Source organism: Triticum aestivum, chromosome 7D, assembly GCF_018294505.1.
Source record: "Triticum aestivum cultivar Chinese Spring chromosome 7D, IWGSC CS RefSeq v2.1, whole genome shotgun sequence".
In the NCBI taxonomy this organism is placed as follows: Eukaryota; Viridiplantae; Streptophyta; class Magnoliopsida; order Poales; family Poaceae; genus Triticum; species Triticum aestivum.
This window is the reverse complement of record NC_057814.1, coordinates 407,407,565-407,479,653: the sequence shown is the minus strand read 5'-3', so window position 1 is coordinate 407,479,653 and position 72,089 is coordinate 407,407,565.

Genomic DNA, 72,089 nt, shown 5'->3' with positions numbered 1-72,089 from the left:
GCGAGCTCAAACTGAGTGAAGCTCATGATCGACCTGTAGAACATGACTCGTGCTCAGCTTGTAACGATCTCGAGTCGATCTCGAGCTAAATAAGATGGTAAAAATTATAAAACTATGAATGAAAAACAAAAAATAAGGCGAATATGCTAGGAACCTTTGTCAAAAATATAGGATATTTAACACATAGTAGACCACGTGCCATAATTAGACCTAAATCTTCTCTGCACTTAATTAAGTTTCCATATTCATTGGTAAATAAAATGGAAAAAAATTATGGACAGCATATATGGTAACAAATTATCTTATTTCCATTTAATATATGGCATGATCATTTAACATAATGATATTCTGTCGAGCTATCGAGATAAAATTGAGCGACCCAACATTGGCTCAAGATCGGCTCGTTTCTCGGTCGATCTACACAAAGTGTTCAAACTCAGCTCGTTTCTTTTACACTCGATCTCGAGTCGAGTCAAAAAACGAGTCGATCTCGAGCGGCTCACGAGCTTCGAGCTTTTCTTGCAGCCCTACTTGTGCCGCTGACACGCGGGTCCCACCTCAACTCTCTCTCTCTCATCCTGGCCTTCTCCGTCTTCCTCCCGATAGCATAGGGGCGAGGCGAGGCCGGCCGGCCCCGTCGTGGACTCCGGGCGGCTTCGGCCACCGTTCACCGTGCTCCGACCACCAGTGTGCTCGGGAAAACGAGGCCCGTCCGCCGGTGCACCGCACGACCATCAAGGAGCTCAGGAGTGAGTGGAGGTGTGGCCATGGCGGACGACAGTGTCGGCCACAATTGGGCAGAGGGCTTCGGGCCTCCGGTGGTTGAGGAGAGGGGCTGGGGAGATCCGCCGGAGTGCGGTGGTTGTACTGGTGGTGGAGAGAAGGAGGAAGAGGGTCCGGCTCGCTGGAATTGAAGATGGCTAAGGCGGCAGCCGTGGCAGCCATGGGAGGCGAGGAGGAGCTCTGGGGCTCGGGTAAGTAGCAGGGCGGGGTCCTGGGAGGTGGTGGAGGCCGCTGGTGAAGAGAGGTGCGGCCGGGAACGACTTAAATTGGCGAGGGGGAGTTGGTGTCGCGCTGGCTATCGTAGACGCGTGGGCACGCATGCGAGCTCGGCGGTAGGCGACGAGGAAAGAACCGGGGAGGTCACGGAGCAGTGGACGGAGCTAGGGGCACGGGGAGGAAGGGACGAGCGCAATCAAAGCCATGTCGGACACTGTTCGCCCGTGGGCACGCGGCGGCGAGCGCCCGCGAGGGAGCTGCCGGAGGGGGAACAGGGTTAGAGAGTGTCGTGAGGGGGCAGGGCGTCAGGTCGGCAACCACAGACGAGCAAACTTCTCCGGGAAGGGGCTGGCCGACGCGTCCCGACGCGCAGAGCACGCTCTCTGCAGCTAGAGCGCGTGACCAGCCGTGCCAGCGTCGTAGTCAACACGAGACAAGGCAAAGAGAGGTCACGGGAGGCAGGGAAACTGTGTCTAGCATGAGGTCCTTCCATCCTGGATAATGTGGAAAATTAAAAATCGAGAGAAGAGGCTCTGTAGCGAAGCGAGTCATTTATGAAAGTTTGTTTTAGCAAACTTGGCTGCGCACTAGTGATCAACAGGGAAGAGGAAAGAGCCAAACATGTTGTCTGGGGTGTTTAGCTTAGGAAGGACTACAATCCTGGGGGTTATGAGGGGAATTGGACCACAAAACAATAGGACTGCTTTGTAACTGCATAATTGGTCCAGAAACTTGATTTTTAAGTTGCACTCACTTGGAGTAGCCACTTGAGCTGGAATTTTGTAGATCGTGATGATTTGGACATATAAAGATGTTGTAAAAATTTCATACCAAGTGGACATGCCAAAATGGTACCTCCTTCACAGCTATCCTCTCTGCCAAGAAATTTGAGAAAATTCTAGAAAAATATGGGCGTTATGAATTGATCCCAAATTTGGTGGAGAGAGGTTTTATGGCCATCAGAATACTCTAGTAAATTTTCAGAAATAAATATACTTTCTTCACATCCTGAAAATATTGACAGAACCAAAGAATTGAAGCTGTGCTCACATGGATAGTTGGATGGGGATGAAAATTGGAGGAGTGTTATAATATGAGCACATGAAGGAGTGTGCAAAATTTCAAATGATTTGGGTACTCCTAGCTAGTACTTCCTTCAAAATGGCTTCTGTTTGATAGAAACTTTGAAAAATTGCGGAGGAAGATTCACTAGGAAAATGGAGCTGAATTTTGACATGGAGAAATGATTTGGATGAGATATCATGCCAAAAAAGTTTGGAAGCAATCAAGAAAGGATAGGTGGCACTTCCTTCATAGAAAACCACACCGGACATAAATGAAAAATAAATATTGGGGAGTTATTATTGGGCTAGGGCAGGTATGTTTGGACATATTTGAGCAACATATGACCCAAAGAAATTATGAGAATTATTTGGGAATTTTGTGGTAGACAGAAATATAGGTTGCTTCACAACCTAGGGTAGACATGACTATTCCTTTAATACAGAAAGGAATATTCCAAGAAAAGAATTTTTTGGTTGAGCTACAATGGAAATGACATGGTCTTGGGAGAGATTTGAGCCTCAAGAGCCATTTTAGAGAAGAGATGATGATGATTTCCATGGTTGCAAGTCCACACAACCACTCCGAAAAGAAAATCAGAGCACAAACCAAATAAATCATAAAGAAAAAGAAAGGGCAAAAAACCAGGGTGTTACAAACCTCCCCCCTTAAAGAAATCTCGTCCTCGAGATTTGGGTGCTCAGGGCACAAGTTGACTTGAGGACACCGTTTCCAACTCGGGTATCCGTTTCCTTTATATTTGTTCCCCCTGTTTTTCACATGACTTGCTTACCTTGCTCTGGGTGGTTTGCTTCACCTTTCCCTAATCCTGATAGGTATTTGCTCACATACCAAATACCTCCTCGTGATCACCACGTGACCACATCACAAACTGAATGATCATCCTCAAGATCATCCCAACATCAGCATCAACATCCTGCAAACTATTACTTCTCACAATATCAACATATTAATCATCTAAAAGTCATTCTGTCATGTGAGTGTAGATCGAACGGTGTGACCTAGTACGAACTTGTGCCCATGACTGAGGATGCGGCTATCGATATATTAAATACACACTCTGCAGAGGTTAGCACACTGTACCCACATCACAGAACCCATGGCCTCTTGCTCCCATTCGGGTGGACCAACGACGTTCCGACAAAACCAGTCTACTGCCATGACACTCTCCCGGCCACTCCGACCAACTCCCCTTTGGGATCAGTCCTAGGTGGCCCCGATGTCACCTTGTGACACCCAACAACCACCATCATGGCAAAACAAAAATGGTCCCAAACAAGGACAAGAGTGCTCAAACAACCCGGGCAAACAAGGTTAGTGCCGCCTAGCGGGCCAGGGTAGCGTGCACATCTAACCTTCCCTAGTTGGAGGCGCCGGCGAGAGGCATAACAATAGACCGCATTAGGGCCTTCCCGTAAAGGTAAATGTGGTTGCACTGGAAAAGCCCGGTTTGGTGGCACCTAACCAACGAAATGACGGAATTTGTCCCCAAGATATATCTGCAATAACTAATACTCCGATATCATCTACCAACCCGTGATCCAAGTCATAGCAATATCCGAAAAATAGTCCAAAGCATAATATCGTCATATCAAAATACACTGAGGATAGCATAACACTACTATCATGATGAATCCAAGAATGAAGATACTACTAATCCAATAGCAAGATCAAAATATTAACCTAAGATCCACATCATAACATCATATCCAAAATAATACTCCAAAGCATAACATCCAATACCATCATGAAAAAAATATAAGCCACTAATAATCTAATGGCCACATGCCATCCTCATCTGCAAACATTAGTCCTACGAATCCAAACAACATCATGGCAATAGCAAGATCAAAACAACTCCAAGAAATTCCATGAACAAATCATATATAGCTAAAGCAATATTTTAAACAAGTTCAAATAGTTTAAACCATGGCATTGCATTGCAATCATGCAAATGGAGGATGTGGCTTTCCTGGGAGAGATGGATACACCGGGAGGAAGTGCGAGAAGCTCGCGGAAAGAATCGTCGAAAAACGTTCTCTCTCGGAGGGGGATGAATAAAGGTAGGGAAAAAATGCTCATTTTCAGAATGTAACACATGTTGAAAATGATCCCATCAGAACGGGCTCGACGATACGAAGAAGTGGGCTTTGGAATCACCTCATTTGGAGTAGGGAGTAAAAAGATAAGATTGTTTTTCTGCCAGGGACTCATTTGTAATAAAATCATCACAAACAGGCCCTCAGCAGGAAAAACAGAAGGCGCCTTTCTGGAAATACACTTTCACTGAAGTGAAAGCGCATTTTGGGCTAAAGCAGAAGAAGAGTACGCCTTCAGAAAACGCCTCCACTTAACCAGCATGGCGAGGCGGGGCCAGGCCTTGTGCCGCTGACACGCGGGTCCCACCTCAACTCTCTCTCTCATCCTGGCCTTCTCCTTCTTCCTCCCGACAGGATAGGGGCGAGGCGAGGCCGGCCGGCCCCGTCGTGGACTCCGGGCGGCTTCGGCCACCGTTCATCGTGCACCGACCACCAGTGTGCTCGGGGAAACGAGGCCCGTCCGCCGGTGCACCGCACGACCATCGAGGAGCCCAGGAGTGAGTGGAGGCGTGGCTATGGAGGACGACGACGTCGGCCACAATTGGGCAGAGGGCTTCGAGCCTCCGGTGGTCGAGGAGAGGGGCTGGGGAGATCCGCCGGAGTGCGGTGGTTGTACTGGCGGTGGAGAGAAGGAGGAAGAGGGTCCGGCTCGCTGGAATTGAAGATGGCTGAGGTGGCAGCCGTGGCAGCCATGGGAGGCGAGGAGGAGCTCTGGGCTCGGGTAAGTAGCGGGGTGGGGTCCTGGGAGGTGGTGGAGGCCGGTGGTGAAGAGAGGTGCGGCCGGGAACGATTCAAATAGACGAGGGGGAGGGGGTGTCGCGCTGGCTGTCATAGACATGTGGCCGGAGCCGCGGACACGTGGGCACGCATGCGAGCTCGGCGGTAGGCGACGAGGAAGGAACCGGGGAGGTCACGGAGCAGTGGACGGAGCTAGGGGTACGGGGAGGAAGGGACGAGTGCAATCAAAGCCATGTCGGACACTGTTCGCCCGTGGGCGCGCGGCGGCGAGCGCCCGCGTGGGAGCTGCCGGAGGGGGAATAGGGTTAGAGAGTGTCGTGAGGGGGCAGGGCATCAGGTCGGCAACCACGGACGCGCAAACTTCTTCAGGAAGGGGCTGGCCGACGCGTCCCGACGCGCAGAGCACGCTCTCTGCAGCTAGAGCGCGTGACCAGCCAAGCCAGTGTCGTAGTCACCACGAGACAAGGCAAACAGAGGTCACGGGAGGCAGGGAAACTGTGTCTTGCATGAGGTCCTTCCATCCTGGATAATGTGGAAAATTAAAAATCGGGAGAAGAGGCTCTGTAGCGAAGCGAGTCATTTATGAAAGTTTGTTTTAGCAAACTTGGCTGCGCACTAGTGATCAACAGGGAAGAGGAAAGAGACAAACTTGTTGTCTAGGGTGTTTAGCTTAGGAAGGACTATAATCCTGGGGGTTATGAGGGGAATTGGACCACAAAACAATAGGGTTGCTTTGTAACTGCATAATTGGTCCAGAAACTTGATTTTTAAGTTGCACTCACTTGGAGTAGCCACTTGAGCTGGAATTTTGTAGATCGTGATGATTTGGACATATAAAGATGTTGTAAAAAATTCATACCACGTGGACATGCCAAAATGGTACCTCCCTCACAGCTATCCTCTCTGCCAAGAAATTTGAGAAAATTCTAGAAAAATATGGGCGTGATGAATTGATCCCAAATTTGGTGGAGAGAGGTTTTATGGCCATGAGAATACTCTGGTAAATTTTCAGAAATAAATATACTTTCTTCACATCCTGAAAATATTGATAGAAGCAAAGTATTGAAGCTGTGCTCACATAGATAGTTGGATGGGGATGAAAATTGGAGGAGTGTGATAATATGAGCACATGAAGGAGTGTGCAAAATTTCATATGATTTGGGTACTCCTAGCTAGTACTTCCTTCACAATGGCTTCTGTTTGATAGAAACTTTGAAAAATTGCTGAGGAAGATTCACTAGGCAAATGGAGCTGAATTTTGACATGGAGCAATGATTTGGATGAGATATCATGCCAAAAAAGTTTGGAAGCAATCAAGAAAGGATAGGTGGCACTTCCTTCATAGAAAACCACACCGGACATAAATGAAGAATAAATATTGGGGAATTATTTTTGGGCTAGGGCAGGAATGTTTTGGCATATTTGGGCAACATATGACCCAAATAAATTATGAGAATTATTTGGGAATTTTGTGGAAGACAGAAATATAGGTTGCTTCACAACCTAGGGTAGACTTGACTATTCCTTTAATAGAAAAAGGAATATTCCAAGAAAAAGAATTTTGTGGTTGAGCTAGAATGGAAATGACATGGTATTGGGAGAGATTTGAGCCTCAGGTGCACCTTCAGAGAAGAGATGATGATGACTTCCCAGGTTGCAAGTCCACACAACCACTCTGAAAAGAAAATCAGAGCACAAACCAAATAAATCATAAAGAAAAAGAAAGGGCAAAAAACCAGGGTGTTACAAACCTCCCCCCTTAAAGAAATCTCGTCCTCGAGATTTGGTTGCTCACGGAACAAGTATGAATTGAGGACACCGTTTCCAACTCGGGTAGCCGTTTCCTTTATATTTGTTCCCCCTATTTTTCAGATGACTTGCTTACCTTGCTCTGGGGTGGTTTGCTTCACCTATCCCTAATCCTGATAGGTCTTTGCTCACATACCAAATCCTTTTTTTGACGTTGATTCCTTCATATCTGCGGTGGTATCCAAAGGATCCGAGCATAAATTCCCTTTGGTCATGAAAACTTTTTTAATTCTTCCATGGGGTTGCTCAAACAAATGCATGTCTTCCGGGTTTAATTAATGCCGAGAATCATGGCCATTCTCGTGATGATATTTGACTGCCTGAAGGTGATACTGACTTATCTTGATTTGTTTCTCTCGCTGGATCATGCGACATGTACCAAAGATTTGACTGCCTTCTATCGTGAGCAATATAAAAGGGGTATGGATTTATAGCTGTAGCATACCTCAAACATTAGCATCTTGAGACTGGCCTGACAGGGGTGCTGGCGGAAAGATACTTTTCATGACAGGTTGTCCATGTACTTGGCTCCACCAGTGAGTATACCTAGTCTGAGCTGATTGTTCGGCTTTTAACTTACCCATGCGGTCGGTATACCCATCTGTGGTAATTGACTGTGAGATGCTTTAACACTGCCGCTAAAGTCAGACTGCTGAGGTTGCAAAGAAATCTTGGATCTGATAGAACAGACTTGGATATTCCACACTAACCATTTTAAGCGGGTTAGTGGGATATGAAGTCCTTTTAGAACAAAGTAGGCTTTTGAGGGTATGCCTTTGTGGATCCATATGGAATCAGGGCCTCCAACTGACTGGGTATCCGGACCCTGATGGTCACGCAAAAATCATCATACCTTCGCTGTCAGGATCACCCTTTGACGGTCATGATTTTCTTTGTCAGGATACCTTACTGAAATAGCTTGGCCACATATGTCCTTGATTCTTTGTACAACCATGGATGTGGTTAGTGCAATATTTTGGCACCATTCCTTGTGCTTACTTTCCGACCTAGGTCCGCACATATATGACATATACTCGGGGCATGTAGCTATACATAGCTCATTGTTGAGGCCATTCATACAAGATGGTGACAAGAGTTCGTGATATCACCTTGTCGATCCTTGCATTACATGAGATGTATCTCTTCTTATCTTCATTTGCATGACTCATGAGGTTGTGGGATCCTTACCTTTCTTAGGTATATCAACTTCATCATTGTTGTATCTCGTATGAGTGACTTGTATGACCGGGGATACATGCTCACCATATATATAAGAATCATATGCAACCAAACACTTGATTCTTGGGGTAGGCATATCTCTTTACTGAGTGATACTTCAGACCAAAATGGTACGGATCCGATTCTTGAGCTAAACTGTCATATACTGCCTACTTACTGTGCCATATATTGTAGCAATACTCAATACTGTAACACCCCGCATGTAACTTGCCATATTTGTAACTCCGACTCTTGCCACTTTCGGCTATGTGTTATGACATTCCCTCCGTGGTCGGGTTTTGTCTTTCGTTTTGCATTTTTTCATGTCATGCATTTTCATATCAGGTCATCATGTGCATTGCATTTGCATACGTGTTCGTCTCTTGCATCCGAGCATTTTCCCCGTTGTCCGTTTTGCAATCCGGCACTCCTATCTCCTCCGGCGCATCCCTCTTATTTTCTTTCGTGTGCGGGTGTCAAACTTTCTCGGAATGGACCGAGGCTTGTCAAGTGGCCTTATTACACCACCCGGAGACCACCGGTCAAGTATCGTTCCATTTGGAGGTCGTTTGGTACTCCAACGGTTAACCGGGCATCCGCAATGTCCATTTGAGTGTCCAGCAAAAAACCCCACTAAAACCAGCCCAAAACTCACCAAACTCTCTTCCATGCTCTAGGTCGTTCGATCACGATCGTGTGGGCGAAAACCGCACCTCATTTGGAGCCTCCTAGCTCCCTCTACCTATTTATATGCATCTCCCCCAAAAAACGAAACGCAGTCCAACCCTAACCCTCATCCCCGTGCGCCGCCGGACACGTCCGCCCCGGACCGGACGCGTCCGCCGCCGCGCCCCGTCGAACCAGTGGCCGCCACGTGTCGCCCGGCCCGCCGCCGTACGCCGCGCCGCCCGCGGCCCGGGGAGCCCGCAGCCGGCCCCCGCGGGCCCGCGCTCTCCTCCGCCACCGCGCGCCCAGCGCCGCCGCCTGCCCTCGCCGCCGCCGGCCGGCCCCGCCGCGGCTCGCCGGCGCCGCGCCACCGCCCGCCGGCGACCGGCCTCCTCTCCGCCGACCGCGCCCCTCCGGTCACCTCCTCCGCCTAGCGCCTCCCGCCGCCGCACCCGTGCCCCGCCGTCGCCGTCACCTCCCTCCGGCGGCCGGAGCCGGAGCCCGAGCTCGAGGAGCTTCCCCGATCCAGATCTCCGTGAGCGTTGACTTCTCGCCCCCCTAATTTCTCTAAGTCATAAATTTTCACAGCATATGCCTCTGTTCGTGATGCCATAACTCCTTGCATGTATCTCCGATTCGCGTGTGTAATATTTCAAATTGTTCGTCTCGTGATGCTCTTCATTTTGTTCAATTGCACCATGTTCATTCGAGGTCATTTTGATGCCCAAATCTCTGTTGGAAGAGGGCTAGTTGCTGTTATTCGCTGGTTCTTAGCAGAACTTGGAGATTTGTCATTTTTGTATCATTTATTATGTGCATCTTATGGGCATGAGCTCTACATGTGTTTTGAAGTATGCCATGCCATCTTTCCAGTGGTGTAGTCCATGTATTTTTGTGATCTCTGTGGTTACTACCACAAGCATGCAAAGTAGGCCCCGTAATATTTCTGATTTCAGGGACTTAGTGATTTCTCTAAGTCCTTGTCTACTCTTATTTTGTTGCCATGTAAACTTGATGCTACAAAGAGATACATGCATATTTTGGAGATGTTAAGTAAGGATGTTTTGTAGATATAGTTGTAATTGATCAATTCGTGCCCTTGTTTGCAATTATGGAGTACCATAGCATGACTCAATCTTGCTCTACTTTTGCTATAAAATATTTCTGGCAGATTCTCAACATGATATGCAATTTTGCTAAGCTTATTGTACTTGATCCATACATGCTATGCAATTGTTATTGCCATGGTTAGCTTTATAAACATGCCATATTGCTGTAGGTATGCTTGTTTTGTCATGCATTTCTTTGTAGTGAGTGCATCAAGCTCACAAAGAGGCCTACGTATTATTATTTCTGCCATGCTCTGTTTTCTGCTAAGTCTGAAACCTGATAACGAAACTTGCTATGTTTACATGCTTTCCATCATATCTTGTTGTCCTTTTTGGCTTATGGTCAGTAAGGGACTTTTGTCATGTGCATTTAGTAGAACACTTCCATGCCTTGTTTTGCTATGTTAAGTTCCTATAGCATGTTGATTTCATGCTCTGAACATTGCTACCTGATGCTGTTTTCTGCCATGTCCAGTTTTTCACCAAGTCTGTGAACCTGTTATCTTTTGCACTTTTGCCATGCTTGTTTGAGCTTGATATGTTGTGATCTAGCCGTAGCTCAGTGTTTATCTTTTGTCAAGCATCTCCTGTAGATTACTTACATATGCTTTATAGCTATGTTGGAGTGCTGTAGCATTGTTACTTGTTGCATTTTAAGTGCCATCTTGCTGTTAATCGCAGATTCGTGTCATTCTTGTTTTGCTTGCCATTTGCAAACCGTGCATCCGATTCTGGTGATCTTTATATCGATTTCGACCGAAATCATCTCATCTTTGCAGTGGCATGCTTGGTTTGCCAAGTTACTGCCATGTTCATCATTTTCCTTCTGGAGCACGCATAGGCATCGCATATCATATCTCGCATATCATACATGTTTTGCATCATGTTGCTTGTGCATTTCTCGTGGTTGATTGTGGTTCTGTGTGTTTGTGTTCTTGTCTTGGGTAGAGCCGGGAGACGAGTTCGTGTACGAGGAACCTGTTGAGTACGCTTACCAGGATCAAGCTTTCGACAACTCTGAGAACCTTGCAGGCAAGATGACCACCCCTCGAAATCACTTCTATCTTTGCTATGCTAGTTGTTCGCTCTATTGCCATGCTACGCTACCTATCACTTGCTATATCATGTCTCCCATTTTGCCATGTCAGCCTCTAACCATCCTTTCCTCGCAAACCATTGTTTGGCTAAGTTACCGCTTTTGCTCAGCCCCTCTTATAGCGTTGCTAGTTGCAGGTGAAGTTGAAGTTTGTTCCATGTTGGAACATGGATATGTTGGGATATCACAATATCTCTTATTTAATTAATGCATCTATATATTTGGTAAAGGGTGGAAGGCTCGGCCTTATGCCTGGTGTGTTGTTCCACTCTTGCCGCCCTAGTTACTGTTATACCGGGATTATGTTCCTTGAGTTTGCGTTCCTTACGCGGTCGGGTGATTTATGGGACCCCCTTGACAGTTCGCCTTGAATAAAACTCCTCCAGCAAGGCCCAACCTTGGTTTTACCATTTGCCACCTAAGCCTTTTCCCCCGCGTTTTCGCGAGCCTGAGGGTCATCTTTATTTTAACCCCCCCCCCCGGGCCAGTGCTCCTTCGAGTGTTGGTCCGAACTGAGTAGACTGCGGGGCCCCCTCTTGGAAACTCGAGGTCTGGTTTTACTCGTAGGATGTCTCATCCGGTGTGCCCTGAGAACGAGATATGTGCAGCTCCTATCGGGATTTGTCGGCGCATCGGGCGGCTTTGCAGGTCTTGTTTTACCATTGTCGAAATGTCTTGTAAACCGGGATTCCGAGACTGATCGGGTCTTTCCGGGAGAAGGTTTATCCTTCGTTGACCGTGAGAGCTTATGATGGGCTCAGTTGGGACACCCCTGCAGGGTATTATCTTTCGAAAGCCGTGCCCGCGGTTATGAGGCAGATGGGAATTTGTTAATGTCCGGTTGTAGAGAACTTGTCACTTGACCCAATTAAAATACATCAACTGCGTGTGTAGCCGTGATGGTCTCTTCTCGGCGGAGTCCGGGAAGTGAACACGGTCTGTGTTATGTATGACGTAAGTAGGAGTTCAGGATCACTTCTTGGTCATTGCTAGATGACGACCGTTCCGTTGCTTCTCTTCTCGCTCGCTTTTGCGCAAGTTAGCCACCATATATGCTTTTGCCGCTGCAGCTCCACCTCATTACTCCATCCTTTCCTACAAGCTTAAATAGTCTTGATCTCGCGGGTGTGAGATTGCTGAGTCCCTGTGACTCATAGATTCTACCAAAACAGTTGCAGGTGCCGACGATGCCAGTGCAGATGATGGCGTCGATCTCAAGTGGGAGTTCGATGAGGAACGTGGTTGTTACTATGTGTCTTTTCCTGATGATCAGTAGTGGAGCCCAGTTGGGACGATCGGGGATCTAGCATTTGGGGTTGTCTTAATTTCATCTGGATTTTGACCGTAGTCGGTCTATATGTTTGTATTTCGGATGATGTATGAATTATATTCATGTATTGTGTGAAGTGGAGATTGTAAGCCAACTCTTTATCCCATTCTTGTTCATTACATGGGATTGTGTGAAGATGACCCTTCTTGCGACAAAACCACTATGCGGTTATGCCTCTAAGTCGTGCCTCGACACGTGGGAGATATAGTCGCATCGTGGGCATTACAAATACGACATGCGGTGTCATTCTGAAGAAGGCAAGGTGTCGTGGGTTGAAAAGCTATCCGAGTAGCTTGCTGAGAAAGACTTGATATCTTATGCTTGAAGCTTTTGCCGTAGTGGCGTACTGGAGAAGACTAGGTTCCGTACCTAAGAAGCTTCTCCTCAGATTACTTTTTGAGAAAGATTCACTTTCTTCTATTAGAAGCCTTTATCGAGGTATCTTGCTGTGAAAGACTGGGTATCTTGGACCGGAATTTGTCCATATATTGTACTGAGAAATATTGTTTGACTGTCTTCCTTGATCAAAACACATTCTGCCTTTCTTTCAGAGTATAACATATTTCAAGCATCATTCATTGCTGAGCCAAAACTTTGTATATGATTCATACCTTTGACTGAAAATATACCATTGATCTTGCAACTGACTTGTCTACCTGTTGGCTGGATCATAACTGCCGTGAGGATTAAGTACTGATGTAAACTTGATGTGTTTAGCTAAGCTTCTTCCAAATATTTGAAATCCTTATTGCTTCTTTGAGTCCGGTGTCGGTTGATGAGCAACTTCCATAAGGGGAAATAAGGGTAACACCAAGGGCCCAAAAAGAAAGGGGCAAAAGAAAACAACTCGACTAAACAAAAGCACACAAAACAATCAAATGACAAACAAACAAAGTCACATATTACTGCTAGTCACACAATATGCATGCCTACTTAAGCACACAAATTTCGCGGGATCTCCGGTACTACGATCTAACATGTTTTGATGTCGTGCACGAGGATGGATCATTGTGTGGAAGAGTTGGTGTAAATATCGCTACACCAAGTGCTGGCTTAGCAAGGTAACATCCTTGACTAACTGGGAGGCAAGGACGTACTTGGTAAACATGTAGCGGGACACGAATCTCATGGCCACATCATCATCAAGCGGGCGGAAGGGATCCGTACTCGTCCAAGGAATAGGATAGCGGGGAAAACTGAGTCCGCTGACATTGCCCTTTCTTGATGACTAAGGTCATTAAGGGTTGCCAACACGACAAGATAAAGGCATGATCCGGGGTAGCAGCATGTCTACCACCGAAATGATAGGCGGGGAATGAAGAAATGAAACTGTTGCGATACCTAGGCACCATCCTGCAAACGGTGTCCGGAACACTTGGCATCATTCTGCTGGGACAGAGATGACACCAAACACCGAAGAATAGGCTCAAGGAAACTGGAGCGACGCAAGGGCTGAGCTGTAATGGATCTGTACCGATGCCAGCTATACTCAAAAGAAAATCCGTTAGCAACAAGTAATAAGGCTATGTGCATGCTATGCAACAAACAAATGCAGCAACCAATGCAACAAACAAGCTAGACTCTATAATACCGGTTTCTACCGCTCGCGCTGACTAATGCGTCCTACAGCCAGACTAGCTCTGATACCAAGCTCTCTTGCACCCTGGCTCAGAGGAACCGGAACGCCCCGTATTCCAGCCCAGAGATCGAGGTAAGTCTTCTGGAATACGTCACTGCTCGGCATAGAACAAATCAGCTCTTTATCACAATCGATATGGATACAAGGGAATTACATCGGCATAGCGACACTATGCCTTCCACTGTTGCTCTATGCGGGCGGAACAACACAAAGCAGCGGAATACTTCTAGCAGCGGAACAACGACAAAGGTGGTGAACTCCACTCAGCAGGGACTCTGGCTGGGACACGATCTAGCTCGCACGAACGGAAACCTCGACAAACAATCAATCACGACATCACCTGCAATCTGGCATGACACACTAGGTCAATACATTGAATGTACTTGAAAGCTCACAACAACGAAAAGCATCAAGGCAAGACAATAACATAGCATTAAGAGGTTAACTTATGAACAACTACTATGATGTGGAAATAATAACTAAGCATAATATGATACTACTAGAATTACTACTCAACAACCATCTCAAGAACCATCTCATTCTTGGCTATCCGGCCAAGCAATAAATCACCTCGATCACCTCGTGATCACCGTGTGACCACATCACAAACTAAATGATCATACTCAAGCTCATCCCAACATCATCATCAACATCCTTCCAAACTGTTACTGCTCACAATATCAACATATTAATCATCTAAAAGTCATTCCATCATGTGAGTGTTGATCGAACGGTGTGACCTAGTACGAACTTGTGCCCATGACCGAGAGCGCGGCTATTGATAGATTAAATACACACTCTGCAGAGGTTAGCACACTGTACCCACATCACAGAACCCATGGCCTCTTGCTCCCTTTCGGGTGGACCAACGATGTTCTAACAAAACTAGTCTACTGCCATGACACTCTTCCGGCCACTCTGACCAACTCCCCTTTGGGATCAGTCCTAGGTGGCCCCGATGTCACCTCGTGACACCCAACAACCACCATCGTGGCAAAACAAAAATGGTCCCAAACGGGGACAAGAGCGCTCAAACAACCTGGGCAGACAAGGTTATTGCCGCCTACCGGGCCAGGGTAGCCACGCACCTAACCTTCCCTAGTTGGAGGCACCAGCGAGAGGCATAACAATAGATCGCATTAGTGCCTTCTCGTAAAGGTAAATGTGGTTGCACTGGAAAAGCCCGGTTTGGTAGCACCTGATGCTACCTCTTAAGCTTGTGTTGGTTTTTCCCTTGAAGAGGAAAGGGTGATGCAGCAAAGTAGCGTAAGTATTTCCCTCAGTTTTGAGAACCATGGTATCAATCCAGTAGTTGACAATGCAAAAAGCCACCGAATACCCGCACAAACAAACACCAACTTGCAACCAACGTGACAAAGGGGTTGTCAATCCCTTCACGGTTATTCGCAAAGTAAGATCTGATAGAGATGCATAAACGGTAAAGTAATATTTTTCGTTTATGAAACGAAAAGTAAAAGTCTGCAAATGAAAGTAAATAGGAAACTTTTATTGTAGATCAGAAACTTATATGATGGAAAATGGACCTGGGGGCGATATGTTTCACTAGAGGCTTCTCTCAAGAAAGAATTATTATGATGGGTGAACAGATTACTGCCGAGCAATTGATAGAAAAGCGCAAAGTTGTGACGATATCTAAGGCAATGATCATGAATATAGGCATCATGTCTGTGTCGAGTAGACCGAAACGATTCTTCATCTAATATTACTCCACACATCGACCGCTATCCAGCATGCATCTAGAGTATTAAGTTCATGAAGAACGGAGTAACGCCTTAAGCAAGGTGACATGATGTAGACGAATTAACTCAAGCAATATGATGACAACCCCATCTTTTTATCCTCGATGGCTACAATAAAATACGTGTCGGTTCCCCTTCTGTCACTAGGATCGAGCACCGCAAGATTGAACCCAAAGCTAAGCACTTCTCCCATTGTAAGAAAAACCAATCTAGTTGGCCAAACCAAATCGATAGTTCAAAGAGACTTGCAAAGATATCAAATCATGCATAAAATAATTCAAAAGAGATTCAAAGAATAATCATAGATAAGCTGATCACAAATCCACAATTCATCGGATCTCGGCAAACACACCGCAAAAGAGTATTACATCGAATAGATCTCCAAGGACATCGAGGAGAACTTTGTATTGAGAATCAAAGAGAGCGAAGAAGACATCTAACTACTAGCTATGGACCCGTAGGTCTGTGGTAAACTACTCACACTTCATCGAAGAGGCAATAATCTTGCTGTAGAAGCCTTCCGTGATCGAATCCCCCTCTGGCAGGATGCCAGAAAAGGCCCCAAGATGGGATCTCACGGGAACAGAAGGTTGCAGTGATGGAAAAGTGGTTTCGTGGCTCCCACAGATGTTTTTGGGGTACAAGAGTATATATAGGAGGAAGATATAGGTCAAGAGGCCAACGAGGGGCCCACAAGGTCGGGGGGCGCGCCCTACCCCCTAGGCGCCCCCTCCACCCTTGTGGCCGCCTCATGGCTCTTCTGACTTGCACTCCAAGTCTCCTGGGGGTCTTCTGGTCCAAGAAAAATCGTCGCAAAAGTTTTACTCCATTTGGTATTCCTTTTCTACAAAACTCTAAAACAAGGAAAAAACAGAAACTAGCACTGGGCTCTAGGTTAATAGGTTAGTCCCAAATATCATATAAAATAGCATATTAATGCATATAAAACATCCAAAACAGATAATATAATAGCATGGAACAATAAAAAATTATAGATACATTCGAGACGTATCAAGCATCCCCAAGCTTAATTACTGCTCTTCCTCGAGTAGGTAAATGATAAAAACAGAATTTTTAATGTGGAATGCTAACTAACATATTTATCCATGCAATTCTCTTTATTGTGCTATGAATGTTCAGATCCGTAAGATTCAAAACAAAAGTTTAATTGACATAAAAACAATAATACTTCAAGCATACTAACAAAATAATTATGTCTTCTAAAAATAACATGGCCAAAGAAAGCTTATCCCTACAAAATCATATAGTCTGGCTATGCTATATCTTCATCACACAAAATATTCAAATCACGCACAGCCCCGATGACAAGCCAAGCAATTGTTTCATACTTTTGACGTTCTCAAACTTTTTCAACTTTCACGATATACATGAGCATGAGCCATGGACATAGCACTATAGGTGGAATAGACGATAGTTGTGGAGAAGACAAAGAGAAGGAGATAGTCTCACATCAACTAGGCGTATCAACGGGGTATGGTGATGCCCGTTAATAGATATCAATGTGAGTGTGTAGGGATTGCCATGCAACGGATGCACTAGAGCTATAAGTTTATGAAAGCTCAAAAAGAAACTAAGTGGGTGTGCATCCAACTCGCTTGCTCACGAAGACCTAGGGAAATTTGAGGAAGCCCATCATTGGAATATACAAGCCAAGTTCTATAATGAAAAATTCCCACTAGTATATGAAAGTGATATCATAGGAGACTCTCTATCATGAAGATCATGGTGCTACTTTGAAGCACAAGTGTTGCAAAAATGATAGTAACATTGTCCCTTCTCTCTTTTCTCTCATTTTTTATTTAGGCCTTCTCTCATTTTTTGGCCTCTTATTATTATTATTATTATTTTCGTCCGGAGTCTCATCCCGACTTGTGGGGGAATCATAGTCTCCATCATCCTTTCCTCACTTGGGACAATGCTCTAATAATGAAGATCATCACACTTTTATTTACTTACAACTCGATACTTAGAACAAAATATGACTCTATATGAATGCCTCCGGCGGTGTACCGGGATGTGCAATGAATCAAGAGTGACATGTGTAAAAAATGATGAACAGTGGCTTTGCCACAAATACGATGTCAACTACATGATCATGCAAAGCAAGATGACAATTAAGATGTGTATCATAATAAACGGAACGGTGTAAAGTTGCATGGAAATATATCTCGGAATGGCTATGGAAATGCCATGATAGGTAGGTATGGTGTCTGTTTTGAGGAAGGATATGTGGTGGGTTTATGGTACCGGCGAAAGTTGCACGGTACTAGAGAGGCTAGCAATGGCGGAAAGGTGAGAGTGCGTATAATCCATGGACTCAACATTAGTCATAAAGAACTCACATATTATTGCAAAAATATATTAGTCTTAGTCATCGAAACAAAGTACTACGCGCATGCTCCTAGGGGGATAGATTTGTAGGAAAAGACCATCGCCCATCCCCGACCGCCACTCATAAGGAAGACAATCAATAAATAAATCATGCTCCGACTTCATCACATAACGGTTCACCATACGTGCATGCTACGGGACTCACAAACCTCAACACAAGTATTTCTCAAATTCACAACTACTTACTAGCATGACTCTAATATCACCATCTTCATATCTCAAAACAATCATAAGGAATCAAACTTCTCATAGTATTCAATGCACTTTATATAAAAGTTTTTATTATATCTCTCTTGGATGCCTATCATATTAGGACTAATTTTATAACCAAAGCAAATTACCATGCTGTTTAGAGAATCTCAAAATAATTTAAGTGAAGTACGAGATTTCATCAATTTCTATAAAATAAAACCACCGTCGTGATCTAAAAAGATATAAGTGAAGCACTAGAGCAAATTTGCCTAGCTCAAAATATATAAGTGAAGCACATAGAGTATTCTAATAAATCACGATTCATGCGTGTCTCTCCCAAAAGGTGTGTAAAGCAACTATGATTGTGGCAAACTAAAAAGCAAAGACTCAAATCTTACAAGACGTTCCAAGCAAAACACATATCATGTGTGAATAAAAATATAGCCTCAAGTAAAGTTACCGATAGACGAAGACGAAAGAGGGGATGCCTTCCCGGGGCATCTACAAGCATAGGCTTTTTGACATCCTTGAATATTACCTTGGGGTGCCTTGGGCATCCCCAAGATAGACTCATGCCACTCCTTATTCCATAGTCCATCAAATCCTTACCCAAAACTTGAAAACTTCACAACACAAAACTCCAACAAAAAATCTCATAAGCTCCGTTAGTATAAGAAAATAAATCACCACTTTGGTACTGTTGTGAACTCATTCTTTATTAATATTGGTGTAATATCTACTTTATTCCAACTTTTCCATGGTTCATACCCCACGATACTAGCCATAGATGCATCAAAATATGCAAACAACACGCGAAAAACAGAATCTGTCAAAAACAGAACAGTCTATAGCAATCTGGATATTTGGAATACTTCAGTAACTCTAAAAATCCTGAGAAACTAGGAAGTCCTAGATAATTTGTCTATTAATCTTATTCAAAAATAATAAACTAAAAATCACTCTCATTCTAAAAATGAGAAGTTTTTTCGTGAGCGCAAAAGTTTCTATTTTTCAGGAAGATCGAATTAACTATCACCGTAGGTTCTTCCGTAGGTCTTACTTGGCAAAAACACTAATTAAAACACAAAACCACATCTAACCGGAGGCTAGATGAAATATTTATTGCTAAACAAGACTTAAAAACCAAGAACAAAAATAAAATTGGGTTGCCTGCCAACAAGCACTATTGTTTAACGCCCCTAGCTAGGCATAAAAACACGAATAGATCTAAGTGTTATCATCTTTGGTATGCAATCCATAAGTGGCTCTCACAATATATTCATAAGGCAATTTAATTTTCTTTTTAGGGAAGTGTCCCATGCCTTTCCTTAACGGAAATTGAAATCTAATGTTTCCTCCTTTCATATCAATAATTGCACCAATCGTTCTAAGGAAAGGTCTACCAAGAATAATAGGACATGTAGGATTGCAATCTATATCACACTACTAGGAAAAAGGCTATAGCTAATATGGACATTAATGGCGCACCAAGTATGTGGTGCGCCACTGCTATATAGCAGTGGTGCACCATATATAGGTACGCCATTAGTGTTCAGATACTAATGGCGCACCACACACACGGTGCGCCACTACTAACAATTTTTTTTCCAAAACTAGTAATGGCGAGTGCGCCATTACTAGTTTTAACTAGTAATGGAACACCACACCCTCTGTGCGCCACTACTAACAATTTTTTTTACTTTTTTTTCAAAACTAGTAATGGCGCACCTGGGGACAGTGCGCCATTACTAGTTTTAACTAGTAATGGCGCACCACAACCACGGTGCGCCACTACTAACAATTATTTTTTTATTTTTTTCTCCAAAACTAGTAATGGCGCACCACACACCAGGTGCGCCATTAGTAACCAGGGTTACTAATGGCGCACTCTTAGGTGGTGCGTCATTACTAAGTTTGAAAATTTTCACCAAATGCACCCCCCTGCCCGTGGACCGCCTTTTTAGTTTTAAAATAAAATAAAAGAAAATGATGTAAATGTCAAAAAAATAAAAGAAAATAAGTTTCCCATGAGATATGTGGTCTAGTTGTTGGGAAAATTTACAAATATGAATTTTGACTTTATTTGCAAAATCTCTCTGGAATTTGTAAAATGGGCATAACTTTTGCATACGAACTCGGATTAAAAAGTTTTTTATATGAAAAATGATCTACTCGAAAAGTTACATCCGAATTCAATTGGGGGAACCCCGTTGAAGATTTTTAGAATCCCCAAAAACCTAACAGAATAAAAGATACGGGGCTTTTAAGATCTAGAGGGGGGAAATGAAAAAAAATCAAACTTAGTAATGGCGCACCATTTGTTAGGTGCGCCACTAGTAACAGAAAAAAATGGTTTTGAATTTTTTTTGGAAAAAATGTTCAAAATATGATACGTAATATGACCGGGAAGTTTGAAATATTTTTTCAAATTTTCATCACACTCATGAACATGAACAAAGTCCTAGACATCAACAAGGTTTAATAGGATTGATATGATAGATATATCAACAAGTGCTTGTTAAGTGAGCTGGTGCTGGGGTTGGATAGAACTCTGGAGTTAAGCGTGCTTTGGCTGGAGTAGTGTGAGGATGGGTAACCTTCCGGGAAGTTTGACCACGGAGTGCGATTTGACTTGAGATTAAGCATATTGACCCGAGATTAAGCCATAATGACCCGAGATTAAGAAAAAATCTAGGCATACTAATGGCGCACTATGTGGTGCGCCACTACTATCTGGGATACTAATGGCGCACCTATAGTGCGCCATTAATGGCAAAAATAGGTGCGCCACTAACCGGCCTTTTTCTAGTAGTGTCAAGAACAATGAAATCTACGGGCACATAATTCCTATTTGCAACGATAAGAACATCATTAATTCTTTCCATAGGTTTCTTAATAGTGGAATCCGCAAGATGCAAATTTAAAGAAGAATCATCAAATTCACGAAAATCTAACACATCACATAAAGTTTTCGCAATCGTGGAAACACTAGAACCCAAATCACACAAAGCATATCATTCATAATCCTTAATATTAATCTTAATAGTAGGTTCCCACTCATCAGAAAGTTTTCTAGGGATAGAAACTTCCAATTCAAGCTTTTCTTCTAAAGATTGCATCATAGCATCAACAATATGTTTAGTAAAACCTTTGTTTTGATTATAAGCATGAGGAGAATTCAACATGGATTGCAACAACCAAATACAATCAATTAAAGAACTATTGTCATAATTAAATTCCTTGAAATCCAAAAGAGTGGATTCATTGCTACTTAAAGTTTTGACCTCTCCAATCCCACTTTTATCAATTTTCACATCAAGATCTAAAAACTCCGAATCATTGGGACGCCTTCTAACTAAAGTTGACTCATCTCCAGTCCCATCTTTATGAAGATTAACATTGGAAAACAAAGATTCAATAGGAGTCACATCAATTTACTTTAAGATCTTCACCTTCGGCCTCCGTTTTGGCGGCCATTATGTTTACTAAAGTAGCTTGTTTATCGGAAATTTGACCTACTAAATTTTCAAGATGCGCAAACTGAGATCTCAAACCATAAAATTCTTTAGCCATATCATCAAGCTCTTTATTCATGTATCCCATAAAGCTTTTATTCTCCTTGAGCTCGTTTCTAAAGAAATTGTTATGCTCAAATTGCAAAGATATGAAGCTTCTAATATTATTATCAATTTCATCTAACCTCCTAAGGTAAGGGTCGATGTTTTTTGGAGTCATTGCGACAAATCAAGCAATCCAACACACGAGCACACAAAAAGCAAGCGGAGAAGATAAACGGAAGAGGGGCGAAGAAAAGGCGAATTTTTTCGAAAATCGTTTTAGAAGTGGGGGAGAGGAAAACGAGAGGCAAATGGCGAATAATGTAATGCGAGGGATGAGAGTTTATGATGGGTACTTGGTATGTCTTGGCTCGGCATAGATCTCCCTGGCAACGGCACCAGACATCCTTCTTGCTACCTCTTGAGCTTGCGTTGGTTTTTCCCTTGAGGAGGAAAGGGTGATGCAGCAAAGTAGCGTAAGTATTTCCCTCAGTTTTGAGAACCAAGGTATCAATCCAGTAGGAGACACCGCAACAAGCCACCGAATACCTGCACAAACAAACACCAACTTGCAACCAACCCGACAAAGGGGTTGTCAATCCCTTCACGGTTATTCGCAAAGTAAGATCTGATAGAGATGGATAAACGGTAAAGTAATATTTTTGGTATTTTTGGTTTATGAAACGGAAAGTAAAAGATTCCAAAAGAAAGTAAATAGGAAACTAGAATTGTAGACCGGGAACATATATGATGGAAAATAGACCCGGGTCCATAGGTTTCACTAGAGGCTTCTCTCAAGAAAGGAATTATTACGGTGGGTGAACAAATTACTGCCGATCAATTGATAGAAAAGCGTGAAATTATGACGATATCTAAGGCAATGATCATGAATATAGGCATCACGTCCGTGTCAAGTAGACCGAAACGATTCTTCGTCTACTACTATTACTCCACACATTGACCGCTATCCAGCATGCTTCTAGAGTATTAAGTTCATAAAGAACGGAGTAACGCCTTAAGCAAGATGACATGATGTAGAGGAATTAACTCAAGCAATATGATGAAAACCCCATCTTTTTATCCTCGATGGCAACAATACAATACGTGTCGGTTCCCCTTCTGTCACTAGGCTCGAGCACTGCAAGATTGAACCCAAAGCTAAGCACTTCTCCCATTGCAAGAAAAACTAATCTAGTTGGCCAAACCAAATCGATAGTTCGAAGAGACTTGCAAAGATATCAAATCATGCATAAAAGAATTCAGAGGATATTCAAATAATAATCATAGATAAGTTGATCATAAATACACAATTCATCAGATCTCGGCAAACACATCGCAAAAGAGTATTACATCGAATAGATCTCCAAGAACATCAAGGAGAACTTTGTATTGAGAATCAAAGAGAGAGAAGAAGGCCTCTAGCTACTAGCTATGGACCCGTAGGTCTGAGGTAAACTACTCACGCTTCATCGGAGAGGCAATTGTGTTGATGTAGAAGCCTCCATGATCGAATCCCCCTCCGGTAGGATGCCGGAAAAGGCCCCAAGATGGGATCTCAAGGGAACAGAAGGTTGCGGCGATGGAAAAGTGGTTTCGTGGCTCCCCTGGATGTTTTTGGGGTATAAGAGTATATATAGGAGGAAGATCTAGGTCAGGAGGCCAACGAGGGGCCCACAAGGTCGGGAGGCGCGCCCTACCCCCTGGGCGCTACCTCCACCCTTTTGGCCGCCTCGTGGCTCTTCTGACTTGCACTCCAAGTCTCCTGGGTGTCTTTTGGTCCAAGAAAAATCATCGCGGAAGTTTTATTCCGTGTGGTATTCCTTTTCTACGAAACTCTAAAACAAGGAAAAAAACAAAAACTGGCACTGGCATGGGGCTCTAGGTTAATAGGTTAGTCCCAAAAATCATATAAAATAGCATATTCATGCATATAAAACATCCAAAACAGATAATATAATAGCATGGAACAATCAAACATTATAGATACGATGGAGACATATCACCTGACCAACGAAATGATGGAATTTTTCCCCAAGATAGATCTGCAATAACTGATACTCCGATATCATTTACCAACCTGTGATCCAAGTCATAGCAATATCCAAGAAATAATCCAAAGCATAATATCATCATATATAAATACTCCTAGGATAGCATAACACTACTATCATGATGAATTCAAGAATCAAAATACTACTAATGCAATAGAAAGATCAAAATATTAACCTAAGATCCACATCATAACATCATATCCAAAATAAAACTCCAAAGCATAACATCCAATAACATCAAGAAAATAATATAAGCCACTAATAATCCAATGGCCACATGTCATCCTCATCTGCAAACATTAGTCTTAGGAATCCAAACAACATCATGGCAATAGCAAGAACAAAACAACTCCAAGAAGTGCCATGTACGAATCATATATAGGTAAAGCAATATTTTAAACAAGTTCAAATAGTTTAAACCATGGCATTGCATTGCAATCATCCAAATGGAGTGTGTGGCTTGCCTGGGAGAGATGGATACACCAGGAGGAAGTGCGAGAAGCTCGCAGAAAGAACCGCTGGAAAATGTTCTATCTCAAAGGGGCATGAATAAGGGCACGGGCAAAATGGTCATTTTCAAAATGTTAACACATGGTGAAAAAGATCCCATCAGAACGGGCCCGACGAGATGAAGAAGAGGGCTTTGGAATCACCTCATTTGGAGTAGGGAGCAAAAAGATACAATTGTTTTTCTGCGAGGGACTCATTTGTAATAAAATCATCACAAACATGCCCTCGGCAGGAAAAACAGAACGCGCCTATATGGAAATACGCTTTCACTGAAGTGAAAGCGCATTCTGGGCTAAAGCAGAAGAAGAGTACGCCTTCAGAAGGTGACGATGTATTCCTGAGGAATGCGCCTCCACTTATCCAGCGTGGCAAGGCGAGGCCGGGCCTTGTGCCGCAGACACGCGGGACCCACCTCACCTCTCTCTCTCCTCCTGGCCTTCTCCTTCTTCCTCCCGATGGCACAGTGGCGAGGCGAGGCCGCCGGCCCCGATGTGGACTCCGGGCGGCTCCAGCCACCATTCTCCGTGCTTCGACCATCGGTGTGCTCGGGGAAACGAGGCGCGTCCGCCGGTGCACTGCACGGCCGTCGAGGAGCCCAGGAGTGAGCGGAGGCGTGGCCGTGGCAGAAGACATCGCCGGCCACAACTGGGCAGAGGGCTGCGGGCCTCCGGTGGTCAAGAAGAGGGGCTAGGGAGATCCGCCGGAGTGGTGTGGTTGTACTGGTCGTGGAGAGGAGGGAAAGGGTCTGGCTTGCCGGAATTGACTATGGCCGAGGCGGTTGCCGTGGCGGCCATGGGAGGCAAGGAGGAGCTCCGGGGCTCGGGGAAGTAGCGGATGGGGTCCTGGGAGGTGGTGGAGGCCGCTAGTGAAGAGAGGTGCGGCCGGGAATGCCTTAAATAGGCGAGGGGGAGGGGGTGCCACGCTGGCTGCCGTGGACGCGTGGCCGGAGCCGCGGACATGTGGGCACGCACGCGAGCTCGACGGTAGGCGACGGGGGAGGAACAGGGGATGTCACGGGGCAGTGGACGGAGCCATGGCCATGGGCAGGAAGGGATGAGCGCAATCAAAGCCATGTCGGCCACTGTTCGCCCGTGGGCGAACGGCGGCAAGCGCCAACGCGGAAGTTGCCGGAGGGGAACAGGGTTAGAGAGTTTCGTGAGGGGGCAGGGTGTCATGTGGCAACCACGGACGCGCAAACTTCTCCGGGAAGGGGCTGGCCGACGCGTCCTGATGCGCAGAGCGCACTCTCTGCAGCCAGAGCGCGTGACCAGCCATGCCAGCGTCGTAGTCACCACTAGACAAGGCAAAGAGAGGTCGCGGGAGGCAGGGAAACTGTGTCTAGTGTGAGGTCCTTCCATCCTGGAGACTATGGAAAATTAAATATCGAGAGAAGAGGCTCTGTAGCGAAGTGAGGCATTGATGAAAGTTTGTTGTAGCAAACTTGGCTGCACACTAGTGATTAACAGGGAAGAGGAAAGAGCCAAACTTGTTGTCTGTGGTGTTTATCTTAGGAAGGACTATAATCCTGGGGGTTATGAGGGGAATTGGAGCACAAAACAACATAGTTGCTTTGTAACTGCATAATTGATCCAAAAACTTGATTTTGAAGTTGCACTCTGTTGGAGTAGCCACTTGAGCTGGAATTTTGTAGATCATGATGATTTGGACATATAAAGATGCTGTAAAAATTTCATACCAAATGGACATGCCAAAATTGAACTTCCATCACAGCTATCCTCTCTGCCCAGAAATTTGAGAAAATTCTAGAGAAATATGGGCTTGATGAATTGATCCCAAATTTGATGGAGAGAGGTTTTATGGCCATTAGAATACTCTGGTAACTTTTCAGAAATAATGAAGCAATATAAAATATACTTTCTTCACATCCTGAAATTATTGACCGAAGCAAAGAATTGAAGGTGTGCTCACATAGATAGTTGGATGGGGCTAAAAATGGGAGGAGTGTGATAATATGAGCACATCAAGGCGTGTGCAAAATTTCAAATGATTTGGGTACTCCTAGCTTGTACTTTCTTCACAGTGGATTATGTTTGACAAAACTTTGAAAAATTGCTGAGGAAGATTGACTAGGCAAATGGAGCTGAATTTTGTCATGGAGCAATGATTTGGATGAGATAGCATGCCCAAAAAGTTTCGAAGCAATCAAGGAAGGATAGGTGGCACTTCCTTCACAGAAAACCACACTCGATAGAAATGAAAAATAAATATTGGGGAATTATTTTTGGGCTAGGACAGGAATGTTTGGGCATATTTGAGCAACATATGACCCAAAGAAATTATGAGAATTATTTGGGAATTTTGTGGAAGACAGAAATATAGGTTGCTTCACAACCTAGGACAGACATGACTACTCCTTTAATAGAAAAAGGAATATTCCAAGAAAAAGAATTTTGTGGTTGAGCTAGAATGGAAATGACATGGTCTTGGGAGAGATTTAAGACTCAAGAGCCACTTCAGAGAAGAGATGATGATGGTTTCTCAGGTTGCAAGTCCAGAGAACCACTCCAAAAAGAAAATCAGAGCACAAACCAAATAAATCACAAAGAAAAAGAAAGGGCCAAAAACCAGGGTGTTACATGTGCGCGGCGTGGCACCCAGTTTTTTTAATTTCGTTTTTTTCTTTTTAAAATTAATTCAGGATTTTCTAAAATGTTTGTGAATTCAAAAAATGTTATGGAAATCACAAAATGTTTGTGATTTTTTATAAACTGTTTGCACATTATAAAAAATTACGATCTTCAAAAAATGTTCATGAAAAAAATGTTTATGATTTTTAAAAAATGTTCATTATTCAAAACATATTCAGGAATTTGAAAAAAGCTTGAAATTTTAGAAAATAATCACAAAAATTCAAATAGATCAATAACGATCAAACGAATCGTCATTTACATAGAGATATTTTATGGGATCTATAGAGGTTGTTTTTATGATTTTATGTAGTCCATCGCGTGTCGGGTAAAACAGGTTTTTGTGTTCTTTTCAACGCTAAGCCCCAAAAAAGTTGACACGGCTTTCTATGGGTTAGTTTTTGTAATCTATATGAAAATAAAAAATGTCTAATTTGCCTCCATACATAGCTACTTTATTCGGGTGCCACAGTTTTACTAGTCATAGAAAACACTATTATGCTAGGTTAAGGCGAGACACATCATTCATCAGTGTAACTCAGGTGATATCCATCAATGCAGTTTGCTCAGCCAAAAAATATTCGTTCTGGTGCCTTATGCATATGTAGTGTAGATCTGATGTAAGTCTTGCTGAGTACTTTGGATGAGTACTCATGGTTTCTTTGCTACCCCTTTTTCCTTCAACCCGGATGTTCGCAACAGATGATGGTGCCGTAGATGGAGGTCCCCCCAGTGGAGCGTACTACGTGGGGATCGACGACCAGGAGTAGTCCGGAGGTCCCAGGCAGGAGGCCTCGCCTTTCGATCTAGTGGTGTTGCTTTGCTCAACCTTCTTAAGGCAAAGCTTGTCTAATTATGTCTATACTCACATAATTTTTGCTTGATGACTTATGTATTCGGGTCCTCGTGGCCCTGGCTTGTAATATAAAGACTTGTGTTTGTCATTTGTGTTGTAGAGTTGTGTTGTGATATCTTCCGACGAGTCTCTGATCTTGATTGTGCATGTTTGTGTGTATGATTAGTGCACGATTGAATGGGGGACGTCACAGAACCACCTACACTTGTGTTGAAATCAAGCGGATTCCACTCCAACCATTGATACTTGATTTCTAGCCCCCTCAAGTTGCTTTCCACTCCAATCCTTCTCCTACCACCACGCCAAATCTGTGAGAGAGTGATTGAGTGTTGATGAGACTATTTCTTGAAGCACAAGGGAAGGAGTTTGTCATCAGCAACAACATCTACTACCTTTTGGAGAGTGGTGCCTCCTAGGTTGGTTAGGTGTCACTTGGGAGCCTCCAAAGCTTGTGGAGTTGAACCAAAGAGTTTGTAAGGGCAAGGAGATCGCCTACTTATGAAGATCTACCCCGAGTGAGGCTATAGTCATTCATGGATGTAAGCCATGATGGTATAGACAAGGTTTCTTCTTTTTGGAGCCTTCGCGTGGAGCCCTACATGCACTCGCGCAGCCATTACCCTCTGTGGGTTAAATTCTCCATCAATGTGGACGTACGATAGCACCACCTATCGGAATCATCCCAAAAATCACTGTGTCTTCATTGCGTTTGATCTTCCGAACTCTACCCCTTTACTTTCTAGCACTTGCATATTTTTTACTATCTGTTGCCCATACTCTGGATATGCATGTGTAGATTGTATTGGTTTCCACTTAACTTCTGCTAAAATCTGCCTAAGTTCCAAGAAAATAAAAAACTGCACCTTTTGCCTTGTTAGTGTCTATTCACCCCCCTCTAGACATATGTACTCGATCCCATAGACCTCATCCCCATCAATCTGGATGAGGTAGAACCCATACCTTTCTTGGAGTCTTTGGAAGGAGAATTAATTATAGTAAGAGCGAGCTCATTCCCATCAAAGGGAGTTTCCCCATTAAATACCTAGGAATCCCATTGCATTACTGTAACACCCCGCATGTAACTTGCCATATTTGTAACTCCGACTCTTGCCATTTCCGGCTATGTGATATGTTTTTCCCTCCGTTGTCGGGTTTTGTTTTTTAGTTTTGTATTTTGTCATGTCATGCATTTTCATATCATGTCATCATGCGCATTACATTTGCATACGTGTTCGTCTCATGCATCCGAGCATTTTCCCCGTTGTCTGTTTTCCAATCCGGCGTTCCTATCTCCTCCGGTGCACCCCTCTTGTTTTCTTTCGTGTGCGTGTGTCAAACTTTCTCGAAATGGACCGAGGCTTGTCAAGTGGTCTTAATATACCACCCGGAGACTACCGGTCAAGTTTCGTTCCATTCGGAGGTCGTTTGGTACTCCAACGGTTAACCGGGCATCCGCAAAGTCCATTTGAGTGTCCAGCAAAAACCCCCTCTAAAACCATCCCAAAACCCACCAAACTCTCTTCCATGCTCTAGGTCGTTCGATCTCGATCGTGTGGGCGAAAACCGCACCTCATTTGGAGTCTCCTAGCTCCCTCTACCTATTTATATGTGGGCATCCCGAATTACAATCGCAGTCCAAACCCTAAAAAAATCCCTCCGCGCCGCCGGACGCGTCCGTACCCCGCCGGACACGTCCGCCGCCGCGCCCCGTCCAATCCCGTGGTGCCACGTGTCCCGCCGGCCTCTCCACCGCGCCGGCCCGCGAGCCCGCCGCGGGCCCGCCGGCCCGCATCGCCGCCGCCCGCGCAGCGCGCGCCCGCCGCCGCCGCCATCACCGCCGCCACCGAGTTGCCTGCCTCCGCCGCAACCGGCCACCGGCCGCCGCCATCGGCCGGCCCCGCCGTGCCCCGCCCGCCGGCGACCGGCCCCTCCCCGCCGCCGCGCTCCTCTCCGTCGGCCTCGCCTCCTCCTTCCCTCCGGCGAGCACCGGCAGCCCGAGCGCCGTCCAGCCCCGAGCCGGCGAGCTCCTGTAGCGAAGCCCGATCCGATCTGGTGAGGCCCCGTTGACTTCCCTCGCTCCAGTTTTTTTTTCCAAGTCTGAGAATTCTATTCGCAAGTGCTCCTGTTCCCGATGCGATAACTTTGTGCATGTAGCTCCGATTCGCGCGTATAATATGTCAAATTGTTCCACTCGTGATGCTCTTCATTTAGTTTAATTGCACCATTTTCATTAGAGGTCATCTTGATTCCCAAATCTTCATTGGAAGAGGGCTAGTTGCTGTTAATCTCTGGTTTTTGTCAGAACTTGGAGATTTGTCATTTTTGTATCATTTAATCTGTGCATCTTTTGAGCATGAGCTCTACATGTGTTTTGAAGTATGCCATGCCATCTTTCCGGTGGTATAGTCCGTGTAGTTTTGTGATCTCTGTGGTGACTAGCACAAGCATGCAAAGTAGGTCCCGTAATAATTCTGATTTCAGGGACTTGGTGATTTCTCTAAGTCTTTGTCTGCTGTAATTTTGTTGCCATGTAAACTTGATGCTACAGGGATATCCATGCATATTTTGGAGATGTTCAGTAAGGATGTTTTGTAGCTATAGTTGTAACTGATCCATTCCTGCAATTGTTTGCAATTTTAGAGTACCATAGCATGACTCAATCTTGCTCTACTTTTTCTATAAAATATTTCTGGCAGATTCTTAACATGAGATGCATTTTTGCCAAGCTTATCGTAGTTGATCCATACATGCTATGCAATTGTTCTTGCCATGGATAGCTTCATAAACATGCCATCTTGCTGTAGGTATGCTTGTTTTGTCATGCATTTCTTTGTAGTGAGTGCATCAAGCTCACAAAGAGGCCTACGTATTATTATTTCTGCCATGCTCTGTTTTCTGCTAAGTCTGAAACCTGATAACGAAACTTGCTATGTTTACATGCTTTCCATCATATCTTGTAGTCCTTTTTGGCTTATGGTCAGTAAGGGACTTTTGTCATGTGCATTTAGTAGAACACTACCATGCCTTGTTTTGCTATCTTAAGTTCCTGTAGCATGTTGTTTTCGTGCTCTGAACATTGCTACCTGATGCTGATTTCTGCCATGTCCAGTTTTTCACCAAGTCTGTGAACCTGTAATCTTTTGCACTTTTGCCATGCTTGTTTGAGCTTGATATGTTGTGAACTAGCCGTAGCTCAGTGTTCATCTTTTGTCAAGCATCTCCTGTAGATTACTGCCATGTGCTTTGGTGCTATGTTGGGGTGCTGTAGCATTGCTACTTGTTGCATTTTAGGTGCTATCTTGCTGTTTATCGCAGTTTAGTGTCATTCTTGTTTTGCTTGCCATTTGCAAACCGTGCATCCGATTCCGGTGATCTTTATATCGATTTCGACCGAAATCATCTCATCTTTCCAGTGGCATGCTTGGTTTGCCAAGTTACTGCCATGTTCATCATTTTCCTTCCGGAGCACGCATATGCATCGCAAATCATATCTTGCATATCATACATGTCTTGCATCATGTTGCTTGTGCATTTCTCGTTGTTGATTGTGGTTCTGTTTGTTTGTGTTCTTGTCTTGGGTAGATCCGGGAGACGAGTTCGTGAACGAGGAACCTATCGAGTACGCTTACGAGGATCAAGCTTTCGACAACTCTGAGAATCTTGCAGGCAAGATGACCACCCCTCGAAATCACTTCTATCTTTGCTATGCTAGTTGTTCGCTCTATTGCCATGCCCGCTACCTACCACTTGCTATATCATGTCTCCTATTTTAGCCATGTCAGCCCTAACCATCCTTTCCTAGCAAACCGTTGTTTGGCTAAGTTACCGCTTTTGCTCAGCCCCTCTTATAGCGTTGCTAGTTGCAGGTGAAGTTGAAGTTTGTTCCATGTCGGAACATGGATATGTTGGGATATCACAATATCTCTTATTTAATTAATGCATCTATATATTTTGGTAAAGGGTGGAAGGCTCGGCCTTATGCCTGGTGTTTTGTTCCACTCTTGCCGCCCTAGTTACTGTTATACCGGGATTATGTTCCTTGAGTTTGCGTTCCTTAGGCGGTCGGGTGATTTATGGGACCCCCTTGACAGTTCGCCTTGAATAAAACTCCTCCAGCAAGGCCCAACCTTGGTTTTACCATTTGCAACCTATACCTTTTCCCCCCGGGTTTTCTAGAGCCCGAGGGTCATCTTTATTTTAAACCCCTGGGCCAGTGTTCCTCTGAGTGCTGGTCCAAACTAGAGCCACTTGCAGCGCCACCTTGGGGAAACTCGAGGATTGGTTTTAGCTGTACGTAGTGTTCATCCGGTGTGCCCTGAGAACGAGATATGTGCAGCTCCTATCGGGATTTGTCGGCACATTCGGGCGGCTTTGCTGGTCTTGTTTTACCATTATCGAGATGTCTTGTAAACCGGGATTCCGAGACTGATCGGGTCTTTCCGGGAGAAGGTTTATCCTTCGTTGACCGTGAGAGCTTATGATGGGCTAAGTTGGGACACCCCTGCAGGGTATTATCTTTCGAAAGCCGTGCCCGCGGTTATGAGGCAGATGGGAATTTGTTAATGTACGGTTGTAGATAACTTGTCACTTGACCCAATTAAAATACACCAAGTGCGTGTGTAGCCGTGATGGTCTCTTCTCGGCGGAGTCCGGGAAGTGAACACGGTCTGTGTTATGTTTGACGTAAGTAGGTGTTCAGGACCTCTTCTTGGTCATTGCTAGATGACGTCCGTTCCTTTGCTTCTCTTCTCGCTCTCATTTGCGCAAGTTAGCCACCATATATGTTTTGCCGCTGCAGCTCCACCTCTTTGCACCTCTTGTCCTATAAGCTTAAATAGTCTTGATCTCGCGGGTGTGAGATTGCTGAGTCCCCGTGACTCACAGATACTTCCAAAACAGTTGCAGGTGCCGACGATGCCAGTGCAGACGATGGCGTCGATCTCAAGTGGGAGTTCGACGAGGAACGTGGCCGTTACTATGTGTCTTTTCCTGATGATCAGTAGTGGAGCCCAGTTGGGACGATCGGGGATCTAGCATTTGGGGTTATCTTATTTTCATCTGGATTTTGACCGTAGTCGGTCTATATGATTGTACTTTGGATGATGTATGAATGATATTTATGTATTGTGTGAAGTGGCGATTGTAAGGAAACTCTTTATCCCATTCTTGTTCATTACATGGGATTGTGTGAAGATGACCCTTCTTGCGACAAAACCACTATGCGGTTATGCCTCTAAGTCGTGCCCCGACACGTGGGAGATATAGCCGCATCGTGGGCGTTACAATTACGGTAAGCTTAGGAGAGACGACATCCAAACCCTTATAGATAAAATCCTAAAAAGAATAGCTAGTTGGAGAGGCAAGCTACTTTCCTATAGAGGAAGATTAATCCTGATCCGGGCACATTTAGCTAGTATCCCTATTTACCTCCTCTCCTTTTTTTAAGTTTCCTAAGTGGGTCACTCAGATGGCTCACTGCCCTTTGGAATGACTTTGAGGATCATAGAAAAATCAAGTTGGCCAATTGGAGGCTGGTCTGCTGCTACTTCTTGAGCTTGCGTTGGTTTTTTCCTTAAAGAGGAAAGGGTGATGCAGCAAAGTAGAGATAAGTATTTCTCTCAGTTAGAGAAGCAAGGTAACAATCCAGTAGGAGAAAACACATAAATCACCAATAACTGCACAAACAATCAAACACTTGCACCCAACGCGATAAAGGGGTTGTCAATCCCTTCACGGACTCGCAAAAGTGAGATATGAGAGAGATAGGTAAAACTAAATAAAAGATAACGTAAATATTTTGGGGCTTTTGGTTCATAGATCGGAAAGTAAAAGATTTAAAAATAGTAGATCGGAAACTTATATGAGGGAAAATAGACCCCGGGGCCATAGGTTTCACGAGAGGCTTCTCTCAGGATAGCAAATAATACGGTGGGTGAACAAATTACTGTTGAGCAATTGATAGAAAAGTGAAAGTCATGACGATATCTAAGGCAATGATTATGAAATATAGGCATCCTATCAGTGTCAAGTAGACCGACTCCTGCCTGCATCTACTACTATTACTCCACACATCGACCGCCTCCTGGCTGCATCTAGAGTATTAAGTTCATGAAGAATGGAGTAACGCTTTAAGTAAGATGACATGATGTAGAGGAATAAACTCAAGAAATATGATGTAAACCCCATCTTTTTATCCTCGATGGCAACAATACAATGTGCGCCTTGCTGCCCCTACTGTCACTGGAAAAGGACACTACAAGATTGAACGCAAAGCTAAGCACTTCTCCCATTGCAAGAAAAACAAATCTATTTGGCCAAACCAACCCGATAATTCGAAGAGAATTACAAAGATACCAAATCATGCATAAAAGAATTCAGAGAAGATTCAAATAATATTCATAGATAAGCTGATCATAAATCCACAATACGGATCTCGACAAACACACCGCAAAAGAAGATTGAATCGGATAGATCTCCAAGAACATCGAGGGGAACATGGTATTGATAATCAAAGAGAGAGAATAAGCCATCTAGCTACTAGCTATGGACCCGTAAGTCTGAGGTAAACTACTCACGCTTCATCGAAAGGGCAATAGAGTTGATGTAGAAGCCCTCCGTGATCGAATCCCCCTCCAGCAAGATGCCGGAAAAGGCCCCAAGATGGGATTGTGACGCCCCCGATTCAATCGTACACTAATCATACACGCAAACATGTACGATCAAGATCAGGGACTCACGGGAAGATATCACAACACAACTCTAAAAATAAATAAGTCATACAAGCATCATAATACAAGCCAGGGGCCTCGAGGGCTCGAATACAGGTGCTCGATCATAGACGAGTCAGCGGAAGCAACAATATCTGGGTACAAACATAAGTTAAACAAGTTGCCATAAGATGGCTAGCACAAACAGGGATACAGATCGAAAGAGGCGCATGCCTCCTGCCTAGGATCCTCCTAACTACTCCTGGTCGTTGGCGGCCTGAACATAGTAGTAGGCACCCTCGGTGAAGTAGGAGTCGTCGTCGACGGTGGTGTCTGGCTCCTGGGCTCCAACATCTGGTTCCGACGAACAAGAAGAATGGAAAGGGGGAAAAGAGGGAGCAAAGCAACTGTGAGTACTCATCCAAAGTACTCGGAAGCAAGGATCTACACTACATATGCAATGGTTTCAATGAACTGGGTAGTATTTGTGGACTGAACTGCAGAATGCCAGAATAAGAGGGGGATAGCTAGTCCTATCAAAGACTATGCTTCTGGCAGCCTCCATCTTGAAGCATATAGAAGAGAGTAGCTGGTAAGTTCACCAAGTATCATCGTATAGCATAATCCTACCTGGCGATCCTCTCCTTGTCGCCCTGTGAGAGAGCGATCATCGGGTTGTATCTGGCACTTGAAAGGGTGTGTTTTATTAAGTATCCGGTTCTAGTTGTCATAAGATCGAGGTACAACTCTAGGTCATCCTTTTACCGAGGGACACGGCTATTCGAATAGATAAACTTCCCTACAGGGGTGCACCACATTACCCAACACCCTCAATCCCTCTGGCCGGACACACTTTCCTGGGTCATGCCCGACCTCGGAAGATCAACATGTCGCAGCCCTACCTAGGCACAACAGAGATGTCAACACGCCGGTGTAAATCCTAAGCGCGCAGTGGTCTGGGCCGATCGCCCGTTGCACACCTGCACGTGGCGAACACGGCCGGTGAGCAGACCTAGCCCCCCTTATTCAAGAGCAGGCATTCCAGTCCAACCCGGCACGCGCCGCTCAGTCGCAGACGTCAAGAAGGCTTCGGCTGATACCACGACGTTGAGTGCCCATAACCGTTCCCGCGTAGTTGGTTTGTGCGTATAGGCCAGTGGCCAGTCTCAGATCAAATACCAAGATCTCGTTAAGCGTGTTAATTTGAAGTAAACATGGACGCCGACCAAGACTAGGCCCACCTCTCACCTAGGTGGTCTCAACCTGCCCTGTCGCTCTGCCACAAAGATCCACTCAAAGCGCCGTTGGGACAAATGTCCTTTCAGCCCCCAATCCGTGAATCACTCACGGGTACTCTACGAGCCGACAGGACTTTAGTCACCACATGTATCATATATAATATGTTTGTAAGTATATACCCGTGATCACCTCCCGAGTGATCACGGCCCGGTAGTATAGCATGGCAGACGGACAAGAATGTAGGGCCACTGATGGAATACTAGCATCCTATACTAACCATTTAGGATTGCAGGTAAAGGTAACAACAGTAGTAGCAAAGACAGGCTATGCAGCAGAATAGGATTAACCGAAAGTAGTAGCATGCTACACTACTCTAATGCAAGTAGTAGAGAGAAGGAATAGGCGATATCGGGTTGATCAAGGGGGGGCTTGCCTGGAAGTTCGGCAGAGAAGGAGGGGTCGTCAACACCGTAGTCGATAGGGGCAGTGGCGGCAGCGTCACTCTCGTAGTCTACCGGAGAGAAGAAGGGGAAGAAACAATGGATACAATGCAAACAGATGCATGAGGATGCATGACATGACATTAAACGGTGCTAGGTGTGCCCTAACGCGGTACTAGGTGCTACTGGCGAAGGGGAAAAACATCTGGGAAAGTATTCCCGGTGTTTAACATTTTCGGACAGATGAACCGGAGGTGGATTGTTGCATGTTCGCTAAGATAGGGATGTGTGGCGGACGAACGGACTGCATATGTGGATTCGTCTCGTCGTTGTGAGCAACTTTCATGTACAAAGTATTTAATTCCGAGCTACGGATTATTTTATATTAATTTTTAAAGATTTAATTCACTTTTAGAATTAACAGAATTAATTTAATTAGAAAATATAATTATGACATCAGCATGATGTCAGGGTGATGTCAGCAGTCAACCACACAGGTGACCTAGTCAAACTGACATGTGGGTCCCATTGTCATTGACTGTTTATTAACAGATTAACTAAACATAGTTAATTAGTTTAATTAGTGATTAGGTTAATCTAAACAGAATTAATTAAGTTAATTAATTAATTAATTTTTGTTTAAAATTCTTTTTTATAATGTTCCAAGGATGGGGCCTCACTAGTCATTGGCCCATAGGGCCAAACGGGTGCGGGCGAACGGGCTACGGGCGCCGGGGCGTGCTGTTGCCCGACCCGGGCGAGGGCCAAGTTGCGCAGATGGGCGCCGGTGCCGGGCGCGTGGTCGGCGGCGCGGCGAGCTGTTGCGGGCACCAGTGTCGGCGAGGGGGGCGCGGTGGTCGCCGAGGAGGGAGGCCGGGCGAGGCCAAGGTGGCTGCAGGGAGGCCAAGCGGGGCGACGCACGCGGTTGGGCGGCAGCAGTCGAGTAGCGTGCGGGCGACGGCGCCCGGCAGGGCGCTTGAGGCCCGGGGCGACTGGGAGCAGTAGCAGGGGCGGTGCGGGGGCCGCGGTGAGCGTGGGCACGGGCGAGCGTGTGCGTGCCTGCAAGGCGGGACGCGGGGTGGTGGCCGGGCGCGGCGATGCGGAGCAGCGCTGCGCGCGCATCGTCTACGCGGGGCGGAGCAGCGGGCGGCGAGGGGCGACGAGGCCGCGGCGGAGACGAGCAAGGTGAGGTGGGCGGTGCGCACGCGAGGCAAGAGGGGGCGAGCGGCGAGCGGGGCTTGGCCCGTGCATCGGCGGGGTCGGGTGTGGCAGATGGCGTCCAACAGGGGGAGAGGGGAGGCGCGGCGTCTCACCGGCTACTGCAGGGAAAAGGCAGAGGGGCTCGGGGAGGAGGACGGGGACGACGGCGGGACAGCTTCGGCGAGGTCCAGGCGGCGACGACGATCGGCGTGGCGACGTGGTTCTGACAATGGAATCCGGGGAGGCGCGGGGTCGGGCATGCGGCGAGGGGCGCCGTTGCCCCCAATCCAGATCGGGACCAAGAGGAGGGGGCACGAGGTGAGAGTGGGGGATCGGGGGAGAAGTGGGGGGGTTAGGGTTTCGGTCGGGTGGACTGGGGGTTAGTAGGCTGGGGCGCGGGGTGGGCCGGCCTGGTCGCTAGGACAACTGGGCCGTGGCCTGGAAGTGGTGGGGTTTCTTTGTTTTCTTTTCTTTTATTTTATTTTCACCTTTTTATTTATTTTCTTGTTTCTGTTTTATTTTACTTATTTAATAGTTTATAGTTTTACAAAAAGTGAAACCCACTCCTAAATTAGATTTGTAAAATCAACTATACTCACAAAAAGTTTGGGACAAAAGTAAAGTACCTTATATTCCTTATTAATTAAAATAGCGTTTAAGTTATTGTTTCAATCGTTGTTTTATTTATTTTAGCACATTCAAATACTTTTAAAAATGTTGGTTTCTCCACCATTATTACTTAGGATTTATTTGGCTCACTCCAAACACTTTAGTTTTAATATTTGAAAACTTTTATTGTTTTCTTGATTTTGAATTTGAATTTGAATCAATTTCGAACTAACGCGAGATTAGCAACAGTAATCAAGGTGACGTGGCATCATCAGTAGAGGGTTACTGTAGCTTAGTTATCCGGGAGTCACAATTCTCCTCCACTACAAGAAATCTCGTCCTGAGATTTAAGAGGGGAGTAAGGGAGAAGAATAGGTTACGAAATTCTAACGATTCTTCTTGGTCTTGGTTGCTCTTCTTCAAGAGGTCGATCCATTACATTGATGTCTTCATTCATATGCTTCAGTCATCATGATGAAGCCGGCATCCTTTTTTCGAGAACTCCATCGTACTTACGAAAGGATAAGAGGGAAAACTACAAGGACATATGTCTGCCAAGACTGATATTCGGTAATTAGCTCAGGGATTTTGGCCCAAGGTATCTTTCGAGTTGAAACTTAGGAAAACGTCAAGAGCAAAGTAAGAAGGTACAATAAGGAGCTTCAAGCGAGCAGGAAATCGTTCGAGGCCTAATCATAAGGTGAATGGGTTTCAGGGTAACGAGAATAAGTATTGCGTTTGATACCAGAATTGATGATCTCTCGGAAGGTGGCTCGTGAATTACATACGAGGCCATGCTTGAGGAACAACCTTGGGAACAGGGGGTGTACAGGAGAGTCAGGTTTCGATCCTGTGGAACTGTGGGTTATGGGCCCACCATGTGGGTTAAAAGTAGGAAGGCGGTGACGTCTTGCACGATTATGTAAGCAAGACATGTTAGAGGATAGCCTATAAGTTATGTCGGCAACAACATCGGTACCAAGCGCGAGGGATGAAGAGAACCATTTTCCTGCTCGTTGAACGAGGCAGACCAATAGGCAAGGTTCTCGTCCATAGGTAGTTACCGGAATGCTACTAACGCAATACTACGATCAGAGACCCTTCGACGAAACTGTGCGCGATGCCATAATCGCAAACGGTGGTGTAAAAAACTGTCAAAAAAGGTGCAAAATGTTTGCGATGGAGGATGCATCAAACACGGTTCAGATTTTAGTTGCATGTGCGATGCAGGGCATACGGTTCAGCTCAATTAACCGTTTGCGATGAGGAGGAACAAAAGAAATGGGCACCCAGACGAAGGTGTGTGCGATGTACAGCATACGGTTCACTCGGATGAACTATTTGTGATTAGGCAACACAAAAGAAATGGTCAGCCAGATCAAAGGTGTGTGCGATATACGGCATGCGGTTCACTCGGATGAACTGTTTGCGTTGAGACACGAGAACAGAAATGGTTCAAATGAACAAGATGTGTGTGATACGAGGCAAACAGGTCTGTAATCGGAAACGTGTGCGAACACCGATAACAACATAGACGATTACTGCTAACAAGCCGTGTGTGTTGTGAGCAAACAATTGCAGGTATACAATTGTGAGTGATTGATGAAAACATCACCGACAGGTTCCATTGTTTAGTCCGTGTGCGATGTGATTTTCTTTGTCCGCACAACATCTATGCTCTGTCTACAGAGCATCAACATATATACTTAAAAAGGCAGCATTGCATACCCAAATTAAGCATACAATTACACAAGTGAGTACACACATAACATTTCCACACACCAAAGAAATCAATTACATGCATACTAAAGTAGGAGAAACGAGGATCTAATCATCTACTTATTGTTGCGATGACGCTTGCCATTGCTCTGCTTCCGGCTGGACCCCTGGGCATTTTGGGGAAGGAGGCACTTCCTCATGTCAACGATCCACCTGTACATGTCGTAGCTCGTGTACGCCTCCTTGGCCACGTACACGACGTGAGCTTTGTCGAGTTTCTCCATCCAGGCCGAGTGCCAGGCACGCTTGTCCTTGTTGCACGAATCCTTCATGTCTCTATAGTAGGGGTCGATGATGGCCTCGGCGAGGTGAACCAGTGAGTCCTTCTCATGCTCCTTGCTGCCCCAGATCTTGTATTGGCCCTGGATGTCGACAAGATTCTGGCAGGCGATGCCCGAATTCTCGAGCGCCTTTACATAGTTGGTGATGTCCATCGTAGCAAACATGTAGTGGGGGCTGTTGACAAACCTGGCGAAACACTCGCAAGGCCTTGTGGCCAGGCAGTAGTGGTTGACGAGGACGTGGTGGCGCACGCACATCTGGGCGACGGCGACCTTGGGACGAGACCCGGCACGAGCGCGGGTGTACTCGAGGTCGAACCCAACCACCTTGTACTTCTCCGCAGCAAGCAACAGCTCCATGATGTAGATGGAGTGCTCCACCCAGACCGGGTCGTTGGTGTACACCACCGAGAGGTCCATGACCTTCTATGGGTGTCCACCACAGCACGCATGGTGAACTGCTGCTCGTCGTCGGCAGCCGCTCGGAGCGCCATTCGAGCCACGCAGGATACCCTCTAAGAATTTCTCGTGGTGGGTGTGCTTCTTGCAATGGTGGGGCGCGATCGAAAGGTTAAAGAGACACAAGGGTAGGTTAAATGGCTGCTTTAATAAATGGGGACCGGCCGGCCTGTAATCGTCACGTCTTATCACGGTGTTCATAGCGGAGGATTCCAGTGCACGCTTGACAACACTACACCACACGCGTGGGCTCGAAGAGGCGCCAAATGTATCGTCGGTGAGCCTGTTCCCGCGCTACTGCGCTGTTTACCACGCAAGCTTCCCGCCCGGCTAGTTTGGCCACGCGTCGACTATAAGAGGGACAAATCGTGGGCGTTTATTGGCAAAAAGCTTTGTAAAAACAAAGTGTGTGGAATGACTTCGGTCATAAGTTTACCCTTGGGTGATGAGGTCAAAGTTATACGGAAGGGTGATGATGGACACTGAAGTGTGATAATTAATTCTGCGCTCTACAGTGCAGACGGTGGAAGAAACCAACTGTGTGCAATAATGTCGAAGATCGCAGTCGAGTTAGCTATACAGATCATGTGCTGTGAGATCGACAAGGTAAACTGATTCGAGAATGGTTAATAAAATCTAAGACTATTGCATATTAAGGTCAAAATAGTGCTAGCTATATACGAGTCTCATACAATGCCATTTCAACGACTGTACCACAAAAGCTCGAAATGTTACAAGGTTCAAATTCCAGAGTTATATGGCTCAAATTCGAAGATTACAAGGTTCAAACTGATTAGAAATGAAATTCAGCTCATCAGCTGCAAACGCTCGCGCTGATCCGCTGAACATGGATATCAGAGAGGTCCAAATTAATATCACTGCTTCTAAGTCTGGTTTCGAAACCTCACATTTTTTGCAAAAGGGTCATCCACTAAGAAGTCATCTATGGGGTTGACACGATGACTTCCGGTTACTTGGTCATCCGAAGTTCCAAAATAAAATTCAACATTTTTGGAGCCTACTCCATTCTGCCGCATGCGCCGGCGCTGGTCAACAAACCATTCATTTTTGCGAAATAAATGTAAGGCAAACCTCATTTCCTTCAGCACCCTTGCTCTGAGAACAAAGAACATGGCGAATATAATCTCCGGTAAGGTCCCTCTGTAGGAGTTCAAAGTAATTTTTGAGAGATGCAGATATAGGCATTCGACGTGATTGTTATATTGTATCACATTATCCACCACTGGGCCTAATCTTATCTGCAAGAGAAGAAATCGTGTTAGTGCCTACATGCAGTTTTGAACATTACTACGGGCCTAGCTATTTGGTTTGCAGGATTTGTAAAATGCACTAACATGTCATCTTCGATCTGACATGATTAACATGGGCATTTGATTACATTCTAGAAAAATGTAGCCTTCTTCACAAGAGGTTGGAGTGGATGAAAAGTTTCCTAAGAAAACTAGTACAGATGAATCCAAAGGAGAAATGCTTATTGATTGTAACCATATGGATCAAGCAACCAATATGGGGGGGCATGTATGTACTGAAATCCTCCAAAAGAACCTTCAGAAATCGTAGTACATTGTCATTGTAAACTTGGAAAAAGGTGTCAAAAATTGAACTCCCTTATGGTTAACATTTAACAGGAAAGGAACATCACCTCGATATATAGCTTCTCCAGGCACGGAAAGCATATCAGGAAACTGACAACTTGCTTCAGGTTGGGGCAGATAGATTCTAGTGCCAAGACCTTCACTGTGCACAGTTTCGGGGTCAAGCTTGTCGGAATCATTTTCTGAATGACAAACGAACAAACATCTTCAAAATTGGAAATAATGTTAATTTGTAGAAGGAGAGGTAGAAGGCAGCTGTTGTACCTGAATGGGTGTGGATCCAATAACAAGTTCGGAGTATTTTTCAGACGAGTAGCCCACCACTGTCAATTTCGGCGCAGAAATGACATTGATTCTTGTTGGACCTTCTTGATCAACTACAAGTAATCTCTCAAGTGCAGGTGTATCCTCAATGACCATATCATGGTACACATCTTGTGATGTCTTCCTGCCGCACCAGCAACACACATAAATAGTCCGGAGAGTCATGGAGGTGATGTGGAAGGTACTCAACCCATTGATCGCCTGAAGACGAAGGTACTCGAGTGCAGTACAACCACGGAGCAGGCGCTCCATGTCACCCTTTGAGAGGCAGATGGCGACGAGCTCGAGATGCTTCAGTCGTGGTAGAATAAGAGCGGGCGCGTCATTAAGGGGCGGGAAATGGCAGTTCCTGAACTTGGCGACGTGCAGCGTGGGCGCGAGGCGGAGTGCGGACGTTGGCAGCGACCGCATATGCCCATCATCAAAAGTGAGCTCCTTGATCTGATCTAGGGCGGGGGATCGGAACCAGTCATCAAGCTTGGCTCGGTCCTTGCCGTTGGAACGGAACTTTCCCATTCTAAGGCCTTTGGTTGGGCCAAGGTGACTGCCGAGGATCTTGGAGAACGCATCCAAGCTTTTGCGATAGCCATGGCAGAGCTCGTGGGTGTTGATGAGTTCGAGAGGGCTGTAGTTCCATAGGGGGTGCCACCGCCGGTAAAGGAGGGTTGTCCGCGCCCCATATTTGATTGGGAGGAGGGAGATGATGACTTTCAACATATCATCGGGGAGGCTGCTGATGAAGTCTAGGCCTGCTGGAGTCGCTTGCGGTTCTAGCTCGCCCCACCTCCGCTTGTTGGCAGCCCCGTTCTCCACCTCCGGAGTCTCCTTGTCGGCGGCGCTTTATGATAGAAATGGGAGTACATGGAATATTTACTTAAAACGGGGCAATAGAAAAGTGTATTGGTAACTAGAAGTTATTAGGTAGGAATATAGTAAGAAAAGGGAATAACAATTGGTTGCTTAAATACTACACAATTCATTTGACATTGCTGGGTAAGTCAACATGCAGATAGTTGAAAAGAAAACTTACTTTGAACAAAGTCTAGATGAATGATTTTGTCGGGGAAGTTAGCATATATCTCATGACTAGGCCCTTTTATGTGCAGTGCAATTTTAGTGCCGGCTTTCAGTACATAAAACTTTGCAATTTCTTTCCAAAAGCCAGTGCCAAAATAGAAGTCACCACGTTCATCAAGTCTTACAGTAGCAACGATTGTAAATCCATGGTTTGTGTGTAGTATGACATCTTGGAGCCTTGATCTATGTAAAGGGAAAAATTGTGCACTACATAATCTGTTACATAGCAAGTGATGTTCTGCAGAAAATGGTAGTATTGTTAAAGAAAATATGGTAGCATGCAAATATGGGCCCAAATTGAAAGAACTGTACAACAGTTGAAATCGAAGGACAAAAATCTACAATTAAACAGATAGGGTAAACTTGATATCATGGAAATATGAGAGTAATCGAAAGAACAATACATCATTAATTTTCCTAATATAGAAAGAAGAGGGAAAAAATCCCCTTTGACGTATATGGTGCATGTGGCACCTTTTATCCAAATGTAGCAATATTTAGAATATGTTCAGGAAAGTATGCCATGCGAACCGATTTAGGGTGAGATTGAACATACCGCGCGCATCCTCAAGTTATCTAGTACGGAGAGATGGAATCTCTGGCGGCGGTCACAAAGTCCTGAAGTGTCGGCACACTGTACATTCTATGAATGAAAGAAAACCCTCAAATCGGATCGAATAAAAATGAATTCACGATGATTTCTGCCGGGTGATTAAAGGAGGCAGATGAACTAGGATAAGAGATGAGATAATATCTCGTTAAATTAGTTACCTTGTCGTCCATGAGAAAGAACCCTCAGTACGGTAGATTCCTAAACTGAGCGGAGCTGGGTCGACCGTGAGCAGCATCGAGAAAGTTGATGGCGATAGGCGGCGGCAAGCGGAAGTGGCGAAATGCGGTGGGCTTTGCCGGCAGCCTGGCGGCGGCGGTAGGTGTCAAGCTAAGTGTTTACCGCCGCGATAGGCGGTGCCATGGCATAGACGCGGAGGAGCTTGTGCATGTGTGGATGGGGAACGTACCTGAGGGGCCGAGGGGGTGGCGGCCGGGGTGAGGGTTTTTGTGACATGGGGATGGTGAGGGTTTTATTTTTTATTTTTTGAATTGGGTGGTGAGGGTTTTCTGTCCCACAAAGAATTTTGGGGGCGACGGTTTGCCAGAGCGAACCGTGTGTGATTGACGTAGCAGGCAAAATGAAAGTCATTGCACACGCTTCCAATTTTGGGAACTATGTGTGATTGACGTACTACCTCCGTCCTGGTTTATTGGTCCCCCGTTGTAATTTTTACCAAAAATGGCGAAATATTTAACATACTCAGACATAGATAATAAGCGTCCACGTACATAAGCATAGTTCAACCATAAGTACATAGTTCAACCGTCATTAAGCATACTCAAGCGTACATAGTTCGATCCATCCCACATCTCATCTCACATGCAGCCGGCACGATCCTGAAGCTTCTCAAAGTACTCGGCGTACGCGCCGTGCGCCACCCTGCGAGAATACTTCTGCTTGAAGGAGCCAACGGCCCGTCCTCTTGCATGCGCCAGAACACTTAGATACGCGTCATGAAGCTTCTAGTTGCAAAATGGGCATCCATAGCCGCCGTTCCAGGTCCTAATACGCCTGTTATGCATTCCCGCATAAAGCTCCCTCGGGATTTGCCTCTTCTACCTCCTCTGGCCATATTCATCCTCGCTGTCCTCATCGTCAGACAGCACCTATACAAATAGTAAAACAAATTTGGCATCAAATCAATGATTACATGCCATGAAGTAGAATTAGGAATTTATGGCTATTTATTTATACATATCCAGAGATTATGGTTCGATTTTTAAGCACACTCGACTATGTACAGACCAATCTTGAACAAAATAATGGCACAAACATATGTAGGTCATTCAAAATCAATTGTCAAGCCCTGGCTAGGAATTATTAGCACGAACAGTAATCCTAGTCAGATTACTAGGATAAATCATTTGCACAGATGAAACAACTAATGTCAGGACCCTGATCCTAAGTCACACCGATCTAGCATGTAACACATCATATCACTTTGTGGCCTCACGCACGGTATTCCCACGGGTGCCACCTTAGCTGGCCCGGGACCGTTTGTGCCTTTTGGCTCATGTATATGATAGTGTCGCTAGCATCCATATGACACAGAACCCGAGCCAACATGACTAGTCGTAAACCCAAAGTGGCACTAACTTACAGGGACAGGCATGCATGACCCAACAACGAACGTGTCGGTCATCAGCGAGTGAATCCGAGCTGTAGCAGCTAGGCTAACAGGACTCTAGAGAATCCGGGCTATAGCAGGCTAACAGGACTCCGGTAGACACTGCGTGACATTTCCCCGAAGGGACAGACACAGGAACGAAGAAGGACACATGTCGGCCAGCCTAAGTGTTCCGGAGCAGTAGCAAGCTGCCATGGCTTAGTGGAAGCACTAGGAGACATTTCCTGGTAAGAGAGGCTACCAAGGATAAACAACTAGGTTGTCAGATCCCACACATACCAAGAATTTCAAATCATACACACGATATGCTTGATATGTGCAAATACAACATGACATCACAACAAAACTCTACAACTCAAAGTATTTATTCATTAGGCTCTGAGGAGCCAGATATTACAAACATGGGTCTGAGGACCCAACATTCAAGTCATACAAGCAACAAGCACAAGCGGAAGCTTAACTTGTCTGAGTACAGACAACTACAAATGAAAAGGCTGAGAAGCCTGACTATCTACAAGACCCTGCCGAGGGAACAAGATCGTAGCTGAGGTAATAGGCTAAACAGCGAAGCCCACGCGGAACTACTAGTGAGACTGAAGTCTCTCTGCAAAAACATAAATTAAGCAAACGTGAGTACAAATGTACCCAGCAAGACTTACATCAGAACTAGCTACATATGCATCAGTATCAACAAAGGGGGGTGGTGGAGTTTAACTGCAGCAAGCTAGCTTTGACTCAGTGGCTATCCTGAACTACGTTTGCAAGTAACTCTTTTGAGGTGGCGCTCACGAGTCCACATATTCACCAATCAATACACCACTATGGATCCGCTCCCGTCTCCCTACGAGAAGGCCATCCATAGCACTCATGCTTATCTTGCGCATTTTAGAGTATCCACTTTCACTTGTCTATGAACTGTACAGGCAACCCAGAGCTCCTTTACCGCGGATGCGGCTATTCGAATAGATAATGTTAACCTTGCAGGGGTGTACTTCTTCACACACGCTCTCACCACTTATTGCCATTTACACGACATGTACTCGGCAACCTTCAAGCGGAAGCCCAGCGAGGGTGTCGGCCACGACCTGACTAACCACACAAGTCCCTAGTCCAGGTTTATCGCCTATTCAGGTTCCATCTGCAGGGAGTCCGGCCGAGGTTTCCACATACGGCCCCGAACGATGTGTGCAGGGTTCCCGGCTCACCAAACAGGCGACTTGGTACACCGGGCCACGTGCCTACCGCATCACAGCCCACCCCTCGGGTCAGTGCTGCTCATGGCCTCCAGCATACTACAAACACCAGAAACTACTTGCAACTCCCGGAGAGAAGATAGGGGCGGTTAATAAGTCGAGAGGGTCCATTGGTTTCGGGCCCAACGCGTGGTAGTAGCTGTTCATGGATCACAAACACAGAACTCAGTCCTGAGGACGGTTTCAATGAGACAACCCACCCTGTACTCCTACATGGCCTCTCACTGCTACCTTTACCAAATCGTGTTCACACACTTAGCTCACACACAGTAGGACGTGTTCATCACCATTCCAGTTGATCCCCGATGAATCAGACCCGACTCAACTCTAAGCAGTAGCAGGCATGACAAACAAGCATGAATGAGTAGGCACATCAGGGCTCAAACAACTCCTACTCATGCTAGTGGGTTTCATCTATTTACTGTGGCAATGACAGGTCATGCAGAGGAAAAGGGGTTCAACTACCGCAGCATGTAACAGATGAATCGTTGTTGTCCTAATGCAATAAAAGAGAGCAGGAGCGAGAGAGTGGGATTGTATCCGAATGAACAAGGGTGTTTTGCTTGCCTGTCACTTCTGAAGATAATATAGCTTTTCATCGCTGTCATCGATCTCATCGTCGGAACCACGTCTACTGAGAGGGGACAAATACCGACAATAGAGAAGGAACACAATCAAGGCAATGCAACAATATGATGCATGATCATGACATGGCAATATGTTGTGGTTTGAGCTAATGCAGCTAGCAATGATTTAAATGAAGTTGGTTTGAACCCAAGGTTCAAACTCAAACTCCATATGTGAAATTCAAATGCCATTTAATTGATTTGACCTGATCAGCAGGTTTAACTTGCTTTAACATGCATGAAAACAGTACCGATGGATAGATTGGATTTTTCTGATCATTTTTCATAAATAAATTATTTCATTTGGAGTTACGGTTGAATTTCTATGAATTTTAGAAGTTTTGGATATTTTCTGGAATAAATAAATCATTTCTGATTTATTTTAAATCCCAGAGAATATTTACTGCGTCAGCATGATGTCCCTGTGATGTCAGCGGGTCAACGGGGCTGGTCCAGGTCAAACCAGACCAGTGGGACCCGTGTGTTAGTGTCTTAACTAATTAACAGAGACTGTTAGTGCTAATTAACAAGTCAGCTTAATTAAACCATAGACTGGGCCCAGAAGTCAGTGACTTAGAGGGGAGTTAAACCCAGTCAACCGTGGTCAAACTCGCCGGAGTTGACCCACGGCTCGTCATCGGCGAGGCCAGAGACGGCGGAGGGCTTCGGGTTTCTTGCTCCGGCGACCAAATGGCCGACGGAGACCACCTACGTGACGCTGGCGATCCCGCGCGTCGAGTGGTGCAGTCAGTTACGCCGGGGGCGACCTATATCGATGGCGGCAAGGTCAAAGGCGGCGGCCATAGTTTGGGTCTCAGCGGTTTCGGCGTTGCGGTGCACGGCAGGAGCAACTGGAGGGGGTTTTGGGCTTCTGGCATTGCGCTGAGCACGGCTGTGCGCTCAGTTGTAGCTCTAGGTGATGGTGGCCACGGCGGCGACATGGCCGGCGGAGCCGAGCTCACGGCTCCGGTGGAATCCGCGGCTACAGGACAGGAATAAGCTCGGGAAGGAAGGGGAAAGACGCAGAAGCTCACAACGAGTTGAACGGAGGCGTCGGCGTGCTCGGGGAGGGGCTGGTGACGACGGGAGGTCGCTGGCGATCTCGATGGCCCGAGGAGGAAGAAGACGTCGGGGACGGAGCTCCGGGGCTCTTCCCATCGCGTGGCTCGGTGAAGACGGCGTATGGGTCCACGGCGGAGCTCGAGGTCATGTCGGAGAGGCGCGGAGAAGGCTGTGGTCACGGTGGTGCTCGTCGGCGGTCTCGGCGCCCACGGACAGAGAGCGGGGAGGGAGCTGAGGAGGGGAAGAGCACGGGGAAGAGAAAGAGAGGCCAGGGGAGTTTGTGTGGCGCCCTTAGACCCGTCCAGTAGCAAGCGGCAAGCAGGAGGTGGCCGGCGTGCCGCGGGCACACGCCCTCGTCCTCCTAGCAGACGAGGAAGACGACAGGGGAGGCTGCTGGGTTGGGCCAGCCAGCTGGGCCACTAGGTAAGCCAGGTTAGTTCTCCTCTCTCTGCTTTCTATTTTTCTTTTCTAATTTGTTTTTCTGTTTTGATTTAGTAATAATACTAAACCATTTTTCCAACTCCTGGAATATTTGTGGGCACCTTTTGAAATATTTACAACAACCCTCAATTGTTTCCAGAATTATTTGAGCATTTGAAACAATTATAGCATTGAAATGCCCAAATTCAAATACCTTATGATTTAATCCAAAAATCCATAAATGACCTAGAAAAGTGTTCATCAGTTTTGGCAGAGGTTCTAGACCAATTTAAAAATCATGAACTTTTCTGAAGAGCATTTTGGGTTCATTGAAAATATTTTTATTTTGATCCTAGTTGCATTTCATTTGGTGATAGGGTTTCAACATCCCCATTTCAAGTTTAACTAAAATTTAAACATGATCCAACACAAGATGTTAGCACTGGGCATTACTAGAACTAGGGATGTGACAACTCACCCCCACTAAACAAGAATCTCGTCCCGAGATCAAGACGTGAGGTAGGAAGATATAGGGGACATAAGGCTAACACAATCTTGTCGATACAATTGCCCTTCTCGAAGATGTTGATCCACTCATCATCTTAGTCTTGATGTCTTGCTCTGAGAATTCCATTCAACACGACAATGAGAAGGAAGGGAAACCCTAAAGAGTCGATCTTCTCGAAGATCGAGCAACTCACGATCAACTCACGGAATGAGACATAGAAACATCTCTCGAGCTGAGACACAACACATATCGAGAGGGATGGAAAGTAACAGATGATGAAGTTCAATTTGGTAGGCAACAATTCCACGCTTAAGTAGGATGGTGCATGGTTTCATAGTAGTGAGGAGATAATTGCCATGATCTCATAACCGGGCACCTCAGGGGAGGTGACCCATAGAATTATTCCCTTAGGTGGCAAAAAGAATTACTTTTGATGCATAGATCATTGAAATTCTCTAAACCAGCCTAAGGAAAATCACAAACGATCGTTTGTAGGAGTTTTGGAGAAATGGCATACTCGGGTTAGAGAGAGAACTAGAGTTATAAGACAACTCAGCAAACAGAAAGCACATTCCGGATGATGCCGAGGATATAACCCAGTGGCTGAGCGTCCTCTCAAGAACTCGAGCATTTCCTTACTCATCAAGGTCTTACCAACATCCGTGTCGAGGATCCAGGCAACACATCATACTACCATGATGAATAGTGATGGACAATGCAGATGCAAAGGAAGACAACACTTTCTCAAATTTGTCCTTAGCAATGCCAAGGAACAAAACCTGGATGATCGACCGAGAGACATTTAGCACTCCACTTCTAATGTTCCCCTTGATGTACTAGATATCACAATCATGCTTAAAGCATTAACATGGCCATCAAGTATAGGTCGGGCTTCGTAAGCACAAAATCCATAAGGAACAACTTCTAGAATAAGTCGCACGAGATCCTTATGGTGAAGATGGTCAAATTGCTTAATCAAGAAGCTACAATAATAGATCTTCCGGATAGGTGTGTTGGCCAGAACATTGACCTTGTCGGGACCTACATCATAGATCCTGGAAAAGTTCCAACCATCATATCGGCCTGAGATTCAGATCTGGTTGGAGATAGGATATTTCAGACTGTATGTCTGGAAAATAAAGTTTGCAACACAAACCGAAGAGATGACGTTGCGAGATTCTCAGGAAAATGAACTACGATAGCAAGCTCCAAAACATGAGTTGGTTCTGCTGCAAACCTGTGAACATGTTGTCCAAGACAAGCATGACCACGTAGTAGTCTTATAATAAAACACTACCGAGTTCAGGTGGGGAACCATCATCGAGGATATCGAAGTCCTTGCGTAAGTGTAGCTCTTAATAAGAAACTTCTTCTCCTTGAACAAATCAATCAGTGGCTTGGTGTGCTAGGAATTATATGTGGAATGGAGGTAGCTAATCTCACAAACCAAAGTATACTTCGCACATGCATGATTGACTTGGGAAGATTCCGGAGGAAGCAAAAACAAGCTTTCTCGAATTCAAGGCGGCAACTTGCATCGAATGCACATGAATTAGAGGAAGTCACTTTGTACACCAAACATATACTTCATGCACGAGGCATGAAGATAATGCTTATAAAAGTTTCCAACGCTAGCTTAATGTCCTACAAAGTCATGGAGAAGATAGGAATGTTGTCGATGGGGTCAACAACAATTCATCCTGGTTTCCATATAAATGGAATTCCACAACTATGTGAACAAGGTGATAGCATTGGTCAGACCAAAATATATAATGGTGCATGCTCGAGGATAAACCACGAGTAAGACAACATCACGAACATCGTTGGTACTGATTTGATTTGACGATAGCCCATGCTCAAATCAAAGATTGGATAAGACAATAGTGCTGGCAACTGATCACGAGGATCAATCAATGAGGATATCATCTTTCTTCAACACACACACACAAATAGATAACCCTTAGTGATGAACTAAGTCGGACAAGCTTCCATCTTCCAACTCTCCAAGTTGTTGTTTAGCTCAACCAACTAGTTCAGGGTATCCAACACAAAATCTTGGAGAAAGGCTGGTTTAGAGAGATAAACCAACTTGATCACGAGCTCAACATAACGGTCAGGGGTCAACCTGGTGATACTTCCGAGAAGATATTCGGAAAATCGCGGACCACCGATATATTACTAAGCTCGAGAACAATCTTGCTTTTCAGGGCAAGACGATATGATCAAAGGAGCGAGGGATTGATACAATCCTAACTCATTGATCGAAGAGTGCACCAGAAGTAAGGACTATGTAGCATGATCAATTGTACTATGGTGATTCAATAACCAACATGCTAAGAATGAAATTCATCGTCCATTAACTACCAAGCAACAGGGTTGCTAGGGGTATTGATTTCACACATCATGGTTCACTTGTAGGTATTCCGGTTGCAACAACACGGGACCAAGAAATGAATGATGATGGCGAGAAGTATCACTGCATCAAGAATTCATAGGAGGTGGTGCAATTCCCACAACATTCTTGATATAAAGATGGTAATACACTAGGGTAGAACAGAACAAAAGCTGGATTGGCATTTTGATCTGCGGAATACAACTACTTTGACCCAATCCTAGATATGGATGAGGTACTGGAGTATGTTTCTCCTAGTCATTCCGGAATAGAATGGCTTGGCGGAACACAAGAATAATAGGCATCGATGAACACGAATTTACGTATACTCTTGACTATCAACCAATAGAAAAAGGTCGGAATACGTCTGATGAGGGACAACTCAAGGGTCATATAACTTTCTAAGTTGTGGATGCATGGATTAGTATTTCGAACAAAACTCAACATATTTCTTCCGGATAACCCATGCAGAAAGGTAGATCTGGCAGAGTCACAATATAGGATGAAGAACTTATCAAGAGCACTCTTATTGTGATCTTTTGGTTCAGGAGAACTTCTTCAAAGGATGGTTCATGGTGTTTGGAAGAACGATACACCACGGACCACGAAGACTATCACAAAGGTTGCTAATATCCTAAGGGACGAGCAAACACTATCAACAGGAGGTAAGTAGGGTGAATCTTGGGTCAAGAACCTAGGAATAGAATACCTACTAACTAATAACATCACGGGATGCTTTCAAGAATGATGGCCAGAATCATCACACTGGGGATACAAAGCATTGCTAGATTACTGAGTGGTTCTCTAAGACGCCTACGGTCATAATAATAGCTCCAACATATATTCTGAGGCAATGGAATACCTCAACACTCTGATTAGTGTGATTAATCTGGCCCAAATGGACATCGGGAACATGGAGGAATGATTTGCAAGTGCGTCAGACTATTTAGAAACCTGGGATGACTCAGACAGCATAACGGCTGTAAATGCTCAAAATATTTGAGACATCCTGCAAACTGGTGGCATAACCACTTAACATCACAATATCAAGGTTCTGAGATCAATTGTCAACACACAGAAGTAGTAGGAACTGAACTGGGGCTTGAAACTATCAATCCTATAAGTCTACGGATTAGTAACACGTGATCCTGATAGAAAGATGAGAAGCCTAGTTCTTAGTCCCCGTAGAAAAGAAGAGGTTGACTCAGATCAGAAGGGCATAAGGTAAAGGAGTAAAAAGAGCCTTACATTCCCTTCCACAATCAATTCCCTTATATAACTAAAGCATTTCTAGACTCGACTTCGACCAGTTTGGCTTGGTAATCCTACAGACAGTCAGGCTCTGATACCAAAGCTGTCAGGACCCCGATCCTAAGTCACACCGATCTATCATGTAACACATCATATCACTTTGCGGCCTCACGCACGGTATTCCCACGGGTGCCACCTTCCCTGGCCCGGGATAGTTTGCGCCTTTTGGCTCACGTATATGATAGTGTCGCTAGCATCCATATGACAGAGTGTTGGGGAACGTAGTAATTTCAAAAAAATTCCTAAGCACACGCAAGATCATGGTGATGCATAGCAACGAGAGGGGAGAGTGTCGTCTACGTACCCTCGTAGACCGTAAGCGGAAGCATTATGACAACGTGGTTGATGTAGTCGTACGTCTTCACGATCGACCGATCCTAGTACCAAACGTACGGCACCTCCGCGATCTGCACATGTTCAGCTTGGTGACGTCCCACGAACTCACGATCCAGTAGAGCTTCGAGGGAGAGTTCGGTCAGCAGGACGGCGTGATGACGGTGTTGATGAAGCTACCGACGTAGGGCTTCGCCTAAGCACCGCTACGATATGACCGAGGTGGATTATGGTGGAGGGGGGCACCGCACACAGCTAAAAGATCAATGATCAACTTGTGTGTCTATGGGGTGCCCCTTGCCCCCGTATATAAAGGAGCAAGGGGGAAGGCCGGCCGGCCCTAGGAGGGCGTGCCAAGAGGAGGAGTCCTCCTCCTAGTGGGATTAGGACTCCCCTTTCCTAGTCCCATTAGGAGGGGGAAGGAAGGAGTGGGAGAGGGGGAAGGCAAGGGGGCGCCCCCCCCTTCCTTACCCTATTCGGACTCAAGGGGGCGCGCGTCCTGCCCTGGCCGGCCCCTCTCTCTCCACTAGGGCCCATCAAGGCCCATTAGTCCCCGGGGGGTTCAGGTAACCCCTCCGACACTCCGGTTTTCTCCGAGATCACCCGAAACCTTTCCGGTGTCCGAATATAGCCGTCCAATATATCAATCATTATGTCTCGACCATTTCGAGACTCCTCGTCATGTCCATGATCACATCCAGGACTCCGAACTATCTTCGGTACATCAAAAAACTCGTATTACCGATCATCACCGAACGTTACGCGTGCGGACCCTACGGGTTCGAGAACTATGTAGACATGACCGAGACACGTTTCCGGTCAATAACCAATAGCGGAACCTGGATGCTCATATTGGTTCCTACATATTCTACAAAGATCATTATCGGTCAAACCGCATAACAACATACATTGTTCCCTTTGTCATCGGTATGTTACTTGCCCGAGATTCGATCGTCGGTATCTCAATACCTAGTTCAATCTCGTTACCGGCAAGTCTCTTTACTCGTTCCATAATGCATCATCCCGCAACTTACTCATTAGTTACATTGCTTGCAAGGCTTATAGTGATGTGCATTACCGAGAGGGCCCAGAAATACCGCTCCGACAATCGGAGTGACAAATCCTAATCTCGATCTATGCCAACTCAACAAGTACCATCGGAGACAGCTGTAGAGCACCTTTATAATCACCCAGTTACGTTGTGACATTTGGTAGCACACAAAGTGTTCCTCCGGTATTCGGGAGTTGTATAATCTCATAGTCATAGGAAAAGTATAAGTCATGAAGAAAGCAAATAGCAATATACTAAACAATCAAATGCTAAGCTAACGAAATGGGTCAAGTCAATCACATCATTCTCTAATGATGTGATCCCGTTAATCAAGTGACAACTCATGTCTATGGCTAGGAAACTTAACCATCTTTGATTCAACGAGCTAGTCGAGTAGAGGCATACTAGTGACACTTTGTTTGTCTATGTATTAACACATGTACTAAGTTTCCAGTTAATACAATTCTAGCATGAATAATAAACATTTATCATGATATAAGGAAATATAAATAACAACTTTATTATTGCCTCTGGGGCATATTTCCTTCAGTCTTCCACTTGCACTAGAGTCAATAATCTAGATTACACAGTAATGATTCTAACACCCATGGAGTCTTGGTGCTAATCATGTTTTGCTCATGACAGAGGCTTAGTCAACGGGTCTGCAACATTCAGATCCATATGTATCTTGCAAATCTCTATGTTTCCCTCCTTGACTTGATCGCGGATGGAATTGAAGCGTCTCTTGATGTGCTTGGTTCTCTTGTGAAATCTGGATTCCTTTGTCAAGGCAATTGCACCAGTATTGTCACAAAAGATTTTCATTGGACCCGATGCACTAGGTATGACACCTAGATCGGATATGAACTCCTTCATCCAGACTCCTTCATTTGCTGCTTCCGAAGCAGCTATGTACTCCGCTTCACACGTAGATCCCGCCATGACGCTTTGCTTAGAACTGCACCAACTGACAGCTCCACCGTTCAATATAAACACGTATCCGGTTTGTGACTTAGAGTCATCCGGATCAGTGTCAAAGCTTGCATCGACGTAACCATTTACGACGAGCTCTTTGTCACCTCCATAAACGAGAAACATATCCTTAGTCCTTTTCAGGTATTTCAGAATGTTCTTGACCGCTGTCCAGTGATCCACTCCTGGATTACTTTGGTACCTCCCTGCTAAACTAATAGCAAGGCACACATCAGGTCTGGTACACAGCATTGCATACATGATAGAGCCTATGGCTGAAGCATAGGGAACACCTTTCATTTTCTCTCTATCTTCTGCAGTGGTCGGGCATTGAGTCTGACTCAACTTCACACCTTGTAACACAGGCAAGAACCCTTTCTTTGATTGATCCATTTTGAATTTCTTCAAAACTTTATCAAGGTATGTGCTTTGTGAAAGTCCAATTAAGCGTCTTGATCTATCTCTATAGATCTTGATGCCCAATATATAAGCAGCTTCACCGAGGTCTTTCATTGAAAAACTCTTATTCAAGTATCCTTTTATGCTATCCAAAAATTCTATATCATTTCCAATCAACAATATGTCATCCACATATAATATTAGAAATGCTACAGAGCTCCCAATCACTTTCTTGTAAATACAGGCTTCTCCAAAAGTCTGTATAAAACCATATGCTTTGATCACACAATCAAAACGTTTATTCCAACTCCGAGATGCTTGCACCAGTCCATAAATGGATCGCTGGAGCTTACACACTTTGTGAGTATCCTTTGGATCAATAAAACCTTCAGGTTGCATCATATACAACTCCTCTTCCAGAAATCCATTCAGGAGTGCAGTCTTTACATCCATTTGCCAAATTTCATAATCATAAAATGCGGCAATTGCTAACATGATTCGGACGGACTTAAGCATCATTACGGGTGAGAAAGTCTCATCGTAGTCAACTCCTTGAACTTGTCGAAAACCTTTCACAACAAGTCGAGCTTTGTAGACAGTAACATTAGCATCAGCGTCAGTCTTCTTCTTGAAGATCCATTTATTCTCGATGGCTTGCCGATCATCGGGCAAGTCAACCAAAGTCCATACTTTGTTCTCATACGTGGATCCCATCTCAGATTTCATGGCCTCAAGCCATTTTGCGGAATCTGGGCTCATCATCGCTTCCTCATAGTTCGTAGGTTCGTCATGGTCAAGTAACATGACCACCAGAACAGGATTACCGTACCACTCTGGTGCGGATCTTACTCTGTTGACCTACGAGGTTCTGTAGTAACTTGATCCAAAGTTACATGATAATCATCATTAGCTTCCTCACTAATTGGTGTAGGAGTCACAGGAACAGATTTCTGTGATGAACTACTTTCCAAAAAGGGAGCAGGTACAGTTACCTCATCAAGTTCTACTTTCCTCCCACTCACTTCTTTCGAGAGAAACTCCTTCTCTAGAAAGGATCCATTCATAGCAACGAATGTCTTGCCTTCGGATCTATGATAGAAGGTGTACCCAATAGTCTCCTTTGGGTATCCTATGAAGACACATTTCTCTGATTTGGGTTCGAGCTTATTAGGTTGAAGCTTTTTCACATCAGCATCGCAGCCCCAAACTTTAAGAAACGACAACTTTGGTTTCTTGCCAAACCACAGTTAAGGCATCGTCTCAACGGATTTAGATGGTGCCCTATTTAACGGGTATGCAGTCGTCTCTAAAGCATAACCCCAAAACGATAGCGGTAAATCAGTAAGAAACATCATAGATCGCACCATATCTAGTAAAGTATGATTACGACGTTCGGACACACCGTTACGTTGTGGTGTTCCGGGTGGCGTGAGTTGCGAAACTATTCCACATTGTTTCAAATGAGGACCAAACTCGTAACTCAAATATTCTCCTCCACGATCAGATCGCAAAAACTTTATTTTCTGGTTACGATGATTTTCCACTTCACTCTGAAATTCTTTGAACTTTTCAAATGTTTCAGAATTATGTCTCATCAAGTAGATATACCCATATCTGCTCAAATCATCTGTGAAGGTGAGAAAATAACAATACCCGCCGCGAGCCTCAACATTCATCGGACCACATACATCAGTATGTATGATTTCCAATAAATTTGTTTCTCGCTCCATTGTTCCGGAGAACGGCGTTTTAGTCATCTTGCCCATGAGGCATGGTTTGCAAGTACCAAGTGATTCCAAAAGTCCATCAGAATGGAGTTTCTTCATGCGCTTTACACCAATATGACCTAAACGGCAGTGCCACAAATAAGTTGCACTATCATTATCAACTCTGCATCTTTTGGCTTCAATATTATGAATATGTGAATCACTACTATGGAGATTCATCAAAAAATAGACCACTCTTTAAGGGTGCATGACCATAAAAGATATTACTCATATAAATAGAACAACCATTATTCTCAGATTTAAATGAATAACCGTCTCGCATCAAACAAGATCCAGATATAATGTTCATGCTCAACGCTGGCACCAAATAACAATTATTCAGGTCTAAAACTAATCCCGAAGGTAGATGTAGAGGTAGCGTGGCGACCGCGATCACATTGACTTTGGAACCATTTCCCACGTGCATCGTCACCTTGTCCTTAGCCAATCTCCGCTTAATCCGTAGTCCCTGTTTCGAGTTGCAGATATTATCAACAGAACCAGTATCAAATACCCAGGTGCTAATGCGAGCATTAGTAAGGTACACATCAATAACATGTATATCACATATACCTTTGTTTACCTTGCCATCCTTATTATCCGCCAAATACTTGGGGCAGTTCCGCTTCTAGTGACCAATCCCTTTGCAGTAGAAGCACTTAATCTCAGGCTTAGGTTCAGACATGGGCTTCTTCACTTGAGCAGCAACTTGCTTGCCGTTCTTCTTGAAGTTCCCCTTCCTCCCTTTACCCTTTTTCTTGAAACTGGTGGTCTTGTTGACCATCAACACTTGATGGTCCTTCTTGATTTCTACCTCCACAGCTTTTAGCATCGCGAAGAGCTCAGGAATTTCTTATCCATCCCTTGCATATTATAGTTCATCACGAAGCTCTTGTAGCTTGGTGGCAATGATTGAAGAATTCTGTCAATGACACTATCATCCGGAAGATTAACTCCCAGTTGAATCAAGTGATTGTTATACCCAGACATTTTGAGTATATGCTCACTGACATAACTACTCTCCTCCATCTTGCAGCTGTAGAACTTATTGGAGACTTCATATCTCTCAATCCGGGCATTTGCTTGAAATATTAACTTCAACTCCTGGAACATCTCATATGCTCCATGACGTTCAAAACGTCGTTGAAGTCCTGGTTCTAAGCCGTAAAGCATGGCACACTGAACTATCGAGTAGTCATCAGCTTTGCTCTGCCAGACGTTCATAGCATCTGGCGTTGCTCCTACAGCGGGTTTGGCACCTAGCGGTGCTTCCAGGAAATAATTCTTCTGTGCATCAATGAGGATAATCCTCAAGTTACGGACCCAGTCCGTGTAATTGCTACCATCATCTTTCAACTTTGCTTTCTCAAGGAACGCATTAAAACTCAACGGAACAACAGCACGGGCCATCCATCTACAACAACATAGACATGCAAGATACTATCAGGTACTAAGTTCATGATAAATTAAAGTTCAATTAATCATATTACTTAAGAACTCCCACTTAGATAGACATCCCTCTAATCATCTAAGTGATCACGTGATCCAAATCAACTAAACCATGTCCGATCACCACGTGAGATGGAGTAGTTTTAAATGGTGAACATCACTATGTTTATCATATCTACTATATGATTCACGCTAGACCTTTCGGTCTCAGTGTTCCGAGGCCATATTTGCATATGCTAGGCTCGTCAAGTTTAACCTGAGTATTCTGCGTGTGCAAAACTGGCTTCACCCGTTGTATGTGAACGTAGAGCTTATCACACCCGATCATCACGTGGTGTCTCGGCACGACGAACTTTCGCAACGGTGCATACTCAGGGAGAACACCTATACCTTGAAATTTAGTGAGAGATCATCTTATAATGCCACCGTCGATCTAAGCAAAATAAGATGCATAAAAGATAAACATCACATGCAATCAATATAAGTGATATGATATGGCCATCATAATCTTGTGCCTTTGATCTCCATCTCCAAAGCACCGTCATGAGCACCATCGTCACCGGCGCGAGACCTTGATCTGCATCGTAGCATCGTTGTCATCTCGCCAACTATTGCTTCTACGACTATCGCTACCGCTTAGTGATAAAGTAAAGCAATTACATGGCGATTGCATTTCATACAATAAAGCGACAACCATATGGCTCCTGCCAGTTGCCGATAACTTCGTTACAAGACATGATCATCTCACACAATAAAATTTAGCATCATGTCTTGACCATATCACATCATAGCATGCCCTGCAAAAACAAGTTAGACGTCCTCTACTTTGTTGTTGCAAGTTCTATGTGGATGCTACGGGCTGAGCAAGAACCGTTCTTACCTACGCATCAAAACCACAACGATATTTCGTCAAGTATGTGTTGTTTTAACCTTAACAAGGACCGGGCGTAGCCACACTCGATTCAACTAAAGTTGGAGAAACTGACACCCGCCAGCCACCTGTGTGCGAAGCACGTCGGTAGAACCAGTCTCGCGTAAGCGTATGCGTAATGTCGGTCCGGTCCGCTTCATCCAACAATACTGCCGAATCAAAGTATGACATGCTGGTAAGCAGTATGACTAGTATCGCCCACAACTCACTTGTGTTCTACTCATGCATATAACATCTACGCATAAACCTAGCTCTGATACCACTATTGCGGAACATAGTAATTTCAAAAAAATTCCTACGCACACGGAAGATCATGGTGATGCATAGCAATGAGAGGGGAGAGTGTCATCTATGTACCCTCGTAGACCATAAGCGGAAGTGTTATGACAACGCGGTTGATCTAGTCGTACGTCTTCATGATCGAACGATCCTAGTTCCGAACGTACGGCACCTCCGCGATCTGCACACGTTCAGCTCGGTGACGTCCCATGAACTCACAATCCAGTAGAGCTTCGAGGGAGAGTTCCTTCAGCACGACGGCGTGATGACGGTGTTGATGAAGCTACCGACGCAGGGCTACGCCTAAGCACCGCTAGGATATGACCGAGGTGGATTATGGTGGAGGGGGCACCGCACACGGCTAAAAGATCAATGATCAACTTGTGTGTCTATGGGGTGCCCCCTACCCCCGTATATAAAGGAGCAAGGGGGGAGGCCAGCCGGCCCTAGGAGGGCGCGCCAAGAGGAGTAGTCCTCCTCCTAGTGGGAGTAGGACTCCCCTTTCCTAGTCCCACTAGGAGGGGGAAGGAAGGAGTGGGAGAGGGGGAAGGCAAGGGGGCCCCGCCCCCCCTTCCTTGTCCTATTCGGACTGAAGGGGAGGGGTGTGCGCCTGCCCTGGCCGGCCCCTCTCTCTCCACTAGGGCGCATCAACGCCCATTAGTCCCCGGGCGATTCTGGTAACCCCTCCGGCACTCCAGTTTTCTCCGAGATCACCCGAAACCTTTCCGGTGTCCGAATATAGCCGTCCAATATATCAATCTTTATGTCTCGACCATATCGAGACTCCTCGTCATGTCCGTGATCACATCCGGGACTCCGAACTATCTTCGGTACATCAAAACACATAAACTCATATTACCGATCGTCACTGAATGTTAAGCGTGCGGACCCTACGGGTTCGAGAAGTATGTAGACATGACCGAGACACGTTTCCTACATATTCTACGAAGATCATTATCGGTCAAACCGCATAACAACATACGTTTTTCCCTTTGTCATCGGTATGTTACTTGCCCGAGATTCGATCGTCGGTATCTCAATACCTAGTTCAATCTCGTTACCGGCAAGTCTCTTTACTCGTTCACAAATGCATCATCCCGCAACTAACTCATTAGTTACATTGCTTGCAAGGATTATAGTAATGTGCATTACCGAGAGGGCCCAGAGACACCTCTCCGACAATCGGAGTGACAAATCCTAATCTCGATCTATGCCAACTCAAAAAGTACCATCGAAAACACCTGTAGAGCACCTTTATAATCACCCAGTTACGTTGTGACGTTTGGTAGCGCACAAAGTGTTCCTCCGATATTCGGGAGTTGTATAATCTCATAGTCATAGGAACATGTATAAGTCATGAAGAAAGCAAATAGCAATATACTAAACGATCAAATGCTAAGCTAACAAAATGGGTCAAGTCAATCACATCATTCTCTAATGATGTGATCCCGTTAATCAAATGACAACTCATGTCTATGGCTAGGAAACTTAACCATCTTTGATTCAACAAGCTAGTCAAGTAGAGGCATACTAGTGACACTTTGTTTGTCTATGTATTCGCACATGTACTAAGTTTCCGGTTAATACAATTCTAGCATGAATAATAAAAATTTATCATGATATAAGGAAATATCAATAACAAGTTTATTATTGCCTCTAGGGCATATTTCCTTCACAGAGAACCCGAGCCGACATGACTAGTCGTAAACCCAAGGTGGCACTAACTTACAGGGATAGGCATGCATGACCCAGCTACGAATGAGTCGGTCATCAGCGAGTGAATCCGGGCTGTAGCAGCTGGGCTAACAGGACTCCGGAGAATCTGGGCTGTAGCAGGCTAATAGGACTCCGGTAGACACCGTGTGACATTTCCCCGAAGGGACAGACACAGGAACGAAGAAGGAAACATGCCGGCCAGCCTAAGTGTTCCGGAGCAGTAGCAAGCTACTATGGCTCAGTGGAAGCACTGGGAGACATTTCCCGGTAAGAGTGGCTACCAAGGATAAACAACTAGGTTGCCGGATCCCACACATACCAAGCATTTCAAATCATACACACAATATGCTCGATATGTGCAAATACAACATGGCATCACAACAAAACTCTACAACTCAAAGTATTTATTCATTAGGCTCTGAGGAGCCAGATATTACAAACGTGGGTCTGAGGACCTAGCATTCAAGTCATAGAAGCAACAAGCACAAGCGGAAGCTTTTTAACTTGTCTGAGTACAGACAACTACAAATGAAAAGGCTGAGAAGCCTGACTATCTACAAGACCCTGCAAAGGGCACAAGATTGTAGCTGAGGTAACAGGCTAAATGTCGAAGCCCACGCGGAACTACTAGTGAGACTTAAGTCTCTCTGCAAAAACATAAATTAAGCAAACGTGAGTACAAATGTACCCATGAAGACTTACATCAAAACTAGCTACATATGCATCAGTATCAACAAAGGGGTGGTGGAGTTTAACTGCATCAACCCAGCTTTGACTCAGTGGTTATCCTGAACTACGTTTGCAAGTAACTCTTTTGAGGTGGCGCACACGAGTCCACATATTCACCAATCAATACACCACTATGGATCCGCTCCCGTCTCCCTACGAGAAGGCCATCCATAGCACTCATGCTTATCTTGCGTATTTTAGAGTATCCACTTTCACTTGTCTCTGAACTGTACAGGCAACCCAGAGCTCCTTTACCGCAGACGCGGCTATTCGAATAGATAATGTTAACCCTGCAGGGGTGTACTTCTTCACACACGCTCTCACCACTTATCGCCGTTTACACGGCATGTACTCAGCAACCTTCAAGCGGAAGCCCAGCGAGGGTGTCGGCCATGACCTGACTAACCACACAAGTCCCTAGTCCAGGTTTATCGCCTATTCAGGTTCCATCCGCAGGGAGTCTGGCCGAGGTTTCCACATACGGCCCCGAACGATGTGTGCAGGGTTCCCCGTTCATCAAACGGGTGACACGGTACACCGGGCCACGTGCCTACCGCATCACAGCCCACCCCTCGGGTCAGTGCTGCGCATGGCCTCTAGCATACTACAAACACCAGAAACTACTTGCAACTTCCGGACAGAGGACAGGGGCGGTTAATAAGTCGAGAGGGTCCATTGGTTTCGGGCCCAACGTATGGTAGTAGCTGTTCATGGATCACAAACACAGAACTCAGTACTTGAGGACGGTTTCAATGAGACAACCCACCATGTACTCCTACATGGCCTCTCACCGGTACCTTTACCAAATCGTGTTCACACATAGTAGGACATGTTCATCACCATTCCAATTCATCGACGATGAATCAGACCTGACTCAACTCTAAGCAGTAGCAGGCATGACAAACAAGCATGAATGAGTAGGCACATCAGGGCTCAAACAACTCCTACTCATGCTAGTGGGTTTCATCTATTTACTGTGGCAATGACAGGTCATGCAGAGGAAAAGGGGTTCAACTATCGCAGCATGTAACAGATGAATCATTGTTGTCCTAATGCAATAAAAGAGAGCAGGAGCGAGAGAGTGGGATTGTATCAGAATGAACAAGGGGGTTATGCTTGCCTGTCACTTCTGAAGATAATATAGCTCTTCGTCGGTGTCATCGATCTCATCGTCGGAACCACGTCTACTGAGAGGGGACAAATACCAGCAACAGAGAAGGAACACAATCAATGCAATGCAACAATATGATGCATGATCATGACATGGCAATATGATGTGGTTTGAGCTAATGCAGCTAGCAATGATTTAAATGAAGTTGGTTTGAACCCAAGGTTCAAACTCAAACTCCATATGTGAAATTCAAATGCCATTTAATTGATTTGACCCGATCAGCAGGTTTAACTTGCTTTAACATGCATGAAACAGTACCAATGGATAGATTGGATTTTTCTGATCATTTTTCATAAATAAATTATTTCATTTGGAGTTACGGTTGAATTTCTATGAATTTTAGAAGTTTTGGATATTTTCTGAAATAAATAAATCATTTCTGATTTATTTTAAATCCCAGAGAATATTTATTGCGTCAGCATGACATCACTATGATGTCAGCGGGTCAACGGGGCCGGTCCAGGTCAAACCTGACCAGTGGGACCCGCATGTTAGTGTCTTAACTAATTAACAAAGATTGTTAGTGCTTATTAACAAATCAGCTTAATAAAACCATAGGCTGGGCCCAGAAGTCAGTGACTCAGAGGGGAGTCAAACCCAGTCAACCATGGTCAAACTCGCCGAAGTTGACCCACGGCTCGTCGCCGGCGAGGCCAGAGACGGCGGAGGGCTTCGGGTTTCTTGCTCCGGCGACCAAATGGCCGGCGGAGACCACCTACGTGACGCTGGCGATCCCGCGCGTCGAGTGGTGCAGTCAGTTACGCCGGGGGCGACCTATATCGACAGCGGCGAGCTCAAAGGCGGCGGCCAGAGTTCGGGTCTCAGCGGTTTCGGCATTGCGGTGCACGGCAGGAGCAACTGGAGGGGGTTTTGGGCTTCTGGCATTGCACTGAGCACGGCTGTGCGCTCGGTTGTAGCTCTAGGTGACGGTGGCCACAGAGGCGACATGGCGGCAGAGGCGAGCTCGCGGCTCCGGTGGAATCGGTGACTACAGGACATGAATGAGCTCGGGAAGGAAGGGGAAAGACGCAGAAGCTCACAGCGAGTTGAACGGAGGCGTCGGCGTGCTCGGGGAGGGGCTGGTGACGATGGGAGGTCGTCGGCGATCTCGGTGGCCCGAGGAGGAAGAAGACGTCGGGGATGGCGCTCCGGGTCTCTTCCTGTCGGCGTTCTGGGAACGGGGGTCCCCAGACTTGCCTGTTTGCGGCCCACGACGTGGCTCTGCGTGTGGGCCCATACGGCCCATCTTCATCAACATGGAGTTCAAGACCCTCGCGAGGGGCCAAGCCTCGCGAGGTGGATGACACAAGGCCTCCTCAGGAGCGGCCTCACCAGGTTGGCTCGCGAGGGGCGGAGAGATCAAGGCAAGGCAAACCTCGCGAGGTTCTCGTGACGTGAGCCATGACGATCAAGATCTGGCGGGCGCCAGCGCGCACAGTGTCCTTGTTTCCTCTTCGGTGCAAAGGGGGCAAGAGCAGGCGCGGAGTACCGAGGCGTCAAGCAAAGGTTTCCATATCGGTGCAACGAGACCAAGACCAGCAGGACGGCAAGAAGGAGGTCACCATGGAGCCCAAGGCGGCGTCACCACAAGAGCCTTTTGCAGGCGAAGACCGCTTTTGTCAGGATAAGCTATACTAGCTGTCCCCTTTCAAATTGGCCGTTGTTGGCTCCCTTCCTGCTGAATATTTGTGAAGAGGACCAGGGCCTATATAAGTAGAACTAGCCACCACCGTAGGGGGCATCTCATCTCATCTTGAGTAATCCTCACCCACAGAGAGAAATCCTCACCCACACACAGAGCGCAAGAACACCTCAACCTCAGGAGGCTGTTCTTCCCTTTGTAAATGTTCATCATCAGCCCAAGAGGCAATCCACCACCACACACTGTAGTAGGGTATTACACCACGACAGTGGCCCGAACTAGTATAAACCATGTGTCCCTTGTGTTGCTAGTTCGTCGAGTTCGTCCGTGAGATCTTAGAGAGCTAGGGCATGGATAGGTAGGGGGAGAACTTCCTGCGCACCCCAGAGTTCGAACCTTAAAGGTTTTGGCGGAACCCGTGATCCAACATTTGGCGTGCTAGGTAGGGGTGCGCCGGAGTCTCTTCCCCACTAGTCCATCCGCCGACGCTCCACGGTTCCGATGTTCGGCGACCCAAGCGCTGACGCCGACCGCTGGGCAGCCTGGCCCGCCCGGGCGGCGCCGCCTGCCCAGGAAGATCTCAACCCCATGCTCCAGGCGGCATGGGCACCACCTAACGCTGCTGGGCGCGGGCGGTGCAGCCAGGCGCCGTCCGCCCTTACTCCACGACAAGCGCGAGCTGCTGCAAGGGCCGCAAGCCATGCCGCGGCAACGGCGCCACACACCCGGCGGGAGCAGGCGAACATGCGGGCTGCATTCACAGTGGCACGGGAGTTGCTGCGGTGCCGAATGATGGAGAGCGGCCGGGATGCACTGCTGGAACGCGTCGTCGAGCTACTGGATGCAGCGGCCACGGGAGCGTCGCCCTTCTGCTATTAGCTCACGCCTCAGGCGGCGCCCGGGTCCCACGACGGGCCTCGCCACGCCCGCGTGCTCCCGGGCGCACCCGAGGGCCTCGTCGACATCAACATGACCCACGGTGGATGGCGCCCTGCCGCGCCCGCACCACCCCAGGTGGGCGCGGGCACGAGCGTTGCCGCATACGGCCCCGTCGGAGCACTGCCCTGTCAACCTCAGGACGGCATGACAGGCCGAGCAACATGGAGCGTGGGGCACTTCGGCGAGGTCTTCGGGGCAGCGGCCTAGGAGGCCTACGTGCCCCGCATGATGGACCAGGAGTACACGCCAGAGAACGACCCCAGCTCGTTCCTCGGGCCAGGTTGGAGGAGGAGACGTTAGGAGCGGAAGCCTTCCAGGAGCCGCCAGAGAGCCCCACCAACCGCGCCGTTGACAACAGATACAGGGTACCACTAATTCCTTAGGGGCAAGCTTACGCTAACCATGAGTCACAGGTGAACTAGGTCACAGCACCACGCGATGCTTCCGGCATGGCGATGTCCGCCCCATCAGGAGAGGCTCACTTGGGGCTGCGCGGGAGAAGCCAGGAGCAAGGCCCCTCCCGCGTCGCGTGGAGCAAGGTGTTACCCGGAGGTAGGCCCTCTGTCGGGGAGGCGCCGGCGAGCCCTACCCCGGCAGAGGACCCGTGGTCGCCAAGGGCACCGCTGGCGTCCCCTTTGCCCCTTTGGCGGTGTCCTGGTTTCCGGTCGCCCCCTACGGTGACCGAGGGAGGCGCAAGGCGGGGCCCTCGTCTGGCGATATGAAGTAAGGCTCACGCCTGTGAAGATCTCCGCCCGTGACACTCTCACGTAATAATGAGCGGGGTTGTACACGCCCCAGAGTCTCAGGAGTGCCGCCCTCGGGCCTCGGGGGCTCCCTCCCACGTCCTAGTGGCAACACTTAGCTCCGCGCTGGTGAGAAGACTCGAAGACAAGAAGACTAGACTAGGTGCCGGACGCGGCCATTTGCTTTGGATCCCTTTTCTGTAGCCTTGCCTTCTGGATTTGGATTTAAGCCGAAGTTGAATTCTTATTGATGCGCGCGGGGGGGGTGCCTTTTCTCGTTCAAGCGATTTCTTGCTATCTGGTTCTTGCCTTATTCTGAAGCTCGCGCTCGCTGCCTTCCCCTCGCGGGCCCCTTTCGAGCGGGGCTGGGCGCGGCACACGCACCATGCGCCGCGATCGGCACTTGATCCTCGCGAGGCCCTCTCGAGCGGATCAGCAGACCCTTCGGGAGCTCCACGGGAACTCACGACCTTACGATCCAGTTCGGAGCCCGCCTCAGCTAAGGTAAGCCGCAACAGCAAAACTTGCCAATAGAATCATGGATCCACAAAGGCGCACACTCGGCTTAGCATGGAAGAATAAAAACTGTGACTTGTTTACATGAGGGTCTCCCCCTCTCAAAATGCTCTCACGATCTTTAGGGGCCACACCCAAGTTTTTGCATACAGGGCAAAACAGTAGGGGAACATGGGATCAGCCAGATATGTCGCTCGTCATGTCTCCCACGTCGTCTTCAGATGCACCATTGGCGTTGTTGTCGCCATCGCTGGCGTCGCCTCCACCTTTGCCCGGCATCGCCGCCGTCAACCACGTCTCCTTCGTCTGCCGTGACTACCACTACGTCGTCCTCAGAAGCGAAGGCCCCAACCAGCGCATCCACGTTGTCCTCCACCCACCGCGCCAGGTCTCTCCGGATGGCCGCAGGTACGGGGGCAATGGTGGCATCGAAGTCGAAGTCAGGGAAGGTGTTCTGAAGATGGCTGAAGATGCAGGAGAACGCGCGCCCAAGCAGGCCCCGGCTCCTCTCTTCCATGAGCTGGCGGTCTCTATCGGATCGAGCTTCAAGACACGTCACCACGTCAGAGAAGAAGCGAAGATGGCTGGCGTAGTTGTCCGTATGGGGATGAGGGGCATTCTTGTCGTAGATATGGCCCAGCGCGGTGTTAGCCCTGTTCCTGAGAACCTGGAGCATGGGGGCGTGCTCGCGCTCCAATGTCCGCCGCTGAAGCAGTTCCTCCCTGTTCTGCTGCGCAACGGCCTCGGCGTCATCAACCCGTTTATGAAGAGAGAGCAGCTCGGCACAGGCGGAGGCCAACTCCGCCTGCGCCGTGACCAGGGCGGCCGCTGTGGCCTCCTCGCGCCTCTCTACCTCAGATAGCCTGGGCCTAAGGGCAGCGGCCCTACCTGCAGCCTCCGTCTTCGCAAGCTGTAGCTTCAGATCATGCCAACCCTCAAGACCCGCGCAAACCTCGGCCACCCGGCGATCGACCTCCTCCTGAGCTTTGGCCTCGCGTGCACCAACGGCATCTTTCGCTTGGGCAACCTGACGCTCCCTCGTCTCCAACCGCTCAAGCTCGAGGCTACGCTCCACGGCTTCCAGAGCCAACGCCTCCTCGCGCCTCCGGACCTCTTCTTCCTCGGCGGGCGTCCCCCTCAGCGACGCAAGGGCGGCTTTGCACGCCTCCACCTGCTGCTCCAGGGACGCACTCCAGGCCTGGAGCTCCCACGCGCGCTTCTCCGCAGCTTCGCAATGGCGGTCAGCCTCGCGAGCCTCCTCCAAAGCTCGAGAGCAAGCCTCATGAGAAACCTTGAGGGACGCCTTGGCCTTCGCAATGTCAAGATTGCGCTGGTGGCGGCCAAGATTAATAGCCACCCTCAGCTTACGCCGCTCCTCCGCCAGCCGAAGACCCTCAGCCTTGAGGCGCGCGTCGATGTCCGCGAGTTCACCACCAAGTCGGTTCATCGCGCTCATCGCCTCCTGGAAGAGCTCATGGCGAACGACGCTTCGTTCGTGCTCAACTCAAGCGCACGGCCCAGCTCGTCCTCCACCACAGGGGCTGCAGGTGGGACGTGAAGCGACGCACCCCCTCTCAGCAGGGGGCTGGTGCTACTTCAGGCGCCAGCCAGGCCTCGCGAGGGGCCCTAGCCAGTCGGGGCCCGCTGCTTGAAGAGGAGCCAAAGACCGAAGCCAACCAGCTGTTGTCCATGACCAGAGGAGGGGCCATGGGCATGCTCGCCAAGCTCCAAGCCAGGCCGTGGAGGAAGGACGACGAGACCGCAGATTCAAACCACCGTGGAGGCGAGCGCGCCTCTCCAACTGACCCTGCTCCGGGGACGGCATGCAGGCTCGGGGCGCTCAGGGCCAGTGGGGGAGTCGAGGAAAGAGGAGGTTGCTTCTCAGGGGACACAGCGGCCTTGATGGAAGGGACCCTGGAGAGCTAACGTCAGGAAGGGAAGCAGCACTCAAGAAATCACAAAGATACAGTACTTACTCGTCGATGGCGATGTACCTCCTCCGCTTCAACGGCCCGAAGATACCACTGCTGCTCGGGGATCCTTTCCTCTTTCAGAGCTCCTCGAAATCCATGCAAAGCGGACCGAATCGCTGGACGTGGCAGCCGGGTAAGCGCTCGGAGGGACAGCTTCAGGAGCGCCGAGCTGAGGAGAGCAATCGGGTGCCGTTTGACCGCAACCCCCCGAGGCCTCCGGAGCTTCGGCCTCGGGAGCCGCGTGCTGCATCGCCTCGCAACCGACGCCCTAGGGGAGGAATCATGAGCTCCCGAGGACGACGCCCCAACATCCCCAGGCGGCATTTGCACCTCAGCACTCAGGCCACCAGCCTCTGGCGGAGCTTGCCCCCCTGCATCCACACCCGGGGCGAGCTCGGCTCCAGTGGCGAAGAAGGGAACCACATCGACGGGGTTCTCGCGGGGCCCCACCAGGTCATCCGGGCGCATCCCCCACTCATCAAAGGAAGGCATGTGCTCTAAAATTCTACCTTGTTCGTGCAACGGTACAGCAAACAGCTCTTCCCAAGCATGTCATCCGGCGAAGGAACACCCATCAGGACCTCGAGCACTATTTGCCGCGTCTCAAGAGGGAGCCCGGACTCCTGAAGCCTCATATGGTCCTGACTGCTGAGCAAAGCCCACATCGGGCGAAAATGGCGCTGAAGCGGAGCGACACGATGCCTGACGAGCTCCTTCACCACCATAGGCGCAGTCACGCCGCGGTCCTTCAACCTCCTCAGCCTGAGCCCGACGGGGACAAGACAGGAGCTCACGAGCCTCTCGTGGCCCCAACCGGAGTTGGGAATGGCAGGTGCTGACGGAGAATGGAGCAGAGGGCTGAGCACCCCAGCATCGACAAATACCCACCGTGTCCACAACTTGCTCGTGGATGGAGGAAGCTCGAAGTCGATCCCTGCGCCGGCCGTCGCAGCCACAGCCTGGAAGCTCACGCACCCCGAGCTTTGCCGAGGATCCATCAGATGCAATGAGAAGAAATGACGGAGATGTAGGGGAACGTAGTAATTTCAAAAAATTCTACGCACACGCAAGATCATGGTGATGCATAGCAACGAGAGGGGAGAGTGTTGTCCACGTACCCTCATAGACCGAAAGCGGAAGCGTTAACACAACGCGGTTGATGTAGTCGTACGTCTTCACGATCCGACCGATCAAGTACCGAACGCACGGCACCGCCGAGTTCAGCACACTTTCAGCTCGATGACGTCCCTCGAACTCCGATCCAGCCGAGTGTTGAGGGAGAGTTTCGTCAGCACGATGGCGTGGTGACAATGTTGATGTTCTACCGACGCGGGGCTTCGCCTAAGCACCGCTACGATATTATCGAGGTGTAATATGGTGGAGGGGGGCACCGCACACGGCTAAGAGATCAATGATCATTTGTGTGTCTAGAGGTGCCCCCTGCCCCCGTATATAAAGGAGCAAGGGGGGTTCGGCCGGCCAAGGGGAGAGGCGCGCCAGGAGGAGTCCTACTCCTACCGGGAGTAGGACTCCCCCCTTTTCCATGTTGGACTAGGAGAGAGGGGGGGAAGAGGTGGAGGGGAGGAAGGAAAGGGGGGCGCCGCCCCCCTCTCCTTATCCTATTCGGATTGGGGGGGGGGAGGGGCGTGCGGCCCTGCCCTGGCCTCCTCTCCTCTCTTCCACCTAGGCCCACTAAGGCCCATTAAGTTACCATGGGGTTCCGGTAACCTCCCGGTACTCCGAAAAAATCCCGATTTCACCCGGAACACTTCCGATGTCCAAACATAGGCTTCCAATATATCAATCTTTATGTCTCGACCAATTCGAGACTCCTCGTCATGTCCGTGATCACATCCGGGACTCCGAACAACCTTCGGTACATCAAAACATATAAACTCATAATATAACTGTCATCGTAACGTTAAGCGTGTGGACCCTTTGGGTTCGAGAACTATGTAGACATGACCGAGACACCTCTCCGGTCAATAACCAATAGCGGAACCTGGATGCTCATATTGGCTCCCACATATTCTACGAAGATCTTTATCGGTCAAACCGCATAACAACATACGTTGTTCCCTTTGTCATCGGTATGTTACTTGCCCGAGATTCGATCGTCGGTATCTCAATACCTAGTTCAATCTCGTTACCGGCAAGTCTCTTTA